The sequence below is a fragment of the Coenobita brevimanus genome, chromosome 96 (assembly GCF_032717465.1).
Source record: "Coenobita brevimanus isolate Jiangsu-jjx chromosome 96, ASM3271746v2, whole genome shotgun sequence".
Taxonomy (NCBI): Eukaryota; Metazoa; Arthropoda; class Malacostraca; order Decapoda; family Coenobitidae; genus Coenobita; species Coenobita brevimanus.
In genome coordinates this window covers 28,906,668-28,978,756 of record NC_137049.1, presented here as the reverse complement: position 1 = coordinate 28,978,756, position 72,089 = coordinate 28,906,668, and the positions used below count along the sequence as shown (strand labels likewise).

Sequence of the window (72,089 nt, the reverse complement as noted above, 5' to 3'; positions counted from 1 at the left end):
AGCTTAAGTTTCTTGAGGGTAATTGAGTTAGAGACCATGATTCACCTCCTGTAAATGTGAGCCCCTTCAGTGAAACAATCATGAATTGGCCTTGGTAATGAAGAAGAGGTGCAGATCATGGGGAAAAAACGGCAGAATTTCCTCATATCTTGTGAAAAAATAAGTTGAGTGTTACATTGTAGGTTGCTTAGAAGAGATCATTATAAATTGACAAATAACGTGATCTGCAATATCTCGTTTACACTAGAGGGATTTGTGTGTGTGTGTGTGTGTGTGTGTGTGTGTGTGTGTGTGTGTGTGTGTGTGTGTGTGTGTGTAATTCAAACATAAATACAGCTTAAATGAAAATGTAGGCTAAATGAAATAATGAAGGGTGGTTGGGCCTCTCAGGAATGGGAAATTTTCGACTGATGAAAATCACCTGAAAATAAACTCTTTTTCTATTGTTTATCCCTTTCCTTTTCCCTGTAGTATTCATTTTCATTCTGTTTCATATATTCTATAATTTTCTCTGTTTTTATCATTAGCGATATTGTTGTCTCTCATTTTGCAGTTGCTGTATTACCATTGTATTATTTTTACCTGCATTCAATACGTCAGGTATATGTAAACGTCGCATGCTTTCTTTATTGTTGTTGATATCATTATTATTATTATTATTATTATTATTATTATCATTATTATTATTACTATTATCTTCTTCATCTTCTTTTCATTATTCACAGAATTGAAGAATGTTAGTATATGACTATGCTAACACTACAGCACCCTTTCGTATATTATAACAGTTAATCACCACTAAAAGTATTTACAGTGCATAACTACTTTAACCCTAACATTCATAAGCCGTACCTGCAATATTTAAAGGCTGGCTTAACTCGACATTCAGTTTAATCCTTACAGACTACCACGGTCCTCGTTGAATCCGCATGAGGGAAAAAGTGGAGTATTTAGAGAGGACAGACTGTGGGCCGTGAGAGTCTTAAGGTGTGAGTGTTAAGCCTTACCTACATTCCTGCTTACACGAGACTGCCATTCTACTCGTGTTACTCATCCAGCTGAAAGGAAAGTTTGCAAAGATAAAAAAGATAAAAAAGAAAACAAACTCAAATACTGCTTATCCTGTTCTCAGAATGCGGAAGAATGTGGCTGATAACAAAAATACAGTGCACGTACGCACAATATGAGCCGACATTGACGGCCTGCGACGTTCACCTCCGTCTTACTGTTGTCAAAATCGAATTCCCTCTCCTTTTTTTTTTTCTTATACTTCCACCAAGTTTGGTCAAAAGCGAATCAAAACTGTTTAATTTGACCTTGCCATCTGGCGTTGACCTTTGACCTATTGTTCTCAAATACAGTAGATCAACCCCTCTGACTACCCACCTTACCCTTGCCTCTCTCACTATCCGCATTGCCCTTGCCCCTCTCATTACCCACCTTACCCTTGCCCTTTTCACTGCCCACCTTACCTTTACCCCTCTCACTACCCACCTGACCCTTGTCCCTTTCATTATCCACCTTACCCTTGCCTCTCGCACTGTCCGCATTGCCCTTCCCCCTTCACTACCCACCTTACCCTTGCCCCTCTCACTACCCACCTTACCCTGCCCCTCTCACTACCCACCTTACCCTGCCCCTCTCACTACCCACCTTACCCTGCCCCTCTAACTATATACCCACTTTACCCTGCCCCTCTCGCTACCCACCTTACCCTGCCCCTCTGACTGCTCACCTTACTCTTGCATCTCTCTCTATCCGCATTGCCCTTGCCCTCTCTCACTACCCACCTTACCCTTGCCCTCTCTCACTGCAACCTTATTCCCACTCACTGTCCACCTTGCCCCTTTCACTGCCAAGCTCCCCCCTCACTGCCCACCTTGCGTCTCTCATTGCCCTTGTTACCCCATATTCCATCCCATCCCATGTCATCCCATCCATCCCAGCTTATTCTGTCTCATCCTACAGTATCCCAGCTTCGTCCATCCCAACCCACCCCATCCTCACTCGTCCCATCTCATCCCTTTACATCCAAACCCATTTCATGCCATCCCATCCCATCCCATCTCAGTCCATCCCATCTCAATCCATCCCATCCAATCTCAGCCCATTCCACCCCATCCCAACCCAATCCATCCCTTCCCATCCCAATATATATCATCTCATCCCATCCCTCTTGCGTCTGTCAGTCCACCCTGTCTCATTCCATTCTCCGTTCCCCTCACCCTTCACTTCCCCATTACATTTGATTCGTATTTCCCTCTGAAGCACTCACATCCGATAAAGCCATTTCAGAGCTGTGTTTAGTGCCCGTATATGTAGGTATGAGGGATTTTTTTTTTTTTTAATGTAACGGCCTAAAATTACCACCTCCCCATCGTGAATACTGAGATGCAACAATAGACTAGATAACAAAAAATGGTGCTAGTTGCGAAGAAGTGGTATGGAAATGATGTAGAGCTGTTGCATCGTCTTAGTCTGCTAGTGAACTAAGTGAAATAAGCTTCAAAAGGACGAAAATCTAGGTCAAGTTAAGGTAAAGGGACTGTAGTAGCATGGGCGGGGGAAAAAGGCAAAAGTATACGTTCACAAATATTCCCTCACATATCAAGAAGCACATCACAGTCATATACACAGACACAGACCTACAACATACACACACACGTATATGTATCCCTAGTTGCATACACGCACACTCTGAAAGTACATCCACATACACAGAAAATCAGTTTGTCGGGTAAACGCGCGCGCGCGCGCACACACGCACACACACACACACACACACACACACACACACACACACACACACACACACACACACACACACACACACACACACACACACACACACACACACACACACACACACACACACACAGAAATAGCTCTCCTCCCCTACGGCACGTAGAAGAGCAAACAGGAGAGAGCTTCCTCTAAAATTACTTGTACCTAAAGTTGTACCACTCTCAGTTAATATACTAAACTCCTTTTATTCTAACCTGGCCTAAAACTACCATCATCCCGTCATGAATGCTGAAATGAAACAAGAGATTAGCACTAGAATATGATGCTAGTCACAAAGAGGTGCCATAGGAAGGATGTGGAGCCATAGCATTGTCTTTTTCAACCACAGAGCTATGTGAAGTAACTGCAGAATTACGAACACCTGGACCAAGTTAAGGTAAAATAAGTATAGTCAACCTATCCAGATGTAACCTACTGGGCGTTCTATAGTTCTGTAAAATGAGTTATCAAAACGAAACATGTGGTATGTGAAGAGACTGACAGACAAATGAGGAAATGAGGGAGCATGTTTGTGTTGATGTGGATGTGGTGGAAACTGTTATCCTGAGCTGGTCTGGCCATATGGAGAGAATGAAGAGTGGGAAACTGACAAGGAGAGTGTATGTGAGTGAAGTGTAAATGGATAATGAGATCGAGAATGAAATACAGGGAGGGGGTGGAGAAATATACGAACGAGAGTGGTGTGAGTGGAGGAACATCAGTCTGATGGCGGACAGGGTGACGTGATTTTGTTTGTTTGTTTGTTTGTTTGTTCGTGGCCACTCTTTCCGGGATTACGGCGTCTAGCTAAAGTAAGATCGTTTCCCTTATATTACATAAACCTTTGCTTGACAGTAGACGTCCTGTTGACCCTTTCGCTGTGACATATTCTTGCTAGCTCCAGATTATTATCATGTTTCTACAGCTGCCAGTCATCTTGGAAAAACTGAGTAACATAACTGTAAATCCAGCGATGGCTAAACCAGAGAAAAAGTGCGAGGAAAGATCAATGGAATCGAAATGTTTTTGTTTTAAAGTAACTTGACAGACATACGGAATACAGGCATAGATAAAAAATAGATCTAGTGCTGTAATACCATGACTGAACAAGGCAATGTACTGGATAGAGTGAGCATATTATGAGTCAGGGGAAGCAGCCAAATAAAAAGAGAGGCTTGTTTATTTCGGTTAGAGCAAGCTGAGGTATATTTAGAGGAGAATGAGGAAGGTGCGTGAGGGGTGGGGAGAGAGAGAGAGAGAGAGAGAGAGAGAGAGAGAGAGAGAGAGAGAGAGAGAGAGAGAGAGAGAGAGAGAGAGAGAGAGATTCCTCAAAATGTATGTCATCTCATCCAGTTGTCCATCCCATCAGTTATCTTACCCTATTCTCCATCCCATGTTGTGTGATTCATGAACCTATCAGACTGGTGGCCTCAGTTTGTTTCCTTCTTTTTTTTTTCTGATGCAGTGCCATCAGGAGCACAAGGCGGCTACCAGTACCTTCCCTTAACCACTTCAATCTGGTGTCATTTGTCTGGGTTCTTGCTACTTCAAGGGGATTTTCTTCAAACTCTGGAGGGGTTAAAGATGGGTATGTCGAGCTCCTCAATTTCGAAATCTTATTGAAATCGTCTGGTGGTTGCAAGAAAGAACTCAAAATACTTCATGGAAGTGAAGGAACTAAACTAGTGTTGCCTATGGTAGCGTTGCCTTGAGCCCCTACATTTCAGAGTTGTTATGGAACTGGCCGTTACCATTTATTTTATTCTATCCTGTTTTTCTTTCAGTCCTGTCGCAGTGTCTAGTACTGCCGCATGACACCCCCTCCCCCGGCAATTTCATTCTCCCCTTCCCTTCCTCATAGAAGTTCCCCTCCTTCCCCTTCCTCATTAGTCCCCTTCGTCCCTTTCCTCGTTAGGCCCCCTTAGCCTGTTTTCCATAATCTCTTTCCTCCTCGTTTCCCCATCATCTCTTCCTTCCTCGTCTGTTACTCATCATCTCTTCCCTCCTTGTAAATAACTCCCCCCCCCCTCGTCTGTTCCCCTCTCGTCCGTTCTCCCTCGTCTTCCCCCCCCCCCTTGTCCGGTCCTTCCTTGTATGTCCTTCGTCTCTTCCCCTCTCATCTCTCTCCCCTCCTCCCTTGTCTTTTCTTTCTCTATTTCCATCCTTCTCTGCTCTATCTTCATCCCCACAATGACTCTCTTCATCCCACCACATCTCCCCTTACGCCATCACGTCTCCCATCATCCCATCACGTCTCCCCTCACCCTATCACGTCTCCCCTTACCCCACCACGCCCATCCTCATCCTGCCACGTCTTCCCTTACCCCATCAAGTGTCCCTTCATCTCTCGTCTCTCCTCATCCCCCACACATCTTCCCTCACCCCATCACTCATCCCATCACTTCTCTCCTCATTTTAGGTCTCCCTTCATCCCCACAAGTCTCTCCCTACGCCACGCCATCCCTCACCCCATCACCCTTTGCTTCATGTCTTTCCTCATCTCCCACACGCCTCCACACACTCCTCGCCTCCGAATCCCTCATCCCCCACACGTCTCCCATCACGCTACTGCGTCTCATCATCACGTCTCCCCTTAACCCTCGTCTCCCCTCACCCCTCGTCTCCCCTTACCCCTCGTCTCCCCTCACCCCTCGTCTCCCCTCACTCCTCATCCCCCCTTATAGTCATCCCCTCGTGACTCCAGTTGCCAAAGTTGCTTAAATGTTCAGCAGCGTACAGTAAACTCGACATATTGGCACCATTGCAACCACTACACTACACAATCACTTTGTTTCCTCACCCTCTACCCATTCTCTCTCTCTCTCTCTCTCTCTCTCTCTCTCTCTCTCTCTCTCTCTCTCTCTCTCTATATATATATATATATATAAATATATATATATATATATATATATATATATATATATATATATATATATATATATATATATATATATATATATATAAGAGAGAGAGAGGGGGGGTTCTCCATTCCATCCTGTACAAGTCCACGCACCCTTCGACCTGGTCTGGCAATCTTCTGAGTATTATAGCTTTTATCATCATCTCACCACCCACTTCACTTAAAAGCCTTCTGCTGTATAATACCATCACATACTTATTATTTCATCTACTTTAGTTCCTTCTGGTTTACCTGTACGGTATTTGATCTACTTCACTTCCTCTTAATTTAAAGGCATTTTTTTTTTTGCATTCCTGTCTTCGTATTTTACCCACACTTTATCTTCCTCTCTTCCTCTTACTTTGCTATTTTTCCTACCTTCTTCCTTCTTGTTTTACTAATTTTATCCACTCCCTCTTTCTTTACCTACTTGATCCACCTCTTTCCCTTTTGCTTTATTTACCTCATCTACATCCTCCACTGGTCTTCTTTAATACATGCATCCCCCTTCCCTTGTTGCACATACTTTATCTACTTCCCTTACTTGCCCACATTCATCACATCCATCTCCCTCTCCTTTTACCTGTAATCTCACATATTTTTTTCTCCTCCCTGCCACATCCGTCTCTGCCAGCCACTACCTGGGGATAATTAGAGGGCCAGCGAGAGAGCCAAGAGCAGGGAGCGTTCACCTCTACATTACAGGTTACTCTCCCATAAAGTTAAACCTTAAATCTTGGGATCAGCAGCCGCACCATCCCTCCTCCCTTTTAATTTTAACTCCTGTAGGCCTAACACTTTCACTGGCTCAGTCACACCACGGACTTGTGTTCTGGCTGAGATGGATGACTTTACACAGCTGAGGGAAACGAGAATCTAAAGTTGCGGTATATTATCTTTTTTATTTGTCCAGTTCTATGCATAGGTTCAATTGCCCGTTCCCTCAGGCTCAGCAGTCCCCCATGTGCCATACACCTTCACATGTCACCACTTCGACCCTAAAACTTACCGTCCACATTGAACATGGGGCTGCCTCATTCAGAACTCTATATTGGTATTAGCAGAGCGGGGTGGGTGGTGGGAGGATGGTTATGATGTGATGGTGAATTTTGTTGAAGATCAAGTAAAGCCTTTTTTTTAGCGCCATTCAGTTCAAACTGTTCCCTGGCCCAGCCCAGGATCGAACTAGCGTCATTTCAGACAACAGGCTACCTCTCTAATTACTCGACCACCACCTCCCGCAGCGTATGCTTGTACTAGCAACTCATTATACTGTAAGTAATTTCGAGTTTAACCTGTCGAAGATCTCTATCCTCTTTCAGATTAAATGATGGCCAGGTTTAAGCAAACTGAAGGGTTGATTCGTCTAGTAACCAAAGAAACTCATTTCTACCTCATAACTGGGGAGGCGGTGGCTCGATCGATAGAGAGGTGGCCTGCAGTCCTATCGGACCCAGGTTCAAATCCCCGCTGGGGCAGGAAACAATTTAAGGATTTGAATTTCATTAAAAGCAGACTTTAATGATCGACCAGAAGACCCGCCGACATGTCGTAAAAATACCCCCGCTAATACCAATACACCAGTCCTGTATGAGACAGCCCTAGCATGTATTCAATATGGACGGTGGGTGTTAGCGCCGAAGTGGTGACATGTAGAGGTGTATGGTACGTAGGAGGACTACTGGGCCTTGAGAGCAGGCTGTGAAGCCTATGCCCAGAGTCGGACGCATTAAAAAAAATAAATAAATAAATAAGATTCATCGAATTTTTCATTCAAATTGTGGGAGTGGGTCAGTTCTGTCACGTGAAAACAAACACGCAATATAGTAGACCCACAAATACCAGTGCACATCCATCTCATCCATCATTTATTATTACGCTACCGAACTCATTACGTGAAACATAAAGCCTTAGTGACAGCTGGCTACATAAATTAAAAGGTAATCATATAAGCACTATAACAAATGCCGCACAAATCACGGATATCGCTGTCACTATATAATTAGCATTTTGCAGTTACCAACTCTGATGATCCTCTTAGCCACCAATAAGCTTAGAGCGAATCAAATAAAACGGCAAACTATTTAGCTGCTACTAATGCTCGGGTAATTAGGCACTTCTGCACTGAGCCACGACTGATTTGCATTAATGACCATATTTTCGACATGAGAAGCGAATGGATATTAGTAATTAATTTACAGATAGAACTTGAATGTTTTTCCCCCCTATTTATCAACACACAACACCGGTCTTACGGAAATCGTGTTAAAAAATTTCTTTACGCATCATTTTCATAAAGGTAATTCCCACCACTATATGGAATGGGCCAAAGCATGGGGAAAAAAAGGAAAACACACTGTGCTCTTTTTACTCTAACTTGGCCTAAAACTGCAATCTCTCTACCTTCAATGCTGCTTTATAACGATACATTAGCACTAGAATATGATGTCAGTCACGAAGTACTGCGGAAAGGATACAGAGCCGCAACATTTCCCCCCCTCCTGCCACTGTGCCACGTAAATAGGGCTGCAAAAGGAATAAAATCTGGGTCGAGTTAAAGTAATAAGAGTTCAGTTGGAGAAATGCTATCAATGTGCAGTATTATGGACCATTCCTTTGTTCACCTATCATTCAATCCTTTGGAATTCTCGGATCGGTATCAAAGAAATATATACCATCTACATTATGCGTTTCACTTGACTGACTCGCTTTCGCAACACCTGCACAGTAAAACCCAACTGCCAGGTTTAAAAAAGAGAGTGCAGTCCAAGGCCTCTATTTTCGTCGCATAAGGAGGCTCGCTAGCACCTCTTCCTTAACAATTTACATTCCAAATTACCCATTAATATCCTCTTTTTTTTCTTCTTATATATTATTAATGTCGTCATAGACTGCATAACAAACAAGTATATAGTAAAGAAGCAGAATAAAAAAATAAGCTGGTAAGGAAAAGGTGCAAGTAAGCTTCCTAACGGCACGAGAATACCATCCCTTGTCATAATAATATACATCCATCCATTTCTGTTAAATATTTTGTGACTTTATTATCTCTGGCTCGATTTCTCACATAGTTTCTTGCCATATCAGACTTTTTCCTTCTTGGCCTTGAGCAGTTCAACCCTGCCTCAGACTCACCCACATATTCCATTATTGCGCGTTCAGTTTAAGCTCATAGTCTTCCAGCCTTTGATCAATAGAATCCTTAATTTTATAACTTTCACTGATTTTATTGCATCCTAAAATGCGTCTCTCTGACCTTTTAAGCATACAATTTCCTCTCCAAAAATTGTATCCCTTGGTGTAGAGAGGGACAGCTTGGTTTTAAAGGCATGCTACCAGCTCCACCGTCGCGCATCAGAGACTGTGGGTGTAATAGTTGAGTCACCAGGTCATCTTTACTTGTTCTCATTTGCATACGTACTATGGTAAAAACCAAGCCTGTCGATTTTCAAAGTTCAGCACCCATCTCAAAGCCTTCTTAACGTATTACACTTTGTAAAGGCTGTATCTCAATGACCATGCCACATTTGGAGTTGCTACTTCAAACACATATGATGACTATGGTAAAAATAAAGCCTATCACTTTTCAGAGTTCTAGGTTCCCCCACGTCCCACCCATACAACGCATCGCAGGTGGTTGAAGCCTTTTCTCAGTAACCAGACCAATGGTATATGACAAGCCAATCCATTTTCAGGGTTTCAATATACCCCACTGAGTCCTTCCCTCCATATTTTTGTGGATACAGTATCTAAGTAACCAAACTATCTTTTTGTATAATTTTACACACACACACACACACACACACACACACACACACACACACACACACACACACACACACACACACACACACACACACACACACACACACACACACACACACACACACACACACACACACACACACACACACACACACACACACACACACACACACACACACACACACACACACACACACACACACACACACACACACACACACACACACACACACACACACACACACACACACACACACACACACACACACACACACACACACACACACACACACACACACACACACACACACACACACACACACACACACACACACACACACACACACACACACACACACACACACACACACACACACACACACACACACACACACACACACACACACACACACACACACACACACACACACACACACACACACACACACACACACACACACACACACACACACACACACACACACACACACACACACACACACACACACACACACACACACACACACACACACACACACACACACACACACACACACACACACACACACACACACACACACACACACACACACACACACACACACACACACACACACACACACACACACACACACACACACACACACACACACACACACACACACACACACACACACACACACACACACACACACACACACACACACACACACACACACACACACACACACACACACACACACACACACACACACACACACACACACACACACACACACACACACACACACACACACACACACACACACACACACACACACACACACACACACACACACACACACACACACACACACACACACACACACACACACACACACACACACACACACACACACACACACACACACACACACACACACACACACACACACACACACACACACACACACACACGTGCACAGAAGGTCTGTGGTACAGGTAAAGCCTATCAGTTTTCCAGTTCATCAGTATCCTCCACACCCCAGCGCCACGCCCTCTGTATCCTAGTATGAAAGCTGTCTTTAGTGGATCATCTTTTTACCCCCCAGAGGCTTATGGTCAAAACGGTGCCTACGGATTTTCTATATTCTAGGTCCTCCCTGAATCCCCAAAACAACACATTTATTTTTACTTGATGGACAAGAGGAGTGCAGAATCTTCTCATGTGTGTTGTTCTTCCTGCAGAAACAAAGTCTGATTACGAGATTAAATTTATAAAATTATTATTTCCGAAGGAAGAACAAAGAAAGGAAACCTTGCAATTTTTCCGTGTTTCTTCCTCTTCCCGTGGAAACACACCAAAGTTACGATAAGGAGTTAGTTATAAGTTTGTTTATGTATCTCGATCCACTACCTTAAGTGCAAATGAAGCCTGTACCGTTTATCTTGCTAAGCCATGGTACCCTACATGAGGACCTGACCTGCCACAACACAAACACCACCAACACCCGACCCACACAGTTTCTGTCACGGATAATGAAAAGCCGTCCCCCACCTACCCTTACGTCTCACTTTTTGGTGAAGTCACGTGTTTCTACTCAGCATAGTACCCGCCTGTTCATTAGTTTATAGTCAAGTTTGTTCCCGTGTATTCCCTAGAGGCCTAGATTATACTCGCTTTTGTGCAAAGTTTATATTCGTTTATTCCATAGATTTTAATCAAGATTGTAGTACAACTTGAACTAAGTCTCTCTCGAGATGGTGTTCAAGTTTTTCTGAATTTCAACTCCTGATCATTACTTATGTTGAGAGGTAGCTCCAGGATATTAAAGTAAAGCTATCCGTTCTTAAATGAGTTCTTGTTACTCTCTTCTGTTGCATCAGTTGCTCTTCCAGTTGCTTCGGTATCCCGTTATCTAGGGTGATTCACTGCTCTGAGGCCTCAGAATAACGTCAATATATCCGCTGTGAATGAACGGATTTAAATGAAACATGATGATTTCAGGCCCAAGTGTATGTCAGTCATATACTGCATTTGACGGACCCGCCAATATTTGCGTTAAAGAACCATATGTCGATCATGAAATACTGCTCTCACCAGCGTAGCGCTGAGTGGGCATCAGTTTAACAGCTTCATGGATACAGTGATCATGCCGTATGAGATAACTAACCGCGTAATATTAAATCTCCTGATCTAACTCACGATTTTTTCCTTGCTGCGAGGACTCCTTGAGGGAAGATGACTTTAAAATAAGTCTCGCACACTTGACTGGCTAAATGAAAACATTGCTGGGGAGAATTTAACCATCCCAATGAATAAGCTGCACCGAAAAGACGTTTATTTTAGAACTGTTTTAATTGTGTTTAAATGCTAAAGGAGGCTACTTTTAAAACATGGTATAATTGTGAGTAAATTTCAGTGAAAAAATGGAAGTGTCAAATTTCATGTAAATTGGAACATTAATAATGACAAGTCTTAAACATTTCTAAATCACATTGCAGTTCTTTCCTCTTGATCGGAATGATCCTCTACAACGTAGGGAGGGGTTGAAACAAATCTGAAAAGTGTAAAAATAAGCATTTTATATAGCCCAGTAGAAGATAAATCCAGTTTTCAATTGATTAATTATGGCAACTTTTTGACATGCGACCTAAGAATATTGTACTTGGCATTCTCTCTCATCCATAGCACTTTATATACTGAAGACAGTTATGTTCGCTTAGGTTTTCAGGCTTTTATTATTTCACGTTTTGTCAGGACCCTATGATGGCAAACGATAATAAGATTAGGACACTGAAGGATATAAAACCATAGCTTCATCCCATGATTGTTGAAATAACTGTTGTGACTGACACTGTGAGAATCGTATAGAAAAGTGAAGGGACGAGTCATCATTGTATGAGTGGACAGAGCTAGATGTGCTGTTAGGATCGTTGATGAATTCTGAGAAGAAATGGTGGGAAGACAGAACTCTGAGGAACACCACTATTAGACGAAGAAAAGAAAACATTTCTAGGTAAAAACTAGCGCCAACGAGGGAAACATAATCGTACCATGATGTTCTGCACCAACCAAAGCAGTACGAGGTGCTAAAGGTGTCGTGGTGTAGTGCGCGTTTTTTTTTTTTTTTTTAGTGTAATACTATAAAATATCTTAAGTGTAAGAGAGTGTGATACGTGCCTGGAAATGCTACTGAATGGCTCAATGTATCATACATAAATAGAAATTTCTTGACCCTCAGACCTCCGGAGGATTCCTAATGACGAGTAACATCGTCTGGCATTAGCAAGAGCAAACCAAATAAGTCTTCCCACGAAGATTAAATGTTGATAGGAAAATAGTGCATATGATGTGTTTAGAAAATTCTTCTTCCGTATCAGAGTAACAAATTACCAGAAATGTTTTAATAATGTAATGTTTTGCTGTAATAAGTAATAAGACATTTCGTAATAGTTCTCGGAACTAATTTCAGTTCAGTGAAATTTAGGAGAATAAGTTGCCGACACCGCCGGGAAATTCTGTGCGATCGTCTCGTACGTAGTTAAGGATCTTCTCTTTAATTGGCTCTTTACTTTTGCTGGCTTGGTGTTTATTTCCTAAATTTAGACATTTTGCTGTCGTTGATTGTTTTCATATTTTCTGGGAGACCCCTCACATGATAAGTTATAATTTCACTCGGAATGTATATGTATGTGTGTCAGGTGCTGCGTTGAACAGAGATTTTGACTGAATTTTTAAAAATTACTATCTCGAGGTGTCCTCTTCTAAAATGAGCTAATATTTTAATCTTAGTTATTTCATTTGTTTGATGCCTATTTTTCTCATAAATTGCGGTATTTATTTTACCTACTGCAGCTGGTTTAATCTGATATTTGAAATGGCAGGTGAATGGCTTTCGTTTGAGCAATCATGGACTATTTTTGCTTTACCCTTGTCTCTGCTATGGATGCACTCTGGTACCGTAGTTTCACCATCAGACGATTATACTGTATGCAGCTAAGCGATTTTTAAAGGAACCGGTGGGATTATAACTTTAACTCTTTCATTGGTGTGAAACCATTCAAGCGTTATTTTCGTTATTTCCAGTCCTTTCGTTAACATCCAGTCCTTTCCTGCCCCATCAGAATCCTAGGGACCCTGGGCTAGGCTGCTCAGTCCCAACATTTAGGGCAAGGGTGACCAGCTTCACTACACCTGAGTGGCATTACGTGAGCAATTAACCCAACTAACTCACGTAGATCCCATCTGGTTGGAGCGTCTTCATCTTGTAGACCACTAGGCGTCATTTAGATACATGGTTACCATCCAGTACAGTAAATAGTTTCCTGGGTTATGGTAAACCCTTTGGCTTGTCACTCGGTGTAGAGTCCCTTGGGCATAGCACTACTTCAAGAGTGTGTGTGGTAGGGGTCCAAGCCTATTCAAATGCGGAAAATTCTTAGCAGTCATTAAGGGGGAAGGAGGAGAGAGAGAGAGAGAGAGGGAGAGAGAGAGGGGAGAGAGAGAGGGGGGGGGGATGAGAGAGAGAGAGAACAGGTGGGGTGAGATACAGGAAAGATGTGACGCAGTGGCTGACATTTCCCCGGCCATGACTGACAACCGCTGACACACCACACTACCGGGCTTACTTTGTCATGCGCTCTCTCTCTCTCTCTCTCTCTCTCTCTCTAATACTATGACAGGTAATGGCTTCATCTAATTAATTAACGTAGGGTGATTAATGGTAACGGTAATATTATGAACCATATCGTTCGTCGTGGAATTAACCCCTTCACTACGATGACCTAGTTTCTATTAATCACCTAGCTATTTCTAGACGTTCCGCAGTACTGGAGGGGTTACTGAAGGCTATAACTAACCCCTCAGTTTCCAAAATTCCCTTCTAAGCTGAATAAAATCGTCTGGAGATAGAAAGAATACAATTGAAATACGTCATCACTACGTCACGTCCTTCTTGTGTTGTATAAAATCGTCTGGAGCCAGAGAGAAACACCTTGCTATGGAATCTCTCTCTCTCTCTCTCTCTCTCTCTCTCTCTCTCTCCTGGTGGTAATAGTAATGCAGAGGAAAATAAGAGTCATTGTACTGAAAGGACTAACACTAGAATATACCATTTAAATCTATTAACGTTATATATATATATATATATATATATATATATATATATATATATATATATATATATATATATATATATATATTTGATTTTATTATTACTGCTGTGTTTCGATAATGTGAAAAGTATGATGCTGTGGGGGGAGGACAATAATTCTTTCATCTTAACTTGTCCTAATTTTTTTTTAAATCAATTTGCAGCTTATTTCATGTAGCTCAGTGGTAGAAATAAACAATGCTGCGTTTCTGCATCCTTTACATAGCACTTCATCATGACTAGCATCATATTCTTGTGTTAATCTACTGACACAACTCAAGACAGAGAGACGGCAATTTTAGGCCAAGTTAAAGAAAAAAAGGTTATAGCAGTGATAACAGTTGTAGTAATTGTGCTCTAGCTTATGTGTTTGTTTTTGTTTTTGTTTTTTACCTGACAGATCTAGGTCACACACACAACTTGGATATAAAAGCTGTGTTTCATATAATTCGACGAGAGTTAGGTAAGAGGTGCGAACTTGTATCCGTGGTTACAAGCCAACTCGCCTCTCCAGCCTGGTTACATTTGGCCATCAGGTGCTCAAAGGGGTTGGGGATCTTTGTCGTGATAGAAAAAAATAGCTACATTGTCACACATAGGTCATGATTGTGTTATTGTTGTTTTTGCTCTTGTTGTTATGTAAGTAGAAGAGTCAGTAATGTAAGTAAATAGTAGTAGTAGAAATAATGGTGGTAGTAGCAGTAGTAGTAGTAGTAGTAGTAATGGTAGCAGTAGTCGTACTAGTAGTAGTAGTAGTAGTAGTAGTAGTAATGGTGTGGAGATAGTGGTAGTAGTAAAAACAGTAGTAGTAATAGTAGTAGAAGTAGTAGTAGTATGTGTTGTTGTTATTGTTGTTGTTCATGTTCTTGTTGTTGCTGTTGCTGCCGCTTAAAATGTAATACCTGCGTGGACAGATGCGGTAGTAGCAAAACAGACGTCACAGCTATGGTGGTGGTGGTGGTGGCTTAAGAGCAGCATCTCAGTCACGTTCCTGCCACCCAAACTTGGCACTGGCACCCGTCGCTGTGAGTCAGGTGTGCCGCTCTGTGTGTGTGTGTGTGTGTGTGTGTGTGTGTGTGTGTGTGTGTGTGTGTGTGTGTGTGTGTGTGTGTGTGTGTGTGTGTGTGTGAGAAAGAGAGACAGACAGACAGACAGACAGAGACAGAGACAGACAGACAGAGGGTATGTTTGTATACTCGTCCACTGTGTGTGTGTGTGTGTGTGTGTGTGTGTGTGTGTGTGTGTGTGTGTGTGTAGGGTGTGTAGAGAGAGAGAGAGGGGGGGGGAAGGGGGATGGATTGAGTGAAAGAGGATGGAGGGAGGGTTTGTTCGTATGTGTGTGTCAGGGAGAGAGACCCCTGCCATACCCACCGACCTTCAAGGCCTCAGTGTTGCCCCACCTACCAGACCGGACCTTCGCCAGCGCCCTGTCTCTCTTCCTATCACTCACGGCTCTCCACCTGCCAGAATGAAGGATTACAGATCTTTAGTAGCCCCAATGAAGGACTATGGGACCAGATACCGCGCCAGGGAGTTACTGGGGATGAGGAGGGGGACACCTAAGAGTGTGAAGAAGGGTGATGTTATAGTCACCTCGGTGCCCTTCGCCCACATCATCAACAGGGAATATATGTCTATGTACTGCGACTGCTGCATCCGTTCCTGCAAGTATGTGCTGTCCTGTTAACAGTATGTGTTATGTCGTGTTCACAGTATGAGCTACCATTTTGATAAAAAGTGCTGTCATGTTAATAGTGGGTGCTGTCGTGTTGGTATGTGCTGTTAGTATGTGTCGTGTTGATGATGATGTTGCGGTGTTTACAGGTTGGCTTTAGTGCTTGTCTTGATTTCTGTTAATGCTTTTTATCTCCTATACTTTTTGCGCTGTGTGTTTTCACTTACGACTAGTGTGTGTATCTTTCTATATCCATAACCTTATTACCGTCTTCCACCATCAACTCACAACTACCCTCATTCACACACCTCTCCACCTCATTCCCAGTCTCCCGTTTTCTCTCTTCCCTTCCACACTCACTCAATTACACTCTCCTAGTTAGTCTCTCATTCCACATAGCCAGACCATCTCAGGATGCTTCTAACACTTTCCAGCACTTTCACACCAGCACCACGACGTATGTAATTCTTGATGTTGGCAGTTTCTCTGCGGATGCTCCCTCGACCCAAAGGATTGAATAGTTTGTGCTTTTTCCTTTTGCCTCTTGTTAACTGGTGATCTCCCTAATAGCATCAAAGAATCTGTGAAATAAGCTTACCATCTTCCGACGCGCCTTTCTCCTATGCCACTGGATCTGTGTTTGATACTTAGCTGTCACTGATATGAACTCCTCTTCCTCTTGTCACTGATATCTTTAGTTATGAATCAGGGCGGCGAGTATCAGGAGATAAAGGTAGCGATCGTACTTCTAACAGTGACCGTATTCCTAACCCATTCCCTTTATCCCGAGGGCGTTGTTGTTGTTTTTTTTTTTACCACCTCTGTTATTGTGGCCCAAGGCTTATCTGAACGTGAACTCGATGGACGGCAGACTGCCCCTACACGATTTATTCATAATGGAGAGTGTCTTGTAGTGTAGGGGTAAAAGAAGCTTGTTTGGAACCACGTTCTTTATGAGAGACCCTCCCTAAGATTACTTTAAAAAAAAATCTGCTGGAAAAAAGAATAAAATACCAGTTGTTAGTTAATCTCAACTTTATTCCTCCTTGAATCTCAAAGCCTTATTTCTGAAGGGTTTGAAGGGTAGGGGAGAGCTACTCTGTTTGTAGACATCTGTAATTAGAAAGTAAGCCATTTATTCACATTATAGTAAGGTCTGCATATATCTAAGTGGATAAATAGATAGACCTATAGATAGGTTATTAACGTGTTCGTACTTAAGCTCATCCAAACAACAAGGCAAATCGTACCCGCAGTCTTTAGATTGCTCTCTCTTCTCACACTCTCTGCACCTTGACAGTCCTAGCACACGTGGATGTAGTAGTGCTTCGGCAATATGGGTCCACAGAGAACACAGGCGGTATTTCGTAAACATAGTGAACACTGGGGACCGGTATAGCTTAGAGGTATTGTCCATAAATTCTTAAACCGAAGCTTTTTAATTCCATTTTTGTTGCTACCAAACTATTTTATTCACCGCAGACGAGGCCTCCCGTACCGAAGGGATTGAGATGAGAATTAGTCTTGATGTGTTGTTGTGTATATTTTGCCCTGAGTTATAAACAGTGTTGCTAAAGTTTGTGCTCTCTCTCTCTCTCTCTCTCTTTCTCTCTCTCTCGCTCGCTCGCTCGCTCGCGCGCACGCACACACACACACACACACACACACACACACACACACACACACACACACACACACACACACACACACACACACACACACACACACACACACACACACACACACACACACACACACACACACACACACACACACACACACAAGCCTCATAATTAACCTGGTGGACCCAAACACGGCCATTGAGGTTCACTGTAACCGCTTGTGCTTTCTCTCTCGTGACTTTGTGCTGAGTGATATACAGTATACCATGGGTCTTTATTAAAGAGAGAGAGAGAGAGAGAGAGAGAGAGAGAGAGAGAGAGAGATGCGGAAGTAACTCGCTGCATTAGCGTATCTTTATGGTGATCCCTCTCTCCAGCTATTGCGTTGCAAGAAGGGTACCTCTTACTGCACAGGAAAGAGGGGATGATACAGTTGTGGCCAAAAATTTAGATTCACTTTTTAAACTGAACAATTACAAAACTTTCACATGACACTGCGGAAAGTCTGTGGGACTTTGAAGAATGTCTCACTGAGTTTCGAGAATTTATTGTTCACTGCCTCGCCAATTATCGTTCTGGAGTGGATCACTGTTTATATTTGCAGCTAAACCTAGGCCATCATTTCTTCACTAATTAAAGTCTCTTACGGGGAACAGAGAGCTTTTGTTCTATATCTCCCCTTGCCACGTCAGCTTAAACGCTTGGTAGTCAATGGATTAATAAAGTTTGTAGATATTCTTTCCAGTTCGAATAGTCTCTCCTGAGCTGAATAAACCATAGTGGTTATCTGCCTTAATGGCCCTTGTACCGCCGATAAGTATAAACTTGCTTTAACCAAAAGATTTCGTAGAACCTCGTCAGGGACTCAGCAGGTAGACATGATCTGAAAATAGCTGAAGGAGAGAGGTTGTTACTGTTGGTATTGTGGCAACAAGCTGACATGAACGCGAACCCAATAAACTGTGAGCTGAAGTTCACCATTCTCACATCAGAGGATGGTGAGGAGCTGAGCGACGTTTGTATAACCAGGTAAGGGAACCACCTGGCTATACAAGTGCCACTGAGTGCAGGCGCCCCTCTCCAGCATCAGAAGTAGAGTAAAAAATAATAATAATAATAATAATAATAATAATAGAAGGCTACTGACTTGACCGTGTATCTCCACCATGCCACGGTGATGTGCTAAGGTACTATTACCATTGTACTCTTGTCCTGTGGCGTATTTGTACCACAGTTTTATGGGCGTATCCTTTAGTAAATCAGAACATCATCACAAGGTATTATCGCAACCATTTTATTACTTTTTTAAAAATCCAATAAGTAGACAAACAGACAAGCAGACAAATTATTCAGTACATATATATGGATGCATACAAATGATGCTGTAAAAAAAAAAAAGGTAGAGTAGTGGATGCTGGGGTGTCTTTGAATGTCGAAAATCCCTATACTGTTGCTATGCTGTTGTTTGCAGATGATACTGTTCTATTAAATGAAGATTAATGGGAGTTGCAGGCTTAGTGAACGAGTTTGGACGAGTCTGTTAGCTAATATATTTCAAAGTGAATGATATAAAGAATAAAGTATTTATTTATCTATTTTTTTTTAGCGGGCTGGAGTTACGGTGTGCACAGTGAGGCTGAATTGTCAGTAAATGAAGAACGTGGATGCCTTCAGATATTGAGGCAGTGTGATGAGCAATGAAGCGAGATTAGAAGACAAAATGCGGGAAAAGATACAATAAGGACGTTAACACGGAATGGGGAGGTGAACATGGAAAAAAAGAAGTCGTTGTATGGCAATATTTTGATTCCCACTCTAACGTATGGAAAAAAGATTTAGACTTATCTGAAAGAACGTAAGTCATGAGAGAGAGGAGAGGAAAGTAAATCCTGAAAGAAGTGTGTGGAGTTTGGTGGAGAAATGAACAATTAAAGAAGTTCAGGAGTGTTGTGGTGTTGAGGTGGATGTGTCGGAATGTGTTAGAAGTATTCTGAGATCGTTTGGAAGTGTGGAGAGAATGGAGAGAGACAGATTGATCATTAGAGTGACTGAGGTGAGGGGGAAGGGGGGAGATCGAGGATGAGGTGGAAGGATGTGGTGGAGTGGTATATGAATGACGGTGGTTTGAACTGGAAGAAAAGCAGCCTGATGGCGGAGGACAGGGTGACATGGAAATGATTTTATTCGTGGTTACCCATTCCGGAATTAATGCTTCAGACATAGACATAGACAGATAGATAGATAGATTTAGATAATAGATACATAAAATTAGGTAAGTATACAGGTAGATACATTTAGTGCACAAGCCATGGGATGGTGACCCCTGAATCTTAGAAATTCCGTTACCTGTAGTCCAGCAATCCTCCTACTGGCAATAGGTGACGGCACACGCTGTCATATGTTACCGTCTGGACACTAATACCGACCATCCATACTGAATACATGCAAAAGTTGTCTTGTTCATGGATGGTGTACTGGTATTTGTGGTGTTATTTTGACAAACTGGTGGGTCTTGTGTATGATCAGCTAAGGTGGCTGTAACGAAATTTTAATCACCTTTCCACAGTCTGGGATCGATTTCACGTTCTTTCGATCCGCAGTCCATTACTCAAAAACCTGACCACTACCTCTGAAAAAAAAAAAAAAAAAAAAAACACTGGAAAGGGAAAAGGTGTTTGTTGCTGTTAAGTGAAGGGAAGAGAGGGAAACATTCCGGGTATGCGCGAGTCTAGACGGGGATTTTTTTTTTTTTTTTTGGGGGGGTTGCCACGTGTGTGTGTGTGTGTGTGTGTGTGTGTGTGTGTGTGTGTGTGTGTGTGTGTGTGTGTGTGTGTGTGTGTGTGTGTGTGTGTGTGTGTGTGTGTGTGTGTGTGTGTGTGTGTGTGTGTGTGTATGACACACACAGACAGGCAGACAGAGAATAGAGAATAAGTGGACTCTGTCGAACTTGGAAGAAAAAAAAGCCACGAAAGGAAAAAGAAAAGAAAAAAGAGCTAGAGTAGAGAGGACAAGGATACAGCCACCCTGTCCACTGCTTTTGCTGGTGCTGAGAATTTCAGACCCGTTGCCATGTCTCTTCAAAGTACCCTCTCAACAGCATCACTGACTTTCACCTCCTCTCTCTCTCTCTCTCTCTCTCTCTCTCTCTCTCTCTCTCTCTCTCTCTCATTTGTGATTTTTATGAGGTAGTTTTTATTTATATTTTCAACACAAACTGAAATAACGGTAACTAAATGCAATTTATTGCGAAAAATGGCTTTATACCGTTAATAAAATGTCCATTGAGGTCTTATGTAGTATTTACCAGGCAGTCCCAAATGAAAAGTTATAGTAGCTTAACCCCATGCGTAAGACTTTTTCTTTTTTTTTTAGGTGAGAGAGCCTCTATAGGAATGGCTCTGTCTGTCTGTCTCTCACTAACATATTTCGGAAACGAGGTGTTTCACGCCAGTAGACTTTAACGACTTTACCGAAGCTACACCACACATCACATAATACCAATCCGCATCACGCCACAATACACGTAACATACCACACCACACACGCCACACCACACCACACCACATCTCACAACGCAACACAAAGAAGGGCAATAATCAAAACGCTCTGAAGTTCCCGCATCTAGCGTTTTTGTAGTTATTCTTTTATATTCTTGGTACCTTCTGATGATTATGTTCAAGGTGAGACATCGCTCATTCACGTAGTAAATGAAGACTGTATCTAAAACCTCCAGTTCCAGATGCGTCACATAAACTGAATAAATGCGTCATGATGTAGTAAAAAAAAAAAAAAGTTTCGAACTGTACAGATTAACCGAACCAGATGAAGTGAACAACTGTAAGAAGAAGAAGAAGAGGAGGAGGAGGAGGAGGAGGAGGAAGAAGAGGAGAAGAAAAGAAGACGACGCCGAAGAAAAAGAAGTAGAAGATGACGAAGAAAGAGAAGAAGAAGAGGAAGAAGTGTAAGAGGAAGAGGAAAAAAGAAGATGAAGAAAGCTACTCTTCTTTCCGTAATCAAACTTACCGCGGAAAGTTAGTGTAATCTTTCGTTATTCTCCCCTCAAAATACCGGCTTAGATTTCGCTGGAGGAATGCTTTAAAGTTCGCAAGGGATTTAGCACCGTTGTAATATAAAGCTCTGCATACTGAAAACGAGAGAGAGAGAGAGAGAGAGAGAGAGAGAGAGAGAGAATAACATACTCTGCAGCTTAAGACAAGACGGATGATGTGAGTTCTGGAGAGAATCATGATTATTTTGGACCGATGAAAGGTCTGCAGGGGCGAAAGGTAAAATTATTGAATGGATGAAGAGATACGTTTATATTATTTGGACATATGCAAAGAATGGACAACGATGAAATATAAAAGCATATCTATATATATGAGACTAAAACTTGCAACACACTGGGCAGAGAACGGCTATCACGTTAGCCGTTTTTGTGAGCCGAATAATCAACTGTTAGCTAGATTCAGTTTGCTAGGAGATTTGTCGCTGCGATGAATGTGAATATGAGCTAAATATCAATTTTCCAAATGTTTTAAACGATTAACAAATTATTCCACTAAACTACGAGGTAGGTAAAATTAAAAACGGCTCGCAGAAGAGTCTGACATGTCAGCCGCTTTTGTCCACTGTAAATCCCGCTTAAGGGCAACGAAGAGGAGGAAGATCGTAATTTACGGTATAGAAAAAAGAGTGGAAGAGTTCATTAATGGGAGAAAGAAAAAAGGAAGAGGAGCAACCAAGAGAGTAAGGACAAGTACGAGTATGTGAGAACCAAGCATTTGGAAAGCGGCTTTATTATGGCCATCCCCTGTCGGAGAGGTTCCCAGGAATAGCAAGGCGTCGGAAATGATGATGATGAGGGGGAGGATGAGGATAATGGGGAGGATGAGAGAATGCGTAGGCAGTATTCTTTGCTATTTTAGGGTACATAAAAGCAAAGATATTGAAATATAGTACTAGAGAAAGCGAGGTGAACTAGAGTGAGGCTGGCTTTGGAGTGAGGTGAGGTTAGTCTTATGTGAGGTTAGGAAACAGGACCCTTTTTTTTTGTTATACCATACTATGCCGGGATCCAGGCGACGTGTGATGAGTTTAATGTAAAGTCCTGAAAAGACGGAAAAAAACTGGAAAAACACTCATTTCCGAAAGCGTACGTGTTTCCGCTTCTCCTGACGTTATTACATAGAGTGGCTGTAACTTCTTCACAGGAGGGAGGGAACCCCTTTTATTTAGTATGGTATACTTTAATCCTTATTAAGTTTCTCTCTCTCTCTCTCTCTCTCTCTCTCTCTCTCTCTCTCTCTCTCTCTCTCTGTGGAGTGAGATTTGCGGGGAGTTAGAGTGCCAGGGAAGAGAGGTGTCACATTTCCTTATCCTACCTCTCACACCTTTCATACTTCCTTACCAAGCCATTTTCATTCTTTACCATTTTATCATTTTTTCCTTATTCGTCATCATTTTCTATAAGCTTCTTCCCCGTTATGGTACTCTCCTTTTTTTCGTTTATCATTTTTTAAAGGAAGATTGTTTTAATGTCTGCTTATTTTTCTCGAGTTTTTATCCTTTTGTATATTTCTTGATGAGAACTATTTCCATGATACTTTTATTATTTGACGGTATATTGTTATTCGGTGTCAATGTCGTTTAATTTTACTCTGCCATGACTAGATGCCTTAATCATTCACTAACTCAGAAAGTAGTATTTCGTATCCGTGCATCCCATTATTATGTAACAAACACTGTCTATGTGTTATTTAGGTTATCTCAGCTTGCTTTAGTCTGTATACACATCGGACTTTTTTTTTTTTCGTTGTTGGATCATAATAGGTATTGATGAGGTTCTACATTTTTTTTTTGTAAACTAGTTCTATAACACATTATGAATACAGTTTGTTAAAAGATTATCTATCTACCTGTCTATCTATCCATTTCTCTATCTACATACAGAGAGCGGCTACTGTCTCCGTGCCCCGGGTGCCACACGGTGTGGTACTGCAGGGGTAGGTGCCGGGAGGAGGGGGAAGTGTGGCACAAGTGGGAATGCCCCGCCCTAAAGAGACTTCACGGCGCACACCACATGCCGCAGGACTTCGTGAGGCTCATGGCAAGGGTCATCTTTAGGCTCAGGGTAAGCATGTGGGGCTGACTGGCTTGTGGCTTGTGTAGTTGATGTGATGGGTGTGAGGTTCGGGGCTTTGAGTGGTGGTAGGAGTGGGATAAGTGAGGTTGAGTGGCTGATTGGAGTGGTGCTGTTGATGGATGGTGAGTGTTAGGTTTTTGGAGTGATGGTTGGAATGCATGATGTGTGGTTGGAGTGGTTGGTGGGAGTGGTGAGGTTGTAGATGGGGTGTGAGGTTTGGATGTTGGTTGGAATGGAGTAGGTGAGGTTGAACTGATTGGTGGGAGTGTTGAGGTTGATGGAGATTAAGTGTAAGGTGTAGGGTGGTAACTGGAATGGAGAATGTGAGACTGAAGTGGTCGATGGGAGTGATGGGGTTGATGGGAATGGGGTTTGAGGTTAGGAGTTTGAGTTGGAGATAGGAGTGAGGTTTACCAGGCTGGAGTGGTGGTGGTGGGGATAGAGTGGGATGAACTGTTGAGTATGTGAGGCTGGACTGATGGTAAAGGTGGATGGGTGTGTTTGGTAAGATTGATCGGAACTGAAATAAGGAAATAAGGGTGGGATACGGTACTGCAGTGACTCGGTGGCTAGCATATACTCCTGTTGTGGTGCTTGAGCCTCGAGTCTAGGGTTCAAACTTAATACATGGAAGACATTTAAAGAGGTACTGGTAATACTTCCTCTCGTATGGCTGAATATGTCCGAACCCTGTCGACTCTGGCGATGACATACACACACACACACACACACACACACACACACACACACACACACACACACACACACACACACACACACACACACACACACTATAAACCTTCGAGTGTCATGCACCACTCTTCTTACTGACACCCCTTCCTCAATCGTATTTCTCCAGCATGGGTAAGGGTTAATTCTGGTTAGCACTCTTCCTCAAGGGAGACCTTAAGATCCTGCAGTGCATTACACATGAACATAAATAGAAAATACAGGATTGGGTATGTGTATTTTAAAGGTGGTGGTACGGGCTGGCTTGGGTGAAGATGAACAGTGAGTTTGTGGAAAGGGAATATGTGTGTGTGTGTGTGTGTGTGTGTGTGTGTGTGTGTGTGTGTGTGTGTGTGTGTGTGTGTGTGTGTGTGTGTGTTTTGAGTAGGCATGCTTTGTGAATACAGATGTTTGTTTTCGAACCCCCAAATTATTTTAAAAGACGATAAAAAATAAATAAATAAATAAACATCCTTGGCAGAGATCCTGCATGTTTCCTCCTGCCCCTTCCGCCTCCCTAGCTCTCTCTCTCTCTCTCTCTCTCTCTCTCTCTCTCTCTCTCTCTCAACATAAATATTATCGCAGTATTTACCATCATGATAAGAAAAAGAAATAGCGTATATAAGAAAAACTTAATGGAAAACATCAGCATTGAGGACCATAAGAAAAGGAGAAAAAAAGAAAATTCAGACGACATCCTGGGAATCAAGAAAGGGGGAGGGGGTAAGAAATGAAATAGCCTCAGAAAGCTTAAGCGTTTACTCTCAGAAATTTGAAATAAAAAAGAAGGCTTTAGGCAACGAAGTATTGTATTAAAAGCTTAAAAAAAAGCAGAAATTATTGTTTTTTGTATTTATTACCAAGCTAATGAATAAATATTGGGAATTTTTTACGGTATTACAGTGATGACCAGTAATAAATGTCAGAAGTTACTAGAGATTTTTAGGTAGGTGTGGGTGATAGATTAATATGAATAAAAGGCGTATATATATTTTTCCCCTGTGATTCGGTCATTACGTCTATATAACACACACTAATTTAGTGTAAAAAGATGTATTAAATCACTCAATCCAAGAAGGCATTGTTGTTTATGTTCTCGCTATTATCAGACGCTTTCATTTGGTATAGAGGAGAGCATACTTGTGGTGAAGGGGTCGGTGAAGACTATCTCAACATCCACTTCGAAGTCACTCATAAATTGGCATTCCCAAGTTCTTATGGCTACTCTCAGCTGAATAAAATCGTCCTGGTCAACGTTAGAGGGAATAAAGTACTAAAACTGTTCCGGTCATGAGTTAATAGTCAGAAAAAAAGACAGAAAAAATAAAGAAACAGACGCCATGTTACTAAAGGTCAGAAGGATGTTACTGAAGCATGCATGTTACTCCTGTACGTTATGCATGCCTTTTTAATACCGACAGTTTGCATCATTAAAGAGAAGAGTATAAATGTGTTATATGCAAAGTAAGCAAAATAAGTCGCTGAGGAAGAGGAGCTGCGAAATCTCCAGGGCTAACTAGAAATAGGACCATGACAGATGCTGACACCCTCCCCTCCCCACTATGACCCGTAATTCGTCAAGTTCTGAGTCTTAACATCACCTTTTCTGTTGGTTACCAGTTTATTTCTGCTTGTGACACTTCTTTTATTTAGTTTATGAAGCTTATACAGACGGGGTCGACGTTATGCCCTTCAAATCATGACGTGATTTATTTATTTATTTATTTATTTTTGTTTGTTCAATCTTGCTGCCTCCAGATGACTTATTTTAAACTTTGGTGAAATAATATAGTGACTGAGAAACATTATCCATTAAGAACCTTTGCAACCATATTTCTTCCCCTAGGCTGAGTAAATTCGTCTAAAGATAAAATGATTGAAAGTAAAACTTAAATATGCCATCGGACTGGTGATTAAAATGATATCGGTATGAACGCCATACAGGAGAAAAAAGAAGAGTAGGCACGGTATTAAAAAAATAATGTAATCACTAAGGAAACTATGCTAGAAAGCCTTTTTACCCCGCGAGAATACGCATCCATGACGCTGCATTTATAATGGCGGGAAGAATGGAGAGGCCGAGACGGATGTGGGAGGGTCGAGCGGTAAATGAATAAGTCTCCCAGCGACGTTATGCATCGTTTTCTGTGGCAGCGGAGCTTTGCCTGGGCTCATTTTAATTCGCCAATTATCCGATTGAAGGCCTAAAGAATGGGTTTTCGAAATTTAGACTTGTACATGTTAGTTTCGGTATATCCATGATCTTAATATAAGAAGTACAAATGAGTGTATAAGCTACATATCGTTAAATACTACTGCGATTAATCAGTATGTACAGAATAATTGTGGAGAAAATTGCTCTACATTTATGGTTACAACGCAGAACGGGTATTGAAATCAGTATTCCATCGTTTCGAAATGCAATTATGATTTCGGATGCAATGAAAATTAATATATTGGCAATTTTGGGCGAGTGTTCCAGCCAAGCATATTACTAATTTCGTGATATCTCCACCTCAATGCATTTATAATTACTCTGGTACCGTATCTCTTCTATGTGTTGTTCCCATAATATTGAAAATACTTATCTGTTTTTTTCCCCAACGGCAGACGGAAGCACAAATCGACGCCCATGATTGAGGGGAAGGCAAGGAAATGACTAAATTGAAACCCATCACGTTTTCTATATCGCTCGTCATTGTCTTAGTAATGGAATGCTGTCGTCATATCAAGAGACCCATTCTTTGGCCCCCTGCTATCTCTGGGAGGATGGTGTTACGGTGCCAGCTATCTTACCTCGCTTCCTGACAGGCGAAGGGGGGGAAGATAGAGGGTGATAAAACCGAGAATAAGTAAGATAACACACCCACGGAAATGAGCAACCGGCAACGTAATTTCTTATCTGGTGGGCGTACGAGGTGGTGCGAAAAAAACACCCAGGAGGTAAATTATCACGGTTTGACAGGAACTTTGACTCATGTTGTTATTCATGAGGGGATGAAGGGTGTAATTCTGTGCTTCCGTTTTAATATCACTCGATTGATTGGTTAAGATATAGCCAGAAAGTTTACTGATGCTGATGATGAAGTGATAATAAGGAGGCGTCGAAGTTATTGGGGAAGACGGAAGTTTTGGTCTTGTGTTTACTGCTGAAGGCAAATTAATTTAATTCTTCGCTTCCATTTCCGTTTTGTTCGATTAATTGCTTTAGGTATAGTGATAAACTTTTTTTTTATTTTGATTAAGTGATGATAGAACAGTATGAGTATTGTTAAAGAAAGTAGAAAGGAGGAGAGTGACCAAGAAAAGCAAGCTAATGCAGATTAAATTGAAATCCTGGGAGCTATCCTCTGATTACCCTAGCCAGATAAGTATATGAGACGTAGAATAAAGAAGCAAATGATATAGCAAGAGCTAAAGTAAACACAAAGCTCAAAGAAAGTGTAGGGGCACAAACGACCCTGAGAGAGGAGATAAGAAGCAAGAAAACAATAATGATGATGACAACAATGCGAGGGGATGCACCAAGCCAGAGTATGAGAAAGACGAAGAATAAAGACCCAAATGATATAGCCTGAAATTAAGCAAACACAGAGCTCAGCGGAAGTGAAGGTGTGCAAAAGACGCTAGAAGAGGAAAGGAGAAGCAACAAACAATAATAATAACAAGAGCATGGGCGAGGGGAAACTACTTACCAAGTTCTCAGTCACTCTCGCGCGCTCCCGTGAGACCATTCGCTTACCTCATCTTCCCTGCTAATGAGGATACTAGCCCTCTTTACGCCCTCCCTCGCCTGTTAATTATGCCTGTAAATCTGATTGTGAGGAGCTGAGCCACGTCACAAGCTCTCCTCACCTGCTCTCCAGCTCCCTCGCTCACAGCTCACAGGAGAGTCATCAGCTGGAGTTTATTAAGAGGCGGCGGGCATAATGTAAATAAGGTTGAGATCGGTTGCTCGTGTAGGGTGTACTGTCTTCCTTCGCTGCTGCTCATCCTTCCTCCTCTTCTGCTCTTCGCATTTGCTCCTCCTCTTTACTTTACATATATATATATATTTACTTTCTCTCCTATTTGGTCTTTTTATTTTCTTGTTTCTGCCTTTCTTGAAGTATTCACTCGTTTCGTCGTCTGTCCTTTCTCCTCGCTTTGACTGTCCCTTTTCTTATTTTACTTGTGTTTCCTTGCACTGTTGTATCTACCCTTAACAATATTCGTCTACCTCTTCCTTTTCAAATTTTCTCCTTTTCTTAGGATATTTCCTTGCATCATCTCCCCTTTCTTCCTTATGCTTTTCATATTATTCTATCTGTTTTTACTTTCGTTTTTGTTTCTGCCACTTATACTCTTCCTAATCTTCCTCTTGCTTTTTTTTTTTTGTTATTTCCTTGCATTGTCTCTTCTAGTCATTCAGATTTTCTCCTTGCTTCTTTCCCCTATCTCTGCTTGTCTTTCTTTTTGCTATTGTTTTTCTCCTCCTACACACATTCTTCCTTCTTTTTCTTTTCTTCGTAGGGTATTTTTTTACTTCGTCTTCCCTCCTTTCTTTTTGTTGCTTCTATTTTCATTCTACCTTTCTTTGTGTTTATTCCTTCTATTGATATTCTTCCTCTGTTTCCTTTTTTTTTTTTTTTAATACTTTCTAAGAACTTGCTTCGTCTGTCCTCTTCTTTTTCTCCGCTCTTCGTATTCCTCCTCTTCTTGTTCTACCTATCTTTCCCCTTGTTTTTGTTCTTGTATCCTACATATATTTTTCTTCGTCTTCCTTTTCTTTAGCTCATTTTTCTTGCGTAAATTCTTACTCTCCTTCTCTTTCTTCTCTTATTTCTTGTGTTCCCTTTCTGTTTCGTCTTCCCAGCTCCTGCTCCTCCAACTCTTCTTACCTCGCTTACTCCTCCTCCTCCTCCTCCTCCTGCATCTTGTTTATCTTAATGTCTCTGGCCCTCGTTTCCATTCCCTGATTGTCCGTGCACTCTCCAACTTTACTCATTTCATCACTGTGCTTTCCTTTATATATTCATGCGCAGCTTTATTTTTGTCTCAACTATTGCGTATATTTTTAGCTGTGCATTTAGCTGATTTTGGCTTTCCTTAAATACACAGGCTCCAGTAAATTTCCATTTCCTCCGTTAATAATCATGTCTTGTGCTGTGATTAGCTCTGCAATGTTCTCTTTGCTTGGGTGACTGTCTACTGTTCTTCGATGTTTAGCTTTAATGCTTTGTACATTTATTGTACTCTAACGCTTAGCTTCAATAATTTCTCTGGTTGAGTATTGGCTTTTAATTCTGTGTTCACTTTTTTTCCTAGCACAATATCTTACCAAAATATTGTTTAAGATCTCTGTTGTGTGATCCCTTTTAGTGGTATGAGAAGATAAATATCCATTTTCTTTAATACTACTCTGTGGTGTATTCCTTCTTAATGAAAACTACATCAGTAATTTTTAAACATATTTAGGTACTATATATAAGAATTTTGGTAGCCAGTTAAAAAGAAAATCTTATTCCGTATCCAGTCCTATTTTTTGTGATTCCCAGGACGGTGGCGAGAAGTACGTTGAAAAGTACTCTGAGAGGGATGGAAGGAGGTTCAGGGATTTGATGAACCGTAAGTCTTTTTGAAATGATAAGTCTTTCCTTTCACAATATGAAAAATGTTTTATTATTTAGTTTTCTGTTTCTTTTCATTTATTTCTCTTGATGTAATTTTTTCTAAAGTTCTTTTGGCTAGCGTGCATTCTGATATCCCAGATTTATTGATTGTAAATTTATGTTAAATGCAGTAAGCTTTTGATAATTTTTCCATAATCACCGCAGTGGTTAATAATTTTTTTGTTTGTTTTTCTAAGATCCTGACAGCCTACAGACCAATCCGCAGACCACTAATTTTTTTTTTTCTCATTGTATTTTCTTGCGGCGATTGTCAGATTATGCAGACCTAAAGAAGAACGAAGAGAGGAAATCTGACGCGGACTTCTTGATAACGGAACTGAAGAAGTACATCGGAGAGCGCTTCATCCCTAACTACAGCAATTTCCTCGGCATCTACGGACGGGTTAGTGTGTGTGTGTGTGTGTGTGTGTGTGTGTGTTTTATGCAGCTGACTCCGGACATAAGCTTGGAGACCTTTTTGATAATACTGGGTTACATAGTCCACTCACACCTTGCCATTTAGATACCAGTAGGCCTACTCTCCGTCCTGCGAGATGCTATGGTTCTTTTCCTTTGACCTGCTCTAGATTTTCATTCTGTTGCAGCTTAAGATTATATCAGAGAGAGAGAGAAAAAAAAAGACTACTACGGCTCTACAGTACAGCCTTTTCATGGCACTTCTTTGTGACTACCGTCATATTCTAGTACAAGTCTCTTGTTATATCTCATCTTTTAAGACGGAGAGAGGGCATGCTAAAGCAAAAACTATATAGTCATTCGAGACTTAATGCAAATATATTAGTCTAGCGGAAATGCTTTGATGATGTATTATTTGACCTTGAGGGAAACTGTGAAATTGCTTTGGCGAAATTTGAGAACGCTGATATTGCTTTGACGAAATTAGAGAAAATTGAAAATTGTTCTGACGAAATTAGAGAAAACTGAAAAGTGCTTTGACGAATTAGAGAAAATTGAAAATTCCTTAGACGAAATTAGAGAAAAATGAAACTTGCTATGAAAACTGAAAATGGCTTTGACGAAATTGGGAAAATATGAAATGCTTTGACGAAAATATAGAACACTGAAAATTTCTTTGACGAAATCAGAGAAAACTGAAAATTATTATGACAAAATTAGAGTCTTGAAACTTCCCAAAAGCAAAAGGGATCAGAAGCTTACTGGACTATCTTGAGTGTGGAAAAAAGAGTGATGGAGAGACATAGAGATTAAGATCTAAACACTAAAAAGCAAAAGAGGACTCCAACTTCTGAATGCCTTATCCATGAAACTATAGGTAAAAGAACAGAACCCCTACCTTCGTACTCTTGGCGTGTTCGGGATAGTGAGCCAAAAAAAGAAAAGGACAATAAAATGGTTTCTGTTCTGACATACGGGCAATACAGAGTTTTCCCTATATAACGCTCATTCACTCGTCTGGGCTGTCTCTCCTGTGTTGTGGGAACGGTACAGTCAGTGTTATCTATATCTATTCAGCATTATTTGTTCACTTCCTACTCCCACTGCCACACCTACACCAGCAGACTGAGCCGTCCCCACAACACATAAGATACCATCGGGGGAGTTTGTGGTAGCGCTATTTATGGACCACCCTGCATATCGACTCCGTCACCCACTCACGGTACCAGCAGCCTCCATAGCTTTTACAACGCAATGTGGGAGGAATATGAAACTGGCATTTTTCTCCTTCCTTGGTTTATGTTTGGATGGAGATCAGTGACTTGCTGAAGGTCCCACTCCATGTAAACACGAGAAACAGGTTTAGGATGATGGTGACAGCGTCTTTAGCCTGTGGCTCTACTGTGGCTGGTGACCCTTTAATCTGGGGGTATATTATTTAGTTTTATCTTACTACCTCCCGGCGATGTACCTGAGCCTGGAGACTGTGGGTATTTTAGCGCCAAAATGGAGAGATGTAAAGGAGTGTGGTATATAGTAGGATTTCAGGGCCTTAGGGTGGGGAGCAAGTTGAAATCTATACCCAGAGTCGGAAAAATACATATATCCCTTTTAAAAATTCCCCGGGCAGTGACCACACGCAGGGACATTGCCTGCTGCTTTGTGTTGATTAATTATTCAGCAAAGGAAAGCTCATGATAGGAGGTGAACGTGAACCTGGTGGACTACAGACTGAACTTCTCGTGCAATCCACCATCCTTATTTTGGGGGACAAGAAGGTGGTGTAGGGACGTTTGTATAACCAGGCAGAGGAGTCGCCTAGTCATATCGGTACCACCACAGGAAAGCATCCCTCTCAATCACCACAGAAAGGTAAACATGGAAAAGATGTAAGAGAAAGGGAGAGAGAATACCGATGAAAAGAAAGACATTAGCAGAGAGAGAGAGTGAGTGAGAGAGAGACGACCCCACACCACAATAATCTGAGAGCAAAAGTAAATACACACATTATCCAAGCAAGGGAAACAGCGAGTTGCTCGCTACGTTGCCTGCATAAACAAGGGACCATCGCCGCCCCTTACACAAATACAATGCTCAATTGCTTGTTTATGCTCATTGCTTTAACTCCCTCAAACCCATAATGTATTTTTACACCCGCACGCATGTGGTGCAGAGAATATGATTTTTCTTCCATGCATATATCTGTCTTTCTGTCTGTGTGTATGTCTGTCTATCTGTCCGTCTTCGTGTTAACAGCGTAACTATAGAAGCTCTGATCCCATTTTAACCTACTTGATGGAAGGGCTGATGAGTCGCTGAAGGAATGACCTGCTGTTTTGTAACACAAAAGGACAAAGGTCTAGTTCACTTGACAAAGTCAACTTCAACAGTTTTGGTCTGATTTAGACCAAACTTGGAGAAAGTGATGGGATAAGACATGAATCAAGGGCTTCGATACAGAGTATAGTCAGTCAGATGTCAAGGTAGCATGGTAATTCAAAGGTCAAGATCACATGGCAAGGTTAAGGTAAGTAGTTTTGATTCGATTTAGATCAAATTTGTTGGATGGGCGCAAGAACGAAGGGGTTCGATTTTAAGAATAATCAGTCTCTGAGTCAGTCAAGGAAGTTGCCTTTTTTTTGGAAAATAGGTCAGGGGTCAAATTACGTGACAAAATCAACTTGAAGTTTTTATCCGAGAAAAGAAAATCGTGTAAGGGTTTCTCTCTCTCTCTCTCTCTCTCTCTCTCTCTCTCTCTCTCTCTCTCTCTCTCTCTCTCTCTCTCTCTCTCGCTCTCTCTCTCCACCATTTTCCTCCGTCTCCATTTTCTGCGGCCATTACTCTCTCCCTGTTCGATATGATACCGCTTCCCTATCGCATCCCTCTCCGTCGATATCTCTCCCGCTTACTTGGTCCTCTCTCTCTCTCTCTCTCTCTCTCTCTCTCTTCTATCTTATTTTCCTCCTTTCCCTTCCCCCTCTCTTCTATGCTATTTTCCTCTCACATCTCTTTCTCCCTCCCAGTTCCTCTCCTCCCTCTCTCCTATCATCCCACCAGCCTCTCCCACCCTCCTCTTCCTGCCATTGGCCTTCTTCCCGTCTCCTCCCTTTCTTCCTCTGCTCTCCCCTTCCTCTCCCTGTCCTCTCACTCGCCTCCACTCATCCTCTCCCAACCTCCCCTCATATGATGGTGAGGCACATCTCGTTCAAGAACAAAACGATGCTGACGAAAGGTTTCCCCATGTACTGTCCTTTCCATCTCCCTCTCGTCCCTCTCCTCTTCTACTTCCATCTCACTCCCTTTTCTCCCATTTTGTACTCCTGTCATTCCTTCTCTCTCTCTCTCTCCCTTCATATTCCGATCAGCCACTTCTTACTCCACCATCAATCCTCCTCCTCATGCCCCTCCTTCTTGTTTTCCTACTTTACTTCTCTCTCTTCCCCATGTCACCTCCTTTCCATCTAATTGCAATTTTTCTTTCTCCTCTCACTCCCTTCCCTCTTCAAACCCTTTCACTCTCCTCAAACCCCATCGCTTCTGCCGCTTTCACACGACACAGTCTCATGCCGTGGTCATCCAAGGCACGGTGCCGTGGACTGTAGTTGACTGATGGTTCATTTGTAGGTTTTCACACGACACGGTCACGGTGAATCTGCGTCACGACGCCATGTTGCACTCACAGCGTCCCACTGAACGGTCCGGTCCCGCGGCTATTCACGGTTGTCATCGACTGCTGCGTATCTCATCACATGCCACGGCAGTTTCCCGTATTTACACTCTGCTGCGATTCAGTTCAGCTGTCGGTTCCCTGGTTGGCAGACGTGTGAGCAGTAGACATTGTAAAAGTTCATTAGGTGTGCCTCGGGCATTTGAAACTAGTTAAAAATTTTCATAGCATCCTCGCTTAGTTTTCCAAACGGTCCTGCAGATGCTCCCACTGACTCCTTGTTCATTGAAAAGATGTATCCATTGGATTCCGTACTGTCATTTTTCTTTTCCTTACGTACAGAAGGTACGGGCATCTCAGCAATCGCCCTTGCACCATCACCTTCTACAGCTTAGTATAGACAGTACAACCAGAGGTGAATGTCAGTCGTGGCTGTGCACGGCCGATGACCACGGCGAGAGTCTGCGTCTCGTGAAAACTGCCTACCTCCCTCCCAGTAACTCCCAACTCTCTCCCTTTTACTCTCCCTCCCTCTTTTTCCCTTCCTCTCGCCACTTACTCCTATACTTCACACTACCGCCAGTCTCTTCCTTCCGTCTCCCTCCCATCTCACTCACTCCCCCCTCTCCCCCCCCCCATCAGATGCTGGTGAACCGCTTCTCGTTCATGGACAAGACCATGCTAACAATAGGGTCCGCTATGTACCTGGCCGCCTCCATCTTCGACCATGCCTGCCACCCCAACTGCTACGTCTCTTTCGTGGGCCGCACCGTGGAGATCAGGTCGCTGGTCGATATGCCAACACTGAATTATAGCAAGGTGAGAGAGAGAGAGAGTAGGAGTAGTTGCATACTGAGAGAGAGTACGCACGCGCATGTGTGTGTGTGTGTGTGTGTGTGTGTGTGTGTGTGTGTGTGTGTGTGTGTGTCTCAAGGGACAGATGTGTACTGAGAGAGAGAAAGAGAGAGAGAGAGAGGGAGGGAGAGAGTGACAAGAGCTGACAGTTGTAGTAGCGAACAGATTTGATACGTCATCTACTTCATTACACTTAATACATTACCAGGGCAGCAACCTCATACACACACACACACACACACACACACACACACACACACACACACACACACACACACACACACACACACAAACAAACAAACAAACAAACAAACAAACACACATGATTCATCAGAACTGGAAAAGAATTGTGTGGTAAAGTTACTATTATTTATTAATTAAGAATCATGTATATTAATATATACAGAGGGTGAGATAGAATACTGCATTTGGCCAAAAAGAATAAAAAAAGACATGAGATGCAAATTCATGGTGCTAGAAGAGTGAATGAATGATGTGGGCCTTCTCTGTCTTTGGTCATGAAAATGAATAATACTATACATCGCTTGAAAGTAACTCAGATTAATATTCTGAAATATTATGACTCTCTCTCTTTGTATTGTTAACCCTCCTTTAGAAATCCCAGGCATTGCTACACCCCGACCGGAAAGCACAAGGGAATTATGTGTTTGGTTTGGTTTCCTGTTCTCTTTCTCTTTTTTTTTTTTTTTTTGTCTGTCGCAGTATCTGTTAGCAAGATTATGAACAAACTATTGGCTGTAATTGCATTAAATCTTACAATATGATTCAGGACCATCAGAGGAACAAGTGTTTAATGTGGGGGTAAAAAAAATAAAAGGCCAGAGGTCATACATCAAGTGCAAAGTCAACTCATATAATTTTGATCCGATTTTGACCAAGTTTGGTGGAAGGGCTGAGGAACAGGGAAAGATTATGTGAATCAATTTTGAGAAGACTCGGCCAGAAATAAAGGTCACAGGGTGAGATTATAGGTTCGGCTCTTTAACTCAAATAGTTTTGATTCGATATTGGCCTATCGTGGTGGAAGGGTTGAAGGTTAGTCAAGGGATGCAGATTCTATTTTCAGGCCAATATGTCAAAGAACTAAATCACAGGGCAAGGGCAACGTAACAATTTTTATCCGAGTGAGACCAGGCTTGGTGGATGGGTTGAGGGTTGGGTAAGGATGAAATACTTCGACTTTGCAAGCAGTTAATCAGAGGTAAGAGGCACAGAGCAGGGTCAAAGGTACGTCCTTAAACTGATTATAGGGTGTGGATGGTACACTGTCTGAGAGCTCCTTGTATTATGAGGTGTAAGTCAAGCTGAAACGGAGAGACCAATATTGACAAATAAGAGTGAAAGTATCCCAAGAAATTATGCTAATAATAATTTCTTGTTTTTGGCGCTGAGAAAAAAAAAAAAAAAGGCAGACTTTATTTAATTCTCGCTTTGCTATGGATGTTGCTTGGTATTATATTCACGCTAACACTACTGTATACTCATATATGATATATCTTAGCAGTCGTTTCATCGATTAATCTTTGTGCTAATAAAGGACACCTGAAAAATTTCTTCATCCCAGCCCAATTTCTTTCAACTTTGAATTAGAAAATACCTGGTAACCTGTATCTGACTTTCAGGGTCACGTATAACTGTGATAATGCAGTAATTTTTTATGCCGGTATAAGAAGTTAACTTATTACTGCACTGTAAGTTATGGTTAATTTCCAAAACTTCTTGTAATATTGTACGTAGAAACATTGCTCAGATAAGCATAGATAAGAGAGATCTATGAATAGGTCACAGATGGTGGTAAATCTATATTTGTCCGAATTACATAAAACTTTTGCGGGTAGTGGTAAAAACGGAGCCTCGTCTTAAATACGGCCATTTGTGTGCGAGTGTAAACAGAGCGGGTGCCAGCATGACCTCATCGCTCCTTCTGTACAGTGTACAGTGCCTTGCCACCGCTCACGTCACCCTGCGTCACCCACCCTTCACCTCTAATGATAAACAACCTAATGGCACACAGACTGCATCACCTGGCCCAATAGGTACTGTATTTTTAAAACTGGAGTGTATCACCTGACGAACAGCGGTAAGATATTTTTGGTGAGCAATTGGCAAGCTTAGGTGATGCTACGATTGGTAACCCTGAGTGGAGCAATCAAGACGCTTGTCACTTCGCTCGAGCATTACTTTTTTATTTCAGTATAAATCTCGTATAAGCATGATATATGAGAGGCAGAGACACTCGGATGGGTAAATATAACCGGGTCGACTTGTATCTGTAGGTTGTTGCCAAGAGTGTTAAATATGGACGGAAGATGAAACAGCAACTACAATATTATCGGCCAGCCAAAGAGTCAGATGCAAACAACTGCACTGTGAACACTTATGACATTCGAAGAGTTGAACAGCGTGCCACAGCAAAGGATAAATATATATAAAACGACGAATGAATATGCAAATATGAATGCTGCAGTTGATGTAATTATGTTGTAAGCCAAATCATATGAAGAGCTCAGAATTTTTATAAACAGTTGCGTGTGGGGTGACGCACAGTACCGCTCTCCCGATTGATTACTTCTCCATGGAACAAGGCACTAGACTCAAGTCCCGTATTCAATGTTGCTTAGATGACTTGTTAGCACCCTTTCCTCGACGATATATTTTGCACATTAGAACCTCTTATCATCTTGTACATTACTTAGGCAGACTATGTCGCCAGGAAAATTATATAAATGTAAGAGAATATCGAAGTATAATAGGCATAATAAATCGCTAAGAAGACAGTGCTACGAACCCTATAGTTCCGTGTGGAATACTACCTTTAAGTTCACACTAGAGCCGTATTCTCGTGGGGTTAGGAGGCTGCCAAACATCTCTTCCTTAGCGACGTATTTTGCTTAATACGTCTTATTTTCTTAAGTATTATTTAAGCACGTCGATGTAATTTGTATGCGTAACAACAAGGAGAATGGTTGTTGTTATGACCCCAGGCACATCTGAACCTGAACTCTGTGGACTGCAGTCTTAAGCTGCTCTTCTCCTGCAGTCCACCATATTCCTTCCGGGGATAAAAAGGGAAATGAGAGGTGTTGATATGACAGGGAAACAAAGCCGTCTAGTGAAATTGGTACTGCCGCGTGAAAGCGATCCTCTCCAGCACCAAAGAGGATACCAGCGTGTCATACACTGAATTAACTCACTGAGCCTGGGGATGTTTTTTTTTTTTTTCCCCTTACCATCTCCTAATGATTATATCCAGCTTAGGAGAGACTTTTCGAACTGGAGGGATTAGATGTTGACTTGATAAACCCCTTCAACACGAGGTCTTTCCGGAGCTGAATTAAATCGTCTGATAGCAGCGAGAATAAGTAGAGAGAGAGAGAGAGAGACCACCAAATTCAAAGGGCTAAGCAGGCAAAGAAGAGGTGTTGGGGAGTCTCCTAAGTTGATGAGAGTATGGGCCTACATCTCGTCTTGAATATATCTCGAATATATCTCACTGGTCTCACCAGCTGACAGACCACGTGGAAGTCCCTTGTACTGTCCTCCTGTTGGACCTGGAAGTTTTTTTGTTTTTTTTTCGCTCGGTATTATGTTCTGCCTGCTATGATTATATCTTCTGGGGTGCATTGCTGATGGTAAGACACTAGCCAGTATTCTGGTGGGCTTTGGAGGTTTTGTAACACCTCTTTCATTCCTATTTGTTTTGCACAGTGCTACGTAATATTCTTTTGTATGTCACTTACTGTATATCTTTAGAACATATGAATACTTTGCATAATTAAGCTGCAACAGAATACTAATATACTATTCAAAAACAAACTAGTAAGATGGATGTGCAAGTCAGTTACTTCTTATCTATGCCACACTCTCAGCTTGATTGCCAAGTCATGACTGAAACTTAATGAGCTTTAGTTATGAGACAAGAATGAGCCTTCATGCTTACTTGTCAATCTGGCTACATTTAGCAGTCATTTGAGCTGCAAATAGGGTTATAGATCATCGCCAGGTTAAAATGAAGAGGATGCGGACCAGGGACGGCAATTATACACTCTATTAAGCCTAAGTTGTGTATAGGACTGCTTGTTTATACTGTTCACTCGTATAGCTACCAACACTTCATAGTCAAATTATGTGATTATTAAAACGAAACTACAAAATTCAAAACGACCTGTGATAATGGTGGCCTGTTGTGGAGATTTGCCTGTCCTATTAATTGCTCTAGATTCCTCGTCAATACTTGCCCTGATGTGGGTTGTGCTACTCCGTCTCTGCCTCTGCCTCTTTTCCCACCACCTCTCCCCTTCCCTTTCCAGTGTGAGTACTCTTGCTCCACAGTGACTTTTTTTTTTATTATTCTTGCTATCTCTAGGTTATCATACTTAATTTGGGGGAAATATGTCAAAATAGAGGGGTTACATGTTGTCTTACATAAAACCTTTATAATTAGAGATAATTCCTGAGTCCTGACCTTTGCTTTCCCATGCACCCACCTCCCATTTTATTTCCCGTGACTGAGAGCTATCCCAAATGAAATCACCCACCTTAACTGCGCCTCACGTTTACCCGTCTAACCCCACTATGTCCCACCTATGCCCCCCGTCTAACCCACCGATGCCCCGCCTGACCCCACTGTGTCCCACCTGTGACCCCGTCTAACCCCACTATGCCCCATCTAACCCCATTATATCTACCTATGCCCCCGTTTAACCCCATTATGCCCCCGTCAGTGCCGCATCAGCTACGTGGACCCAGTGAGCAGCGTCAACACCCGCCGGCAAGACCTCTACAAGAAGTGGTTTTTCTGGTGCGACTGTCGGGTGTGTTACGACCGACAGAGGGCCAGCTTTGAGAACTCCATCAGGTGTGGTGAGTGTCGAGGACTTGTTGGGGAGGCTAGAGGAGGTAAGGAAGGAGGTCAGGAGTGTGGTTAGGAAGGTTGGAGAGGCTTAGGAAACAGGATGGGATAGTTGGAGAGGGTTAGGAAGGAGATTCGGTTGTTGGAGAGGGTTAGGCAGGAGAGTTGGGATGTGTGGAGTGTGGGTAGGAAAGTTGAAGAGGGTAGTAAGGAGGTTATGGATACTTGGAGTGATGTTAGGATGGTTGGAGAGGATAAGGAAGCTTGGAGGAGGAGGAGGAGGTTAGGGAGGGTGGCTTGGGAAGGTTAAAAAGCTGCAGTTGATTAGGAAGAAGGTGTGGGGTTGGGAAGGTAATTAGGGGTGCATGGAGTGACGTTAGGAAAGTTAGGCAGGGTTAGGAAGGGGGTTTGGTGCTCGAAGTGAGGTTAGGAAGGTTGAAGAGACTTAGGAAGTTAGAGGTGCTCTAATTAAGGTTAGGTTGGTTGGAGAACGTTAGGAAGGAGTTTAGGAGTGATTAGAATGAGTTAGGGAGGTTGTAGAGGGTTATGAAGGATGTTAGGGGTGTCTGGATTGAGGTTAGGAAGGTTGGAGAAGGTTAACAAGCTCTGGGAAGGTTAGGAAAATTAAAGGAGATGAAAGGCCAGCTTAGAGAACTCCGTCAGGATTGATGAGTAGCAGGTAGTACAATTCGGACGAGGTTTGGAAAGTCGGTATAGTTAGGAAAGTTAAAAGAGTAGATTAAAAATGGAGGTTTGGGGATACTGAGAAGGCTGGATGAGGTTAGATAGAAGAGGCGAATGTTAAGATGAAGAGTGCTAGGAGTTTTGTTAGGAGGAATGGAGGAGGTTAGGAAGGATGGGCGAGGTTAGGAGGGAAGAATGATAGGGGTTAGTATGGAAGAGTGGAGGGAGTTAGGAATTAAAGATGGTGAGAGTTAGAAAGGGAGGTTGGAGGGGATTGAATGGTTGGAGGAGGTTAGGAAGGCTGGAGGAATTAGGCTGTAGGGGCTAGGATGGAAGACTGGAGGAGATTAGAATGGTTAGAGGGGGTTAGGAAGGATGGAGGAGGTTAAGATGGCTGGAGAGGGTTAGGAAGGATGAAGTACGATAGGATGGTTGGAGTTAAGAAGGAAGTTAGGAAGAAAGCTTGGATGGGGTTAGGATGGAGGGATGAAATTATGAACGCTGGAGGGAATTAGGAAATCTGAAGAAAATTTGGAAGAATGGAGAGAATTTTGAATGCTGAAGGGAGTTAGGAAGGATGGAGGGGGTTAGGATGGATTGAGGAGGTTAGAGTAGAGGGCTATAGGGGGTTAGGATGGAAGGCTAGAGGGGATTAGGATGGAAGGCTGGAGAGGATTAGGATGGGTGAAGAGAATTCGGAAGGATGGGGCGAATAAGGAAGATGCAGAGAATTAAAAAGGAAGCAGGGAATTAGAAAGGATGGATGGAATTAGGATGGATGGAGTGAATTAGAAAGGTTAGAGGGAATTTGAAAGGACGGAAAGAATTAGAATACAGGCCTATCCTTAGGGAACCTCAGCTTCAGGAAAAAGAGCAGAACCAACGTCGATACACACATCTTTATTTACACCAAATGCTTCAACATCTAAATATGTCATCATCAGTGGTCTAGAATAAATATAGGGTAAAGCACATTTAAATTTGGAAAAAGATTGAAATACTTTGCCAAAAAAATGTATGAGTATAATTTTTAAGCACTGTTTCTTACTTTTTCCATTTTAATGTATTTTGTTCTGAAGTTATGCTAGACCACTGATGATGATATAGTCCGATGCCAATATTCTCGGTGAAAATAAAGATGTTGTTCGTATCGACCCTGGCTCTGCTCTTCATTCTGTTCTCTAAATACTTTTCTATTCGACAGCTTAGAATGAATATCTGATCTACCCATCCTTCCCTACCTAAAATGCTCTTGGTCCTCTGTTTAATTCTCGGTTATTCTCCAAACTCTGTCAAGGAATATCCTACTATACATCTTTGCCATTACACTGAGAAAACAAAGGCCCTTGTGAATGTCATACACTTCTCTTTCTCTCTCTCCTATGTATAGGGCAACTAATATACGTGACTTCCAGTCTTCTGGGACTCTACCTTCCTCCCAGGACAGTCAGCACATCTTTCATATCTCTTGAAGTAAAAGGGTAAAATAGCCTAGAAGAAACCACTTCACTGCAATGATGTTAAGTGCTAGTGGAAGAAACCGCTAAATTTAGCTACTTCCAGACAGTTTTATCAGCTCAGAGGAGACTTTTCAAACCTGAAAGGTTAGACACATCCATAATTAATACCCTTAATTATTAGAGGACATTGGCCTTATTGATATTCGTTAGACCTTGAGGGAGTTATTGCAAGTTGAGTAAAAGCGCCTGGTAGGCTACTAGCATTAACTAAAGGAGTTAACGTTTTACTGAAAATGCTGAATTAATAGAACGTCTTCATTTACAGAGAACAATGAGTGCCAAGCTCCAGTGTACATCCCAGAATGCAGCGAGTGTGAGAGGCGGGGGCCGTGGCAGCAACCAGAAACAGAGGAACAAGAGCAAGACAGTCATGAACAGGCCGGAGAGGTGGTGAAGGAGAGGGGATCGGCAGAACGGAACACAAAGTCGGACGACACAGAATCTCAAAAGCCCATAAATTACTGTTCCAGAGACACAGAAACCCTAAATCAGCGTCCAGAAAATGGAGAATGTGGAATTGAAGATGATGAGGGTGTGGATGAAACAATGGATGAGCTGGAGGGAGGGAATGGGAGGAGGGAGTGCCGGGTGTGTGGATGGGAGGTGAGCGAGGAGACAGTAAGGAGATACCAGGAGATTGTAGCATTTACTAAAGAGAAGCTACGCGCCTTGACAGAGGAGAACCCACGTATCCTTTCAGCAAAATTATTCCTATTGGCGTCATTCTTTACTGATTGATTAGCATTTTGCACGTGTATATATATATATATATATATATATATATATATATATATATATATATATATATATAATGTGTGTGTGTATGTGTGTGTGAATGTTTTCCTTTTTTCTTCCTACGACTATTATTGCCCTTATATTTTCAGTGCGTTTTCCTTTTTCTTCCTGTCACCGTCTTTATAGTTTCAGTGCTTTTTCCTTTATTTCTTCTTTTGACTTGTCACTGTCCTTGTATTTTCAATGGGTACTCCCTTTTCTTCCTACCACTGTCCTCTGCATTTTCCTTTTATTTTCTTCCTCTGGCTGGTCACTGTCCTTAACGCCATTGTATCAGCCATGGAGACGTGCCTGGAGATGCTGGAAAGGCAGGGCACCATCTTCTCCCCGATGAACGTGTGGCGTGTTAGGACCCTCGATTTCGCCTTCAACTGTGCCATGTTCAACGGGTGTTGGAGCCTGGCGCTGGAGTACGGGGAGGAGAACATGAATGGAATGAGGTAAGTGGGGGAATGAGGTGAAGGGGAGGAGAATCGGGTAAAAGGGAGATGAGGTAAATGGAGGAGAATGAGGTAGAGGAGACGAGAATGAGGTACAGTAAGAGGGATGTGGAGGAGGTAAAGGGAGAGGAGAGTGAGATAACAGGCAGGTGAATGAGGTAAACGGGAGAAGAATGAGATAAAAGAAGAGAATAAGGTAAGGAAGGGGAGAATGAGGTAAGGGGAAGAACAGTAAGGTAGCCTAAATAAGATGAAAAATTGGTTAGAGGAAGAAAATGAGGCACGGGGGAGGAGAATGGGGTAAAAGGGGGGAGAATGAGGTAAGGGGAGGAGAATGAGGTAAAGGAGAGAAGAATGGGGTAAGAAGAGGAGAACCTGAATGGAATGAGGGGACAGGGTCTGAATGACAAAGGAAAGGGAGAACTTGCTGGGCAGAAGTAAAGGGCGAAGAACTTATGGAGTACTCGCTTAAAGGCCACCTTCGGCGACCTTCGCTGGATGTCAAGTCACTTCCTGTCTTCAGTCGAAAAGTAACAGAAATTTGAATTACTCATGCCGTGAGCAAGACGGAGCGAAGAATTTTCTCTTATTTATATCCTGCTGGGACACCCGTTGAGAAGAGAAAGAGAAAAAGAGAGAGAGAGAGAGAGGATAGTAGTGGTTGCTATTATACAAAATTATTTTATACCATTACACTATACAATTTTAGGAGTTTATTGAGGGAGGAAGGAGAGGCGAGAAACTGACAATACAACAAATTCGCCACTCTTCTATTTTCTGTCATGCTGGCATTCCAATGCCGGACCAAAGGCGAATCCATCCCCTCCACTCTAAACAAAAGGCCAGAAATGAGTCATAACTCGGGAACCGGTGGCCCGAATGGACTGGAAATTGTTTTGTTCTTCTAGTTAGAGCATTTTAACGGTACTTTGTGCTAACAAAAATTTGCGCTACATGCACCGTTTTTGCTGTGTTGCAGCAATAAACATACAGAAATCGGATCATTATAATATAGATGGTGAGACGGAGAATTAGTTAAGGGGCAGAACATCAATGGAAAGAGGAAGGGAGGTCTGAATGTGTATGGGGAGGAGAATTAGAATTAGTGGAAGTATGAAAGCTTGAATGAGGAGGAGGGAGAACTTGAATGGGTGGAGGTAAAGGGAGGGGCGCTTGAATGCGTGGAGGTAAAGGGAGGGGCGCTTGAATGCGTGGAGGTAAAAAAGAAAAAAAAAAAGAGCTTGAATGGGTGGAGATAAAAGGAGGGGAGCTTGATTGGGTAGGAGGGAGAGCTTGAATGGGTGAGGGTAAAAGGAGGAGAGTTTAAATGGGTAGGAAGGAGAATTTGAATGGGTGAAGGTATAGGGAGGGGAGTTTGAATGTGTACAGGTATAGGGAGGAAAATTAAAATGACATGAGCTGAGGCACTGTGTGGAGGGAGATGAGGCACTGAGTGTTGGGTGGTGAGACAATGAGTGGTGAAAGGTGGGGCGCTGCGTGGTGAACCGTGATGCATTGAGTGTTGAAAAGTGAGGTACTGAGTGGTGAAGGTGAGGTAGTGAGTCGTGAGAGGTGGGGAACTAAATGGTGAAAGTCCAGGCACTAGGCCTGTAGTGAAGCACAGTGGTGAAAGAGGTGAGACACTGAGTGGTAAAATGAGACATTGAGTGGTGAATGGTAAGACACTGAGTGATTAGAGGCGAGGCACTGAGCTGTGAAAGGTCAAGGGCACAAATGATGGAGAAAGATGGGAAGAAATGAAAGTTTAAATAGCCGTAAAAAATGAAGCCACAAAGCATTAATACAACTGAAAAATGGAAAGTCTATGAAGGAGATCTCCTCAGAAGAATAAACAGAAAGAGTAAAAATACGAAGTAGTGACAAAGGGAGAGAGGAAACTTGAGAGAAGACCCGCGGAGGGACGTGTCAAAGGGACTGACAGAAATAGATGGTCTGTGAAGGAAAGTGGCTTGGAGGGAATGACAGATATACAAGGTGTATGAAGAAAAGTGGTTGAGAGAAAGATCGAAATAGGAATACTGTGAGGAGAACTACCTCTGAGTGAAAGATCTGCGTATGAGGTTAGTCCAGCACAAAACTGGACCTCCCCTCCAAAGGAAGAATGATTACCAGAATGAACCCTTAACCCTTCTGCATGCTGGTCAGGTCTGTATCGAGAGCTGTGCACGCGAAAACGGGTGTGGTGTAATTGCTGCGTGTGTCTGTGTCAGAGCCTTATAGGTCTTCGGTATACGAGCAGAGAGGGTGCTGACGTCCGGTAGCAAATGAAAGGACGTAGAGTCGCCTTCACTTCTAAATACTACAGGATCTGGCGTGTTGAGGGTCTTATGTATCACCAGTGTATTTTTTATGTTTCATTTCTACATTGGCCTGATCAGTATAACTGGTTTGTGCCAACTCAGTAGTCTTAAGACATAAACAAATACATTATTGTTATATAAAGCCTCGACCACATCACTCTTTGTAGAACTGATAAGTGGAGGCGTCTTTATTACCAACACCCACATACACGTACGCCAAGGCTTTGGTTTCAAATCCTGACACGCAGATCAACAGGCGCCCACGCTACCAGTGAACCACCGTGGTTCCTAGAAGAAAAGAGATAAAGACCTGTAAAACGGAGCAGCTCGGATGGAAACAGGCTAGTGAAGGGAAGAAAATCAGAGGGAAAGATCCCGTGAGGGAAATGATTCAAAGGGAATAATAGACGTTTGTAGTATATGAAGGAAGTGACTCTCAGAGTACAAATGGACGACCTTTGAAGAGAGAAAGAGAGAGAGAGAGAGAGACGACACACACGCACACACACAATCAGACAGAGACTGAATCAGAATTGTGTCATACGTGTGATAGTCGTATACATGAGAACACTCAGTGAAAAAAGAAAACATCATTACCCATGGATTCAATTATGCAGTTAATCGATGTTCCTTTTTATGTTTTGGTGTGTATGGTAATTATAAGGATAAAAAATCAAACGAATGCCATATGTTTTACTATGATAGATGACAACAGAAAATAATACAATCCAGTAACTCAACATACTCATTCCTTTGTTTTAGGGAGGAAATCACAGCGAGAATAACTACACTTTTATTTCCTAGTTGTACACGGAACGCAGTCAGGGCATGTCATTCGGCTCTACACAGTATTTACTTAATTAACTGAACAAAGGATTTTTATGAATAGCCACGTCAGTCTCGTACCAATCAAAGCCAAACCAACTCTTCCTGATTATGACAATCCCTGTTAAAACGCGGACCCGTGACGTCATTCCACTTTTTTTTTTTTTTTTTTTGGCGGGAGAAGGGCGGGAAAAATGGAGGACGAATTTAATTAATCTGTTGTCACTCGTTAAATCCGGTAATTAGTAACGACGTTAATCATTATTGAATGTGAAGATTACGTTACCTGGTGCATTAGCATACAGAGGGTTGGGAGTGGGTTGTGATGGCGGGGTTATGTTAAAGGCGACCACCTCATCTCTTATTAATTTATTATACATAGAGTTAAGCTGACAAGGTGAAGCTGAATAGGTAAAGCTTTATATAAACTAACCAGATAAATATGACAACGAAAAGATAAGTAAAGCTCTGCATAAAACTGACCAGATAAAGTTGAGTAGGTAAAGCTGACTACATAAAACTGATTAGATCAAATTAATTAAGAATCGCTGATCAGATAAAGCACTGCTTAAAAATGACTAGATAAAATTGGCTAGGCGAAGCTGAATAGGCCAAGTTCTATAATTTAGAACTGTAGAAATCCTAGGCAACTTTATCAAATATCCTGATAAAAATGAATTATTATTGTTCTAAAATTTGAATAGGTAAATTTCTAGTTAAATTTGACTAAATGAAGTTGGTTACATAAAGTTGCCTATTGTAAGGAAGACTTGATAACGTTGACTCAATGAAGCTGACAAAATCAACGAGTACATAAAATGGAACTGACTGTGTAAGTTTAAACCCCTTTAGCACGAGAATATCATTTATGTTTCATTCCTGAAAAGCACAGAAACAGAAAATCACAGGCACGATTATTGTTATTATTATTATTATTATTATTATTATTATTATTATTATTATTATTATTATCATCATCATCATCATCATCATCATCATCATTATCATTATTATCATATTTATTTATATGGATGTTTTTATCCTATTTCAATCACACTCAGTGAAAGGATTGAGGGTCGGTCATGGATTGACCTATTGTTTTCGAGAACAACAGGTCAGAGTTTAAAGTCACACAGCTAGGTCAAAGTTTGATCTAACACGGCCAATTTAAACAGTTGTTGTCTGATTTGGACCGAATCATGTGAAAGGGTTGAGAACAAAGCAAGAGTGAAGGGAGTCGATTTCGAGAACAGTGAAAGGTCATCATCACAGAGCAAGAGCAAATTTTGACTCGTCTGTCTCTGTGTGAAGAGAATATCTAAAACAGCTTTTATCAGATCCAGTCTTGGTGGAAGTGTTAATGATCAGGCATGGGATTGAACTATCGTTTTTTCAGAACAATACGTCAAAGGTCAAGGTCACATGGCAAGGTTAACTTAAACAGGCTTTATCCAAGCACAAACTTTGTCAAAGGGTTAAGGGTAGGGAAAGAATCGAGGTATTTGATTTTTAGAACAATAAGTTAAAGATCAAGGTCGCAGGGAAAGGTCAAAAGTGAAGGCATGAGAACAAGTTCAACTCAAGCACTTTTTATCCGATTTAGCCCAGTCTTGATTGAGGGATTAAGGACCAGGCAAAAATCAAGCAGTTCGATTTTAAGAGCAATCGCTCAAAGTCAAGGCCGTAGGATAGTCATATGTTCGGCTCTTAGACCATGTTGTGGGTACGGGTGTTGCGCTCTGTGTGTGCTCCTTCTTGATGAATATCGTGCATACATTTTTTTATTAAAGTATACTTTATCTCCTAATTCGACAGAACTATTCCACGGGCTTATAAGTGTGTAATTACTGACAGGACAGGTTATTAAATGGTATTTCAGTATTACGGCTCAGCTGCTGCCATCGCTAATGAGATGGCTTTAGAGTGACAGAATTATTTTTCATCTCTCAATCACTGTGAGGACCACAACAGTATGTAGCTTTAATAGGTGATGAACCACCTAATGGACATTTGTCAGCCAGATCTGCGACACCGTTTGGGACTTTCCAATCCAATTAGGTAATTAAATCCAATAATAGTTCTAAACAGCTGCAGTTTATACAATATTGAGGTTATTATCTTTTTGTTTTCCCTTAACCCCTTAAGTCCGATTCTGTATTTCTTGAATTCTAGCCTCCTCCAAACGAATTTATTCAGCTTAAGAGAGCGTTTTCGAACTAGAGGGGTTAGATACAACTCTAATTAACCCCTTTCGTACAAGACACCTTACTTAATTTGACTAAAGTCGTTTAGTGACAGCAAAAATAAAATGAAACAAAAAGAAACACACACAGCGTGCAACACCATCCCCGCTAGTTGGTCTAAACTCAAACATTTGACCTTGCCTTGTGACCTTGACCTTAAACTGATTACTCAAACCGAATTGCTTAGTTCTTGCTTAACCTTAACCCTTCCACCAGTTATGGTTCAAATCAGATCAAATATGAGTTAACCTTACCCTTTGACTTTGATCTTTGACCTTTGTCTGTGACCTTGACCTTTGACTGATTCCTTTGAAAAGCAGTTTTTGTTAGCCTTGCCTGACCCAGAGCTATTCCACGAAGTTTGATTTAAATCGGTTGAAACTGTTTAAGTTGACCTTGCCATGTGACGTAGGCCTTTCAGCCATTTTTCTAAAAAAACAAATAGGTCAACCCCTTAGCTGATCTACAGCCCCTCCACCAAGTTTAGTCCAAATCATAACACAACTGACTTATTTCGGTCATGCACAGACCCACAGGTCGAACTTGAATCTTGCTGTCTGTCCTTGACTTTCCACTGATTGTTCTCAAAACTATCTTCCTTCGTTCTTGCGTTACCCTCAACCCTTTCACCAAGTTTGGTCTAAAGTAGATCAAAACAATTTATATTGACCTTGCTATGTCAAATTTTGACCAATCTCTGCAACTTTGACCCTTGGTCTACTGGTCTAAAACAACAGATTTGTTCCTTCCACCAAACTTAGTTAAAATCGTATCAGAACTATCTATCTATCTATTGCCAGACGCCTCAATCCCGTTTGGGGTGGCCACAAACAAATCGCCTCCAAGTCGCCCTGTCCCCCGCCATTTCACTCCCCTGCTCCCAACTCACACCCCCCTCTCTCATATACCTCTCCACCCCATCTCTCCATCTCATCCTCGGCCTCCCCCTCCCTCTTTCCCCCTCCACCTCACTCACATACACTCTCTTCGTCAGTCTTTGACCCTCCATCCTCTCCACTGCTTTAAGTTATTTTATTTATACACATGTCCGCGCACTCCGACAAAAAACAGTACCTTTCTTTCGCTTTGCATGCGCGGCGAGTAAAAATGTATCATTGGCCTGAAAGGGTTAATTGCCCAAAAGGCTGTTCAGTAACATAATTATCAGTATTGCTTATCATGCTGGCCTAAGCACATGACAGAAGCCTAGGTGTGTAACTGACAGGGAAAGCATTCATTAGACATTTCTTCAGACTGCTTCCACGCGTAGCCGTCACTTTATAAATCCAGCTCCCTATTTCACTTCTAGATGCAAACAGAATGAGGTAAAGAAACGCATACCTAGTGTTGTGGACAGTATTTACTTTGGCTGAATATTGCCGGAATTATTTAAGAGTATTATCAACAATCTCTCTCTCTCTCTCTCTCTCTCTCTCTCTCTCTCTCTCTTTCAAGAACGAAAGGTATGAATGACTAACTGACTGACTGACATATGGAACCAACTCCATATAACCGGGTAATGTGCTTAGTTTGTTCTTGCTGCTGTCAGACGATTTTATTTGGGACTGGCTGAATGGATCTTGAATTTGGCTCTCTCTTGTATTTTGTTTTTCTCTTGGAGGGAACTCTTATTGCGGGCTCATGGCCTTTGGTTCCTTCTTCCTCGCATTAAAAAAAAAAAAAAAAAAAAAACGAAGAAAGAGCTCTGGTATTGGAGAGATTTGTCAAGGCTGTATCTTTTTTTTTTTTCTTTTTTTTTTTAATGCGTCCGACACTGGGCATAGGCTTCACAGGCTGCTCTCAAGGCCCAGTAGTCCTCCTACACACCATACACCTCTACATGTCACCACTTCGGCGCTAACACCTACCGTCCATATTGAATACATGCTAGGACTGTCTCATACAGGACTGATGAAACACGATGAAAAAGACGTCCCCGGGCTAAATGGGTATGAAATGCAAGGTGATACATATATAACGCTTCTCTTCCACTTTGCCGGAAAATTTGTCGTGTCTTAAGGGGACGGCCCAGTCAGCGTTATGTGTTTATCCTACATCGTTTTATTCATTTCCCACTCACTGCCACACTCAGATCCACTGCAATACACTCAGCCTTCCCTGCACCACATGATGATATTGTCAGTTGAGTTTGCCATGAAGGGCAGTTTACGGGCCACCCTATATTTTTCCTCAGGTGTTTGTTCATATTTGCAGCAGGTAATTAAGCTTCGCTATATATTGTTTGGGTACCGAAAGTGTTATTATTTTTCGTTCCACCTCTTTTTTTTCTTAGATCTTGATGATACATTACAGGAAGGTACCCTGGGGTAATCCAAGTACTTATGCCAAATATATATGACCTTGACCTATTTTTGAAGCTCATGTACTCATTTTTGGTTCAAGACTTGCATATTTGCAATTGAAATATCTCAGAAATTAATTTAGATACAGGTATCTGGTTGAAAATCCCATGATAAAAAAGTTTGCTGAGAATTTTGGTTGAATGTTTTGCCATGTACCCTAATGGAAAGTATCGAATTCACATCTGCTCAGAGTTTTCTTTGTAACACGTTTTAAAGAAAACCACAAAGGCAATAAAGCTGTAACTTTACAGAAACATAGCTGTGGTCCCCCTCAATATCTGAAAGGCAAATGGATAGTGTTAAATATATAGTTAGCCAATTATAATTGTGCAAATATCTATGTTGTGTTCATATGAAGTTTTAGGCAGTGAACACAAAAACAACATTTGCATACTACAAAGACAATTAATACCATAAATAGTTATGGTGAAGCTTCCTTATTGTGGCTACACAATAAGTAAATAGGTATCTATCTGTCAAGTAAACAGGTAACTAGTGTTTATTTTCATCATCCATTTCCGGGCATCCATGGGTATGTTTTAACGAATATGGACTTCGTTTTCCGTAAGAAATTATTTTTACTGTCCTCCGCTCTTACGGTAACCCTCTCATGATAATGACAGCTCCAGTATTCCCTTCCAGAAAACGCCGTATGATTTTATTCAGTTGAAAGTAAGGCGTGGTAGCTTTAAAGTGTTAGTGTGTCATCAGAGTCTGAGAGTGTTAACATGTGTGTGTGTGTGTGTGCGTGTGTGTGTGTGAGAGAGAGAGAGAGAGAGAGAGAGAGTACAGGAGCCTGAGAGCATTATTTCCTCTCAGGTACTACTACGGGTCGGACCATCCCACGTACTCATTGTTCCTGTTTAAGCTGGGCAAGGCGAAGATCTATTTCAAAGAGTTCCGAGAAGGAGTACGGCTGTTAGAGGAAGCTGAGCCGCAGCTGAAGGTTGGTCTTGGCCCCACCCACCCCATCATCGACGACCTCCACCTTGTCAGTCTGATGGCCAACGAGGATATCAATATTTGCCTAGAAAGGCGCATTTCAGCGGCCAAGAAACGTGAGGAGGAGCTGAAGGAGAAGCAACAACAACAACAGAACACCTGGCCCAGCTGCAGGGACGACGTGGCCAAGAAGCTCCAACGGATGTACAGCCCCGTAGCTTAGCTTCGTTGGCAGCACCCACAGGGAAATTAATACTGAATTTCGATCCAACTTGGTAACTTCCTTAGTCTTTCAGATCCATCACTGACAACCGTACAGGCCAGTCAGTTGGTCTGAGATTCAGGGTTTTTCACTGCAGTCTGATAACCATACTAACCCACTACTTTGTCTTTAACCTGCAGATAAAAGTAGAGGCGTGGTGCCACGGGAATCAACTGGGATAAGGGGCAAAGCTATAACAGGTTTGCGGAACCAGGTAGCAGTGCATACATTTGTTTTTCCCTATCATCTTGATGACGCTTCTTGCATCAGTTGGGTACACATCTTCTATACTATTTGCTTGTGATCTACCAGCTTAATATATGACACTGTTTGTATGTTGGTCGGTTCTTGAAAAATAATTATTAGCTGGAGTGACAGGGTGTATCAGTGGTAACTAAGAGGAATTAGATTTTACTTAGAATTTATACAGGCATTCCCAAAACATCATTGAACTTAAAAAGATAGTATAAAGTTGGTAAAACGTGGCCCAGTACAATGTACTGTATCTGTTAAGACGGATACCAATGACAGGCTGCTTTTTGTTGCAGGACATGTACTTCGTGCCACTTACAATCTCTCAGTTGTGATGGTGAGGCTGAGTGTATAAGGATTTATTAGTGAATGATAACATGCACAAAAAAAAAAAAATGTTCTTGTAGCCTTTACCCGACTCATTTAATTTGTAAAGCATATTGCTTCTCATGTTTTATCACATTCTGTGAATACATTCATTAAGCATCGCTCACCAGATATTTATAACCTATTTATAATACTTTATTTTTTTGCAGTTTCCCTATTGCCTGTAAGTCCTCATTCCATTCCTTTCTTTCATCACCTTTCCGTCATTCCTTACGTGCCTCTCCTCTTCTTCTTCTTCTTCCCTCCTCCTTCCTTCAATGCCTTTCCTTCCCTCCTCATTCCGTCCATGACTTTCTTTCCCTCCTCCTTCTTTCTCTGCATTTTCTTCATTTTCCCTGCATCCATGGAATTCCTTTCCTCTTCCATCCTTCCTACCTCACTCCCCACCTTTTTCTCTCCTTTCTATCCCTCTCCTCCCATACATCACGTCGCCTACCTTTACCCCTTGCTTCTCTTCCTTCTCTAATCTGTCTTCCTCTTTCCTCCCTTGTTACTATCCTCCCTGCTTCTCCCTGGCAACGTCTCCCTTTCCGTCCTTGCCACCCATGCATTACATCTGCCCTATCGTTATCTTTCTCGTCTGTCTCGCCCGCGCTGCCTCTTTCCCACAACTGTTTTTGCTGACTCATCATCCCTGCCATGTTCCTGTCTCTACTTCCTTCCCTTCTCATCCTCTCTTCCTCCATTCTCTCTCTTCCTCCTTCCCCAATCTCTTCCTGCCTCGTTCTCTACTCTCTCCCTGCCTCGTTCCCCTCTCTTACTCTGCCTCTTTCTCTTCTCTCTCTCCCTGTCCCTTCTGTCCTCTCTCCGTGCTCGTTCCCATCTCTCTCTCCCTGCCTCGTTCCCTACACTTTCCCTGCTTCCTTCTCTCTTCTCTCCCTACCTCCTTCTCTCCTCTCTTTCTGCCTCTTTCTCTCCTCTCTCCCTGCCTCGTTCCTTATTCTCTCCCTGTCTCCTTCCTCCCTTCCTTTCTCTGTGCCTCTCATTTCTCCCTACCTGTTTCCCTACTCTCTCCGCCTTCCGTTATCTCCCTCCGCATCCCTTTCCTTCCTTTCGTCCTCACGCTATACATTGTTATTCCCTCCCTGCATCGCTTCATCTACTTTCTTTCTTAATTTCTCCATTTCTGTTCTCTCCATGCTTTCCTCTCTTCTCACTCCTCGCATTTCTACCTTTCCCTACCTCCTCATCCTCCCCCCCCTCTTCCTTTCTTCTCTCCCTAGCTTTCTTTGTCTCCTTTTTTTCTCATCCTCCCCTTTCCTTCCTCAATTTCCTCCCCATCTTCCCCTTCATCCTCTCCTTCCCTCCTCTTCTTCCTCCCTTGCCTCCCAATCACCGAGCTGTCAACTCTCATTTCCTTCCCTCTTCCTCAGCCCCACCTCCCATGAGAACCGAGGCAAAATACATGTTGATAACCACTTGACGATGTTTTACTCTTGGTTTATATCCATCTCCCACCATCTCTGGCTTGTGTTTTGGGGGAGTGGCTTTTCTCTCCACTGGGGCTGAAATGTTGTTGGTTCTTGGCCAGGCTTTTTTGTTTGTATATCTGTAGAGAAGAAGAAGGGAAGGAATAAGAAGAAAGGGAATAAAAGAACAAAAAAAAAAGATGAAGAAGAAAAGGAAAAAAGAGGAAAACAAGAAGAAGAAGAAGAAACTAGAAAAAAAGAAGGAAAAATCAGAAAAAGAAAAATGGAAAAAAGAACTAAAAAAAGAAGTCACCAAAACAATGAAAAGGCTTAAATTTAATGCCTACCTACTACACACGAGTCATTAAAGCAAGCAATCTATAATTTCTAAGTCTGTATTTTCACCTAGAACATGACTCAATTTAGCCTGGTTATTAAGAATGGGGAAACAGAAGTCCACGTTATCCTTATGCTATATTTCAGGACCACCTTTCTGCAATTCTCACTACAATATTACAACCTACATACTCCAGCCAACCTATATATCTATCTGTCTATCTGTGGCTATCTATCTATTTATCTATCTACCTTTCTGTTCACCCATCCACCCACCCACCTACCCACCTACCTACTTAGTTACTTTCATACTTATGTACTTACCTACTTACCTACCTGTCTATCTACTTGCCTGCCTGCCTACGTACGTCCACACCTATCCACCTACCTACCTACCTACATACCTACCTACCTACTTTGTTACTTACTTGCCTGTCTGCCTTCTTGCCTGCCTGCCTGCCTGTTTGCCTACCTACCAACCTACAAATCAAGTTATCTTCCCGTCTAACAATCTCATATTATTTTATGGGGATTCACGAAGAGGTTTATAATAAATTCCCTGTCGTAACTGCGATTGTTCTTTACGGGGAGGGCAAGGAAAGAATACAGTCTTTCCATGTCTCCTGTTGCATAATAATAATAATAATAATAATAATAATAATAGTAATAATAATAATATGATATATATACATATATATATATATATATATATATATATATATATATATATATATATATATATATATACATACATATATATATATATATATATATATATATATATATATATATATATATATATATATATATATATATATATATATATATATATATATATATATATATATATATATATATATATATATATATATATATACATATATATATATATATATATATATATATATATATAATAAATTAAATAAATAACTTTGTCTTAGTTACCACGTGAAAATTTTCGTAAGGTGTATCTGTTCTTTGCTTGAAGGAAAAAAAATAAGCAAATTATTCCTCTACGTCTAGTTCTTCGTGAAAAAACAAATCTCAAGTTACAACAAGGAAACGATCGTAAATATGTCTGAGAATCCCACCTACATCGTCATTTCACGGCCAGGGCAATACAGCACCTCAATCAGAACACTATACTACAAGCCCCCCCCACCCTTACACACACACACACGCCTAGCTAGGCTTAGATCTGGACATCACCCAGCCCTCCTCAGCTACCAGTTTAGATCTGGACTGGGTGGAATCATGGATGACACGTGTCCCTCTCGTACAATAGACCCAGACAACACAGCTCAGTGAAGCACTGTGCAATCCATGCCACACAAAGACGCAGGCATATCAACAGCAGTGCAGCTGACCTATGAGACCACCTCAGAGGGGCATCTTCTTACCTGCGGTCGATGGGTTTGCTGGACCAGACGGACCGGGGTTGAACAACAAAACAATGTATAACAACAATTAACTGATATAAGCATATCGTAAAAATTTTTTAGGTTGTTATAAATACGGCCGTAAGTTAGCCATATTTCCTGAATGGCACAACAAACTTTCCTAATTTCAGTACCATCCTTTCCTTTGGGAATTCCGGTAATGAAACGGGAAACGAAACTTAAACTACAAACTAAGCACAGAAGATGATGCAGCTAACAGAATTATTGGCGGGAAAAAAAAAAAATAAGTAGCAGAACAACTTGAGCAAAACTAGGTAACGATACAATTTAAGTAAAAAAAAAGGATTAACAAACTAAAAAAACAAAACAAAACAAAAAAAATCCACCTGTAATAAACGACGCTAGATCTCGTTCGTTCCCAGTCCTCTTTGTTCTGTCATGTAAGCCGTTCGATTTAAGTTTTCTCATAGTTACTCACAAGTACCATAACATTCACGAAAAAAAAATTGCAAATGAAGATCGTCTGCATTTTGGAACAGGTTGCAGAAATTAAACAGAAGTGTCGATTAAGTGTGAGCGAAGAGCAGTTCGAAGCCTATGTATATATCCCGCCACCTAACACTTTCCGAAAATCGCTTGGGGCGCGGCGTAGAGTGTGCTATAAACATGTAAATGATTCCGGACTTCAGGAGGATGGGTGAGGGTGAGTGGATGGATAAAGATGATGTGGATAGGTGAATGGGTGGGAAAATAATGGTGAGGATGGATAAAGGCGATGTGGATAAATGGAAGGGTGGGTAGATAATGGTGAGGACGTGTAAGGGCGATGTGGATATGTGAATGGGTAGATAAATAATAGTGCGTGGATGGGTAAGGGTGATATGGTCAGCTGAATGGGTGGATAAAATGGGTGGGTGGGTGTATTGGTGGATGAATAAAGGTGAGTGGATGAGTGAGTGAATGGGTAAGGGTGATGGATGACCGGATGAATAAAGGTGATGTGGAGAGGTGAGGGTAATGTGGATGGGTGAGTGGCTGGGAGGATAAATAAGAGTGAGTGGATGGGTGAGGGTAATGTGAATGGATGGATGGGTAAGGCTGATGTGGATGGATGAAGGTGAGTGGATGAGTGAGTGTGAGTGGATGGGTGGCTGAGTGAGTTGATGAGTGGATGGGTAAGGCTGAGTAGAGGGCTGAAAGGGTAAAAGTGATGTAGATAGATGGGTGAGTAAGGGTGTGTGGAAGGGATGCTGGGTAGAGTGGATGGATAAATGAGTAAGTGGGTAAGGGTGAGTAAATGGGTAAGTGGGTAAGGGTGAGTAAATAGGTAAGTGGGGGGTGTGAGTTGGGAGCAGGGGAGTGAAATGGTGGGGGACAGGGCGACTTGGAGGCGATTTGTTTGTGGCCACCTCAAACGGGATTGAGGCGTCTGGCAATAGATAGATAGGGTAAGGGTGAGTAAATGGGTAAGTGGGTAAGTGTGAGGGAATGGGGGCGAAAGAGGGTGTGTTTTGATAAGAGAAAGGTGGGTGGATAGACAAATCCTCTCAGTAAAGAGGATTTCTTAGGCTGAATATTATCGTCTTGGGTATATTTTTCACCCTTTCCATTAAGGGGCGTATTTTTTTGGTTTGTTAATACAGCCTCTGGACGATATTGGTATTTAGCCAAGAACTTGTACTGATGCATTTAATGAGACCATATACGATCCCTCCCCTTCGAAAGATGTCTCCTAAGCTGAATAAAATCGTCCGTTAATAACAATTGTGTAAAATACGTCATCGGAATGAAGAGGTTAAGTATACCTCACCCACATACGGAAAGAGGGTGGGTAAGTTCGATGGGTTAACACTTCACTCCGATAACATTTTTTTAGATGCGAGAGAATTCCAGGAGCGCTTCTGCCCGTCTATTTCTCGCTAATGATATTCGGACGCGAGATGCCTCACTCCCAGTGCCTTTAACGAAGCCACACCACGATATCATCATACTACCCTCTTACACACGCAGCACAAATCACCTCTCCACACCACACCATACCAAGGGCATTAATCAACAAGCCTTGACTCACCTACATCTCGTACTTATGTGCTTGTTTATTTTGCTCGGGAAATCATCAGACGATTGTGTTCAACTTATGAAAAGCACAGCCTGCAGCTCCAAGGTTTAATGAAGATCCAGGCTAACCTGTCCGGTTCGAAAAATGTCTCATATACAGAATATATCAAGTAAAAAATAAAATTCATTGCATAACGTGTATGAAGATGCAGGGATGGCAATGTTAAAAAAAAAAAATGAAAATGATTGACGCAGTAAAAGAATATGTAATCCCATCTCTACATTTCTTTTTTTTTTTTTTTTTCATGGCATATTGTTATGTCTTGCACGGCTAAGTAAAAGTTTTATCATAATCATGATCCTCTCCTTTTCGTACGCATTAGCGCTGAAAGAATTGTTTCACCATAACGGTACTAACTGGAGTGAAAAAAAAAAAATGTAGTGATTGTTACATGTCCATATATTGTATTCACATTGTTCCACTGGTTTTATGGACATTGCCATTCATACATCTTCATACATTTCATAAGACTCATTTTTATAAGTGTTTCACTGGTTTTTAAAGATCGCGGGAATATTGTTTATGAGTGAGCTTATAGTTAAATAACTGAAGTATCTTAAGGGTACCTACTGGGGATATCGAACGCCTATAACTTCATTATTTGTTTTGGTACTGCGTCTTTTTATCCTCTCACTTAACTGAGACACACCATGTCGGTTGTAGCAATACATAGATAAAATAGAAAAGGCTATCAAGGCATGATGAGGCATAATTAATAAACAGTAGAAAAAAGTGCTGCAAAGCCTACAGTGCCACGTAGATTACCGTCGTGTGTAGTCTGGCACGGACCACAGATAATTAACTCTTGTGCTGGAGCAGACCCGAGCGAAGGATAACCAGGCCCATATTCCTCACTCCTTAATCTCTTCAGTCCGATGACGTGTTTTCCTTTTTATTCTCACTATCCCCAGACTACTCTGTCCAGATCAGGAGAGACTTTTTGAACTAGAGGGTTAGGTATAGTCTTCATTAACCCCTTCACGCAAGAAATCTCCACTAAAGTGAATGAAAACAGAAGTAACAAGAATAGCCGAATGAAGTACGTCATGGAACTGAAGGGATTAAAGACTAGCAAGGAAGTAGTGCATAAATTGTATAAAGAATCTTAGGTCGCATCCACACGTGCCCTCGAACATACGTTGGCAACACGGCAGGCAACATGTACGGGAACATGTTTGCAGCAGTATTTGGACAGCTGTATGCAAACATTTTCAGTGCAGTTTCGAACACTGGCAGCAGTGGCGATGGGATAAGTGTGTCCGTACCACGCAGCTGAGACTTCATCATAATGTTGCCAACATGATCTGGACGCTGCTGTTCCCAACATGTTTGCAGCGTGTTCGTTACTGTGTTGCATACATGTTGCCAGCACTTGTTCGAGCACACGTGTGGACGCGCACTAAAAGGAACCCGTGGAGGGTAATAGGCTGTGGCATAGCCAGACCTACACGCATGAGGAGGCTAAGGTGGGGCTGAGCCAATACCTGGCAGGGGTAAGAGGGGGTAGGGGCACTATCATACAGTGTGCACACACATCAAATGATCAGAACTTTCAGTGAAAAAGAAGCAGTAGGAGGCCAAGGGTCTGACTGTGGGGGGGTACTCCACATCCCCCCCCCCTTCCTCGTAGCTACGCCACTGGTTATTGCTTAACAAAGAAGGTGTTAGAAATAAAGATGAGAGAAAAAAAAATCAAGAAAGAGATGGAAGTATAGACCCTGCGGTGAAGCGACTGGCAATGTTATTAGACTGTGAATGCTTGCCAGGTATTATCACATGACGTAAAAGACTTCGAAACTGTTGTTGATTTTTTTTTTTTTTTTTTTTTTTTAAAGGGGGGGAAGGGCTTATCTGAACACTAATTCGGTGGACTGCAGACCGAAGTTGTCCTTTTCCAGCAGTTCACCATCCTTCTTTAGAAGGAGAGGAGAGAGCTAAGGGACGTTTGCATAGAGGATCTTCCTGGTTATATTCACGGCCAAACATTCGTTTGGCTATGATTATATTGGTGTCACCGCGTGAAGGCATCCCTCTTCATCGCCTTCAAAACTGACGTCCCAGTCCCAGTGATCGATGCTACGTGAGTCTGGTAAAGGACACACAGCTGAAACATAGACTTGTAAGTAAAGTGATACCCCAGGTAATAATCTCGTCTTTAGAGGCTGACAGGACAAAGGAAACCTCTGAGATTCGCATCCACCCCTACAGTATTTTGAGAGGAAATAAAGAATTATTGACTGGTTAAGCACTTCATTGAAACTCCTGCTCATAGGCCGTCCCAGTACTACTAACTTTCCAGAGCTCTGCCTTGCCTCTCTGCGTCATATTTCCGGTTATTCCTGCACGACGCAGGTACGCGGTCGACTGTTAATCTTTTACTGTTTATTTCCATGTGTATATGTATGTAAGTAGGTATATAAGCGTGTATACCCACCACCCCTCAACACACACCCCATAAGGCCTGAACTCAAACCTTCAGTGATATAGTCCCTCGCTGAGTAAATGAGTGAGTGACACAGTCAGGGACACACAGTAATTGGCCACCCTAGTGAGTGTGGCAAAAACCACTTGTGAGTTGATGAAAAGATAAAATCCTGCGAAGCACGAATAAGCAGATTTAAGAGAATAATAATATTATACGGTTTTATTACAGGTTTGTAAACGTATACGAAAGACAAGGAGAATAAAGTTTAGTTAACTAAACAAGGAGTGAAGCAAACAGATACTACTAGAATATATATATATATATATATATATATATATATATATATATATATATATATATATATATATATATATATATATATATATATATATACACTTCATGTCGTAAAAGACTAGTGACACTACACGTGATGTTCTAAAAGATTAGTGACACTACAGCCTGTGCGTGAGTTTGCTTAAGTACACCAAATGTTGAGATGATAATAAAAAACAACCAAAATGCTGAATGAAGCGACTGAGACATGGGAATATAGTGTGCAGTGTAATTATGCATTTTACACTTCATACTTGAAGCGCTTCCTGGAATGCTACACCAAAATTAATAGTAGTGTCACTCCGACGCTGGAAACTACCGAGTTTATGGAAGAATATTAAGCTCAATACGCCAATTACCAGTTTTATTGTGTATCCGTCAGCGCTACTCAAGGCAAACTGCATCACTCAACTCCCATGAAACTGAGCAGTAGCAAGCATTCCTGACGCCAAATGTTGTGCTATTCCAGCCTCTATAACGCCAGGCCAGAAGAATCAAATTTGACAGTACAGGATGGAGGCGGGCAGGTCATTTACAGTACGGAGTTAAGGTCGTAATGTTTACAAGCGAGGTGTCTGGAGGCGCCTCCACTGCCATAAACAGCTAGATGCATTAACAGTGTATTGAGTCTTGTTGTTTTAAGTTTTAAGCGATGGCTGGTGAATGGAAACAAAACTTGTTGCACGGCTGTTGCAAACTGTAACATCGTGCAAAGTGAACTGACACTCGCCTTTTTTCTTCTTCTTCTTGCTCCTCCTCATCTGTCTTCTTCTTCCTCTTCCAATTTTCCTCCTCCTCCTCCTCTAGTCTTCCCCTGCTCTTCTTACATTAGCTCTTCATCTTCTCGTCCTTGTTCTTCTTGCTGTTGCTCCTCTCCTTGCTCTTGATCTTCTTGCTCTTACTCTTCTTACTTCTTCTCTCCTCCTTTCTGCTCTTCTTCTCCCTCTTGTTTTCCGTCTTATTCTTACTGTTGCTCTCTTTTTTTCTCACTCTTCTCCGTGTTTTTGCTCTTCTTCCTCCTCTACTTGTGCGTCTAGACTTACTACTCCACCTTTCCCTGTACTCCTCCTCACTCCTTACCCATTGTTGGCCATGCATCCTACCCTTCACAACTTTCTGCAGCACCCAGATTCGTCATTAACATCAGTTTACCAGCAGAGCAACAGCAAGAGGTGTATAGTGTGGCACTCTCTCTCTCTCTCTCTCTCTATCGTGACCCTCCGAACAGCAAGCGACTCTTCCGAACCCTAACTATAGCATATGCACAGTCGATAGAAAAATAAATAAATAAATAAATAAATATCAGTGTACACTGTGCGTGACACAATGTGACACCGAAGACCGTGGTTATGGCAAAATACCAGATGATTCAAACCAACATTATTAACTTATTTCTTAATGGTATCACTCGTATCGTTAGTTTGAGACTTTTCTAATCAGCATTGTCAGCATACGCACATTCGGATGGTAGGAGATTAATCGCCTCCGATCTTGAAGTGATATTTTGCTCATTTAGAACATCATAGGACCCCTCTTGCGCGATGTTTTATTCCATCGACTGTGCATAAACGCAGTATTTTCACTTCCCCGTCTATACCTTCAGTAGCATATATATATATGAGAGAGAGAGACTGTAGATAGATTGATTGATTGACTGATTGATATAAATAGATAAATCGATAGGTAGATTGACTAATTGAGATAGATAGATAAATAGATAGATAGATGGATAGATAGATAGATAAACATATACGTGGATAAGTCAGCTCCAGGCCTCTGAAGGTATTAATCCTCTCTGGAGGCTGAGTCTAGCCACTGATCCCTGATCAGAGACTTATTTTTAGATTCTAAATTTACCATTCAGTACAAACCCCAATACTGTAGGGAGCGTTGTCGCTCAAGGCCAAGCAGGGAGGGTAGGCCCCTTGGGTAGGCCTACATGACAGCAAAGGGATACGGTGACGCATCCATGCGGCAGATACGACCATACTGAGTGCAATTACAAACACAGTAAGGAAACACAATAATACATAAAAGGTAAACAAATACATTAGAAAAACGTACATAGAACAAATCATTTTACACGAGCACATTAAAAACATATGCACATACGTAAACACGCATGTATATAGATACAGACACACGCACATGTATATACAAATGCATACACACACGTCCACATACACAAATGCACATGTATGTGCATACATATACACATACAATGTGTATATATAAATACCACATACTGTATGTACTGTACACTGAGACATAAACGTATATGCTATACATATACGTATAATATACACATGTATACGATATATACAGTACGTGCATATACACACAACCATGCACACATATATGCATATACATATACACATAGAGCTTTATATATATATACAGGATAGGTACGCATGTATAAAGATATGGGTATGTGTACAGACGTGCATACATAATGTTCAAGTTTGACCCAGTTCCGCATTTCTTCGTTTTCTGTTATTACTCAAAGAAGAAAACTATGAAGTAAATGGTCGACTAATATAAATTTTGAAAACATTTACCGCTACAACACATTCCCTGTCACCTTGTATCTTCGAAGAGACGAGCTCTTGTCATCCTGGTGCTACAGTTGATGTGATACCTGCCACATCTACCATTACTACAACTCTGAAGAGAGATTTGGACTGTACTGTACAGTGCCATTCATATGACCAAGTCCTGTTCTGTCCAACCCACTAACATATTCTGTTCACGTCCCCATCCCTCGTGATCCCTAGTCGTCTGAATTCCTGGAATTGTTTCCTAAACCCACTCCATCAGTTCTTACTAACCCCATGGCTGCCCACCCTCGCCACCTGCACCAGTCGAACTTCGCCTCCCCCGTGTAATCAGGTGGCAAGGTGTGTATAAGGAATACACACCTCTTTATACACACCTTGCAGGTGCGACGAATTACCGGTTGATGATGATCGAATCGGAATCATTTACCGGATCGGCACCGAACTGACACTTTTAATTAGAATATATATTTATCACCGTATAGGTTCAGACACAATTAACTGAAATCCGGGAAAAATGTATTTAACAAAAAAAAAAAAGGACTCAGAGCGAAAACGTGGTCGTGGTAATGGTGGTAATTGATTGTAGTTGTGGAAATGGTTGTAGCTGGTTGTGGTGGTGATGGTAATGGTGGTAGTTGATTGTGATGGTGGAAATGGTGGCAGTTGGTGATGGTATACTGGTGGTAGCTGGTTGTGGGGGTGGTAGTAATGGTGGTAACTGGTGGTGGTAGTAGCTGGTTGTGCGGGTGATAGTAGTGGTGGTTGTGGTGTGGCATTGGAGGCAGCTGGTGGTGGTGGTGATGGTGGTAGTTGGTGGTAGTGATAGTAATGGTGGTTTTTGGTGGTGGTGGTGGTGGTGGTGGTAATGGTGGCAGTTAGTGACGGTAATGGTGGTAGTTGGTTGTTGTGATGGTAGTAATGGTGGTAATTGGTAGTGGTGGTGGCAGTGGTAATGGAGGTAGTTGGTGGTGATGATGGTAATGGTGGCAGTTGGTGGTGGTGATGGTAATGGTGGTAGTTGATGGTGGTGGAAGTTATGATGGTAGTTGGTGGTGGTGATGGTAATGATGGTAGTTGGTGGAGGTGGTGGTAATGGTAGTAGTAGTTGTTGTTGACGGTGGTGATGGTGAAAATGGTGATAGCTGGTGGTAGGTAGCTGTGGTGGGTAATAGTTGTAATGATGATGGCTGGTGGTAATATTTGTGGTGGTGATAATCCTGTTTGAGATCTTACAGCCATTAATATTGGTGTAATAATCATCATCATCCCCATACATGTGTGTGTGTGTGTGTGTGTGTGTGTGTGTGTGTGTGTGTGTGTGTGTGTGTGTAAATATGTCCTTAAAATATCGAATGTTCTAAATAGCGGGGAGAAGGAAGGAGGGGTTGAAGAGGAGGCAGGAGGAGTGAAGGGATGGATGGGAGGGAGGAGGGAGGAGGGTATGGAGGTGAGAGGGGAGGGAAGGGGGTATGGAGGGGAGGGAGGAGGGAAGGGGGTATGGAGGGGAGGGAGGAGCTATGGGGGGGAAGGAGGAGGGAGGGGGAACGGAGGAGAGTTGGGGGATGGAGGAGGAGGGGGGACTGAGGAAGCGAGCTTTTCAGGTAGGAGTGGAGGGAAGGAGAAAGACAAGAGGCTGAGCTAAAAGGAGAGGAAAGGAAGGAAAGGAAATTGAAGAAGAGAAAAAAAGGAGAAGGGGAGACGTAGGAAATGAGGGGAAGAAGAAGGGGTGTGAAGGGAGGGAGGTGGTGGAAAGAGACTAGTTAGTGGAGGGGGGGGAAGAGAACTAGTGGGGGGAGGGAGGGAGGGAGGAAAGGAGGGAACAAGTGGAAGGAAAGAATTCGGGAGGAGATGGAATTCGCCGGCATTTGGTCAGTCTGGCTTGAAGTGTGAGTGGTGAAGGCTGTCTACGATTTTGGTAAGATATTTTTTCCTTTTTTTCTTCCCATTAATTTGATCAATGAAGATAATAATTACTTTGTACTGTAAAAGCTTGTGAGTAGTTTTAAAGCTTATTCAAATAATGGAAACTGTAATATCAGATGAGGGGCAATAGAGATGTGTGGAGCGGGTTGTGTGCGTGGGCGTGGGTGTGGGCGTGGGTGTGGGTGTGGGTGTGGGTGGGTGTACGTGTGGGTGGGTGTACGTGTGGGTGAGTGTACGTGTGGGTGGGTGTACGTGTGGGTGGGTGTACGTGGGTGTGGGGTGTACGTGGGTGTGGGGTGTACGTGGGTGTGGGGGTGTACGTGGGTGTGGGGGTGTACGTGGGTGTGGGGGTGTACGTGGGTGTGGGGGTGTACGTGGATGTGGGGGGTGTACGTGGATGTGGGGGGTGTACGTGGGTGTGCGTATGTGTGGGTGCTTGGGCGTGGGTGCTTGGGCGTGGGTACTTGGGCGTGGGTGTGGGTGTGTTGGTGTGCGTGTGTTGGTGTGCGTATGTGTGGGTGCTTGGGCGTGGGTACTTGGGCGTGGGTGTGGGCGTGGGTGCGAGTGTGCGTGTGGGCGTGCGTGTGGGCGTGCGTGTGCGTGCGTGCGTGTGCGTGCGTGTGCGTGCGTGCGTGCGTGTGCGTGCGTGTGTGTGTGTGTGTCTGTGTGTGTGTGTCTGTGTGTGTGTGTCTGTGTGTGTGTGTCTGTGTGTGTCTGTGTGTGTCTGTGTGTGTCTGTGTCTGTGTGTGTGTGTGTGTGTGTGTGTGTGTGTGTGTGTCTGTGTGTGTGTGTGTCTGTGTGTGTGTGTGTCTGTGTGTGTGTGTGTCTGTGTGTGTGTGTCTGTGTGTGTGTGTGTCTGTGTGTGTGTGTGTGTGTCTGTGTGTGTGTGTGTGTGTGTGTGTGTGTGTGTGTGTGTGTGTGTGTGTGTGTGTGTGTGTGTGTGTGTGTGTGTGTGTGTGTGTGTGTCTGTGTCTGTCTGTCTGTCTGTCTGTCTGTCTGTCTGTGTCTGTCTGTCTGTCTGTGTCTGTCTGTCTGTCTGTGTCTGTGTGTGAAGGGTGTGTGTGTGTGTGTGTGTGTGTGTGTGTGATTGCGTGTGTGTGTAGGGGGGGAAGGAGAGTTTTGGGTTGGTGTGAAGTTCAGGTTTGGGCTATGCAATTTGTCAGTGTTTATTGATATTATAGTGTTATTTATTTATTTATTTATTTCTTTTTTTGTGGTGGCTTATAAGGACATTTTTTTTCCAGCATGATTGCGAAAAACAGCATGACATGGAGGCGAATAGTTTGTGGCCACACTTCCCGGTTTAAAGGCATTTCGCTGTTGAGGGCTACCACCACCACAGCTATCACAACTACCACTCCCATTATAACTAGCGCAACCACAACCATCACTTTGGAGGGAGCTTTTACTTGGATTCTGATTTGGTGAGTATGCTAAAGCCTTGTAAGTTTTCTTTAATTATTATTATATGCTTCTTCCACGTGGATTTTCTGGAAGGTTTAGGTACATTAATTTAAATTCTAAAAATCATAATGGTTTAGCAAGTTCTTATCTTTTCAGTTAGTTTATTGCCAAGTGTGGTCAGATTGAGATGATAATTTAGACTAGCCATCAACGAGACATTCGTAATTAATGACACTCTTCGTAAAGATCCCCAACCCCTTTTCAGATCGTTGATGGCCAGGTGTAGTCAGACTGGGAGGGTAACTTGACTATAGGCCTTTTACAATAACCTGGCCTAGATTTTTTTTTTTTTTTCACGTAGCTCACTGGCAGAAAGATAATGGTATGGCTCTACATTCTTTCCATAACACTTCGCGGCTAATATTATGTTCTAGTATTCATCCATCCACCCATCATCCAATCCTATGTCGCCCCATTAGGAGCGTAGGAACCCGGGGCTAGACAAGTTGGTCCTGACATAAGATGAGTGACCAGCTTCACTCATCCCTAAGTGGCATTACGTGAGCAATAAACCCCAACCATCCCTTGGATATAAACCTACACAAGTGTCACGAATCAATTCGCGACATTTCCTTTTTGTGAGAAGCCACGAACTATTAGTGGAAAACTCACTGTGTATCGCTCAGTTAACCGTTTCTCTCTCCATTCCGGGGTATACTGTCACGAATCAATTCGCGACATTTCCTTTTTGTGAGAAGCCACGAACTATTAGTGGAAAACTCACTGTGTATCGCTCAGTTAACCGTTTCTCTCTCCATTCCGGGGTATACTTTTCAAATAATTCGTCACCGTTTTCAAAAAGTGACCGATTTAATGCACGTCACTAAGTGCGCTACTGAGCGATACAATTATTTCTTTATCGTTTGCCTCTGCTTCATTCAACCGTTAGCCACGCCTTCTTCCGGTGGCCTGTGCGTACTGCTTATGCATTATTTGAATTCAGTTTTGTGTTTGCTGTGACGGAGAAAGGGTTTGTGCTCAGAAGTGGAGAGGTCAGCTAGCACCCCAAGCTCCATTAGTACAGTTAATCCCGGTACTCCCACCTTAGTGGTGATACATAGTATTCATCGACTGGTATTTCTTTTGTGTATTTTGTAGTTTTAAGAGCTTAGTTAAGGTGTTTTTCCCTAGGCGTAAGTATTTAGCTTTTGTGAGAGTGAGTGAGTGCGTCTCATTGATTTGATTTGAAATGTAACGTTAAATTTATTTTTTGTAATTAATAAATTTAACAGTTCTTTTCCTTGAGCTTCATGTAAAGTAAACTCGTGTTTCATTTCTCCGAATTAAGCTTATTTCCCACATAACTCCTAGCTTGCATAAACGATTTACTATTCATAACTGGTACTTAGACCAGTCTTGTTGTATTAACTTAAAATCCGTTGTGCCAGGAGTTAATGCATCAGCAAGAACCTGATGTTATTATTATTAGTATTAGTTATTTATTGTCAGGGGTGATGTAACTTTCTCCAGAGGCTAACAGTACAGTAATTCAGCAATTGTGAGTAATTAGTCTCTGCTGTGTACTGTTGAGAAAGTTTATAAATTCTCGTTCTTGAGAATCTTAGCAAGTCAGCGTAAAGTAATCGTTGCTTGATGTAGCAAGACAATCATTGTCTCTGCTCTTCAATATTATTGAATATTATTATCAATTTAAATAACATTTAACCATTTATATCAAAATTACCGTGATAATATAAAAACCCCGTGACAATTGGCGACCTCATTCCAGGATATTAACTCCTAGCTCTAAAGCTATTCACGAGATAGTGCTCACTCATTCATATTTAGGTATTTATCATTAAAGTTTATAGGCACAAGCTTACTGGTGTTTACCCTTAATTTAGCAAGTGAATTTTGCTTTATTAAACAATAGAGTACTTAACTCTAGTTTATTCTTGGTAACGCCAGACGATTTTATTCGCTCCTGGGAAGTCGCCGTACCATTCTGTTTATTATTGAGTCTTCCCAGTCATTTACATTTTTGATTTATTCTTTGCCAGTTAACTGGATAAGACTGGTCACCACTAGCTTGTGTCTGTACTCTTTACTTGTGTTATTAGTATTCGTCGCTAAGCAGTCAGTACTCAATTTCGGTTTTGCTTAATAAATTAGCGCCATGGCTACTACTGTATTTTTACAGGAAGCCAAAGAAATGGGTCTTTCGGACCCAACCGAAATTAAAGAGTATATACTCTCACGGCATAATCAGGAGCAGCAGCGCGAGAATGATGCCCGTGAAGAGCGTAAGATTCAGCGCGAATACGAGCGAGAACAGCGTGAGGAACGCGAAAAGGAGCGCGAGTACGAGCGAGAACAGCGTGAACACGAGCAAAAACAGCGCGAGCTCGAGTTAGTACAAGAGCGAGAACAGCGCGAATACGAGCGTGAACAACGCGAGCGAGAACGAGAACATGAACGTGCCGAACGTGAGGCACGAGAAAAACATGAACTTGAAATGATGAAGCTCAAGCGAGATTCCTTGGCTTCAGACACGTCTGGTGCAGTTGGTCAAAGCTCCACGAGCGTTCCCCCTGCACATGTCCTGGCGACCCCACGCATCAAGCTTCCTTCATACAAGGAAAGCGAGCGAATCGAGCCGTACATAGCTCGTTTTGAGGACATGGCAGACTTATATCAACTGGATGAGGCAGCTAAGCGGCTTCAGTTTCTTAGCCTATTTGAGGGCCCTGCCCTCGATATTCTCCACAGAATTCGTGGAGACAATCTCACATATGAGATGATGAAAGCTGCACTCATTAAGGCGTATGGTCTCACAGTAGACGACGCCAAAGTTCAGTTCATGCGAGCTTGTCTCCAAGACAAGGAGACAGCTGTTCAGTTCCTTGATCGTCTCACAGCTTACTTAAATGAGTGGATGGAGAAAGATGAAACTCCTTCCACGCGTGAGGGGATAATTGACCTTATGCTGCGTACACAGCTAGAGAGGTCGTGGCCTGCTGAGCTCATAGCACAGCTTGAGATCTGCCAGGTGAAAGATGCCAGCCAAATGGCAGAGAAGGCTGACGCATTCTTTACTGCATACGGGTATCAAGCTCGTAAGCAAAACACCTGGAGCAGAAAAGATACTGCCAAGTCTGGGAAGCCGTCTCAGACTGAATCCCAGCACCAAGGCCATTCTCAGAATAATGGCCAAGGTCCAAAACCGCAGTGGAAGGACCAGGGGCAAAACACTCAGCAATCTGAGTGGAAGAGGTACAACAAGTACCCTAACCAGCAGCAGTATCAGCCACGCAACCGACCGTCGGGACAAACTTTTTCACCACCAGCTCAAAAGAGGCAGGAAGCGAATGCAGCCTTCATTCCTCAGCAGCAGCCTGGTGGTCACGTCCCTACCAGTGTGGGTACTTCCCCACAGTTCACTAGTCCCACAGTGACAGTGAACTCCCCTCCACAGATGGCCAATGTTCCATCTTCCCAATATAACCCTCAAGGCACAATGTTTGCCACATCAATTCAGCAGCCTCATGAGTGGCTAGCTGCTTCCTCCACAGGCCCTCCCACAGGTGACAGTACCTTCCTTGTTCAGCCAGGGTTTGTGGGAGGCATTCCTGTGAAGGTCCTGAGAGACAATGGTTCCTCAGGTTGCTCTGTTAAGCAGAGTTTAGTTCGGCCTGAGCAGTATACAGGTCGACAGATCCATGCAAAGCTTATTGATGGATCAGTGAGATTGTTCCCTGAGGCATGTATCCAGGTGGCATCTCCATTTTATACTGGTATGACACTTGCAGTTGTCATGCCAGAGCCTCTATTTGACTTAATAGTAGGCAATATTAATGGAGTCAAGGATAGTTGCTCCGATGGCGCTACTCAGACTTCGGCTGCTGCGGTGACACGAGCCATGACTGAGGCTCCAGACTGTGTCACCCCAGTGATCATTGAATCGCCGCAAGATCTGATGTGCAGTCAACTTGTTGTACAAGAACAACATTCTGACCCGACACTTGCTGCCGTGCTGGAATAAACAAAAGGGTCGAGTGATTAAGTATTCACGGGGAGGTCGAGCCAAGTTCCTTCGCAAACAAGGACGGCTCTACCGTGAGTCACGAACACCCGAGGGCGAGGTTCGACTGCAGTTTGTCGTTCCCGCCAAGTACCGCCCAGCAGTGTTACAATGGGGTCATTGTCCAGCCTCAGGAGGTCACATGGGCAAAGGGAAGACCCGGGGCCGTATCCGAGCTGACTTTTTCTGGCCAGGGATGGGACGAGACATAGACAGTTTTGTCCGTTCCTGCAGTGTGTGCCAAAGTATCACCACTGATCAGGGACATGTCCTTCCTGTGCCGTTCATAACCACACCTGTAATCTCTGAGTCAGTTGAGAGACAGGGTAGTGGTGAAGTGGGTGCAGACCTGATGTCTCGCCCATTGGCCCCACAGGACACAGTATGTCCAGGGCCTGTACATGCATATTATGTACCTTAAGTTAAGGGGGAAGTTGAGAGGCGACTTGAGGCTATGGAAGACCCAAGTTTGCATAAGGATTCTCAGCTTCCCGATACTAATATAAGTATTATAGGTTAAGGGGGAAGTTCGAGAGAGAACTCCGCAGAGGCGACTTGAGGCTATGGAAGACCCAAGTTTGCATAAGGATTCTCAGCTTCCCGGTACTAATAGAAGTACTGTAGGTTAAGGGGGAAGTTCGAGAGAGAACTCCGCAGTGGCGACTTGAGGCTATGGAAGACCCAAGTTTGCACAAGGATTCTCAGCTTCCCGATACTAATATAAGTATTGTAGGTTAAGGGGGAAGTTCGAGAGAGAACTCCGCAGAGGCGACTTGAGGCTATGGAAGACCCAAGTTTGCACAAGGATTCTCAGCTTCCCAATACTAATATAAGTATTGTAGGTTAAGGG

At 42.4% G+C, this 72,089-nt stretch overlaps 1 protein-coding gene across 3 annotated transcripts; it reads left to right on the top strand.

Annotated features, from left to right (window-relative positions):
- Nucleotides 1-15,566: 15,566 nt before the first annotated feature.
- On the top strand, nt 15,567-54,665 carry LOC145413458 (histone-lysine N-methyltransferase SMYD3-like). 3 transcript variants are annotated; one of them, XM_080283155.1, is made up of 9 exons: nt 15,567-15,608; nt 23,833-24,013; nt 30,292-30,361; nt 30,681-30,808; nt 35,132-35,308; nt 40,090-40,228; nt 42,687-43,109; nt 43,494-43,656; nt 52,228-54,665. In XM_080283155.1, exons 2-9 carry the CDS (start codon nt 23,963-23,965, stop codon nt 52,571-52,573), a joined length of 1,497 nt encoding a protein of 498 aa, XP_080139281.1. In that variant the 5' UTR covers nt 15,567-15,608; nt 23,833-23,962; the 3' UTR covers nt 52,574-54,665. The 3 variants fall into 3 exon arrangements, with proteins under 3 accessions (XP_080139281.1, XP_080139283.1, XP_080139280.1); XM_080283157.1 differs by lacking the exon at nt 15,567-15,608 and adding an exon at nt 15,756-15,765; XM_080283154.1 differs by lacking the exon at nt 15,567-15,608 and adding an exon at nt 15,826-16,251.
- The last annotated feature ends 17,424 nt before the right edge of the window (nt 54,666-72,089 follow it).

Excerpts from the sequence above, each read along its gene's own strand:
- LOC145413458 (XM_080283154.1), top strand. The coding sequence starts at position 15,896 with ATGGAGGGAGGGTTTGTTCGTATGTGTGTGTCAGGGAGAGAGACCCCT. Across the intron at positions 43,110-43,493 it reads CTTGACAGAGGAGAACCCAC|CCATGGAGACGTGCCTGGAG; the intron begins GTATCCTTTCAG and ends CCATTGTATCAG. Across the intron at positions 43,657-52,227 it reads GAGAACATGAATGGAATGAG|GTACTACTACGGGTCGGACC; the intron begins GTAAGTGGGGGA and ends ATTTCCTCTCAG.